Source organism: Nelumbo nucifera, chromosome 4, assembly GCF_055504915.1.
Source record: "Nelumbo nucifera cultivar China Antique chromosome 4, China Antique-T2T, whole genome shotgun sequence".
Taxonomy (NCBI): Eukaryota; Viridiplantae; Streptophyta; class Magnoliopsida; order Proteales; family Nelumbonaceae; genus Nelumbo; species Nelumbo nucifera.
Genome location: NC_142652.1, coordinates 78,866,156 through 78,927,103, shown reverse-complemented (window position 1 = coordinate 78,927,103; position 60,948 = coordinate 78,866,156). Strand labels below are relative to the sequence as shown.

Sequence of the window (60,948 nt, the reverse complement as noted above, 5' to 3'; positions counted from 1 at the left end):
TGCGCCACGTCTCTTGACTGACGGCGCAGTCCTTGCCCATTCGACAGACTGTACCCACGTCTCTCGACAGATGGTGGCGTGCCTGTCCTCCCGGGATGTGTCACCCATCCAATTGGGTAGTACCCTGCGACGGTCACCTACGCAGCCCTGGCAGGTAACGACTACGATAGAAGCCTAGTGGCGGTTACGTCCGATTTGACAAGAACGCCCCTATAAAAGCCCCTTAGTCGAAGGGGAGAAGGATTTCTGATCAAATTTGATTTTGTGTCATCTTACTTGCTCTCGAGCTAATTTTGAGAACTCAGTGATCTAGCGCGACCTACACTCTTAGCCTCTTTACACTCTTTACTTTCTACCCTAGCGTTCTACCTTAAGGTTTGGAGTATTCCCGTCGGGCAAATCCCCCGGGAATTCTTCACCTTCTTCTTCTCAGGTGCCGTCCGTTGCCAGTTAGGAGCCAGTTAGTAGCCAGATAGGAGTGCTCGGATCGTGCCACATCAGATTCCAATCTCTTGATCATCACAACTCCATTGATTAACCCTTTGCCAAGGAAAATATAGCCTTTCATCATCGCACCCTTGCCAAGGAAAACCGCTGTGGGGTGTTCTATTTCATCAAGAGGAAGACGAAGAGTAGTTCGTTGGCGGAAAGCAGAAATGTAATAGAAGGGAGAGAACGGAAAAGTAGAGAAAATGGAAGAATGGAGAGGAGGTCGCCGCTGTAAGTGGTTGTTGCAGCGGAAATGGAATAGAGGAAGGGAAGGAGAAGAAGAAGAGGAGGAGGAGGAGGAAAAGAGTAGAGAAGAGAGAGAGGAAGAAAGTGGAGATTGGATGGGGTTTCTCGTTTGTCGCCCTCGTGTTAGCACCTGATTTTTGCTTGGTCTGACACCTGAACCTTTATTTCACCCTGAATATCCAATTAGACCCTTCCGATCCTTTCGAAACACCCAATTAGACCCTTCCGAGAAACCCTAATCCCAAACTATTCCTCTTCTTCCCTGTTCGAACCCAGACACAGAGCGGCGAGCGGCGACGATCTCCCCTTTGTTCGAACCCAACCCAGGTGGCGGTGACTCGTCTCAATACCGACTTCCCTCTCTCTCCCTCTCTCCTCCTCCTCCTCCTCCTCCTCCTCCTTCTTCTTCTTCTTCCTCCTCCTCCTCCTACCCCTATTCGTTTTTATCAGTCACCACCGCTGCAACTTTAGGCAGCTGCGGTTTCTCCGCCTACCCATGCTACCTCTCTCTCTTGCTCTCTCAGTTTTCTTCTTCTTCTCCCAATCCACCCAAGAGCCATTCTACCATTCACCATCTTCCTTTCAGCTGAATAGAGGCAATGGCAACAACTCCTCCCCTTCGATCCCTCCTTTTTTATTGTTTTTTCTTTCCAACAAGATAACACCCGAACATTTGTCATGGCGAACTCTTGACAGCGGCTGCGAGCAGAGGTCCCAACATCGAGTAACAGCGGCAACCTCTGCCTAGAAACTATTGATCGCCTTCCACTTTTGGACATCCAGCAGAGGTGGCGACAACCATCCCATCTATCTTCCATTTTTACCTCTTTGAGATAGATGGAAACTATTGATTTCAAGCATCGAACACCATGTCTGTTTGAAGCAAGAAGATAAACAACGACACCCCTGTTCCAGCGATCGAATTTGGGCCAAAATACGCACTCCCTCATTTTCATCGTGTCATCTGAAGAGAAAGCTCCGAGGCTGAAATCTTCCCTTGCAGCATTCTAAGTTCAGGCTACATTTCAGTTAGGTAATGCTCAATGCTCATTTCTGCTCATATGTTTGGTTTCTTGCGTGTTCTCGTGTGCTTGTTGGTTTTACTATATCTGCAGCTGGGAAGAGAGAGACCTTGGTACCAGCCCAGATTTGCTTATTCTTTTGTTTCTTCTTGTTCTTAATCGTCAGTTTCTTAGGTTTTACCGGTGTTTATTTTAGTTGAATAGGCTGTTTTTAGTTTTTCCCTTACTGGTTATCATTAATTTCTTTTCTTTGGTTCTATGAAGTTTAAAATTCTTTTAAGTAGAATAGTTAAAGATGTTGAATATCAGTAGATCATCCTATTCTTTTCTCTTGTACTGTTTCCTTTATAGCTTTATTATCTCTTAATATCGAAAGTTGTGAGTTCTTTATAGCTTTATTATTTCTTAATAGCTTTAAAATTCTTTATGATGTTTTGTTCCTTGTTCTTTTTTTATTCCTTTAGTCCATAGAATAGTTATTAATATTTGTTTTTGAGCTACCATGTAAGCCCCACCTATCAGACTCGGGAGAGGGGTGCCTAACCCTTTCCCTCTCCCATCCGAGTCTTACCCGGACTGGTTAGACCAGTGCATTGGGCTTTAGAGTCGTTATTTAGTAAAAATGATTTTGTTACCATTCTCGGAGGTCCCATCACCTCCATTTTTTAATATGATGGGTGGCAACTCCACTTCCAGCCCAGGTGTCAAAGTGAGCCATTTTTTCCTATGCTCACAGACATTATTATGAATTCCAATCTCCTTATCATCACAACTCCATTGATTAACCCTTTGCCAAGGAAAATATAGCCTTTCATCGTCACACCCTTCTTCATTTGCTATGCTCACAGACATTATTATGAATTCCAATCTCCTTATCATCACAACTCCATTGATTAACCCTTTGCCAAGGAAAATATAGCCTTTCATCGTCACACCCTTCTTCATTTGCTTGTGTCATTCCCGTCATCTCTTGTGATAAAGTGATAGGAAGAGTCTGATTACCTTCCCTTGTTTGGTCTTCTTGTTCCTTCTCTGCATTCCCATCGGAGTCTGATTACATTCTCGTCATCACTTGTGTCATTTCACAAACCTCTGGTTCCATTTCGCATTGTATTAGGACTTGTGTAGATGTTCCCTGATTTGCACCATTACTCATAACTTCATTTTCTCGAAAACCTGGCATGTCATGTATAGCAAGCCAATCCTTAGGGATATTGTCTAGGAATTTACCAATAAATCTTGGCTCTCACTCTTCCATCGGCATTTGAATAACTAAATCCAGTACAATAGTGGTAAGTTGATTACTTTGAACACCTCCATCTTTCACAACTTCAACTTCATTTGGATCCAAATTGGTATTATTGGTAGGAGCCATTGGGGCTATATCCATTTGGATTGGCCTGTAAGCTAAAAGATCTACTTAACTACCAATTGATTGATCTCCATCTTCTTTGGTTTGACAAACTTTTTATCTTTGGAGGTAAGATCCATCTTCTCTCCCTATAACTTCTTTTCTATCTTCTTGATCCTCTTACAACATTCATCCTGATCTGGCCATGTTTATAGCAAAAGCTACAATATTTGGGAAGACCCTCATATACAATCTTCTATAAAAGTCCTTCATTTCCAATACAATACAAACCTTATTAGGGTTTTCCTTCAACAAATCAACTTCCATGTAAACCTTAGCGGCTGTTGTACGAGTAAGTCGAACAGTCGCAAGATCAACCTTCACAACTCTCCTAGTGACATGGGCAAATGAACAAATAAACCAATCATTGCAGAGATTAACCAACAATTCTAGGTTTTCCTTTCAAAAGCCTTCATTTCCTGATTCATAGCCTCTTTCCAGCATGGTTAGGTAACAACCTCTAAAACATTTTTGGTAATGGACACAGAAGACAAGGCTATAAAGAAAAGTATGGTATGGAGGTAAAGACTCATAAGAAACATAGTTAGAAATAGGATAAGGGGTGGTAGCAGACTACAAAGTACACTTCCTTTTTTCCTTTCATAAGGAAATAGGAAGATTAAGATCACCGAGTTCACCACCTTCAAAATGGGTGCTAGAGATCTCAATAGAATCAGGAGTAAAATTAGAAATAATAACAGGATCATCAGAAGTAAGAATAGAAGGAGGTTGAAAGTTACTTGAATCCACGAGAGAAAACTGAGGTGGATGATCAGCATCTAGAGCCACCCTCGTTTATTCCTAATATAGGTTTGCTTAAAAGTTGGTCATGACTTACTCCCATGAGGAGAAAGAGAAGAGCTAGGCTTCTCAAGAGTAACAAAATGGAGAAACAGAGATGAGAGAATGTGATGAGGAGAAACAGAGTTGGTCATGACTTACTCCCATGAGGAGAAACAGAGGTAAAGACAAACAAAATGGAGACTAAAACTGAGATGAGAGAATGTGATGAGGAAGAATTTTGTCTCTTCACTACTACACTCTTCCTAAAGAAAGACATTAGGAGGGATAAATGGTTAGGACTCAAAAAAGGTGACATCTTTAGATACAAAACGTTTTCTAGAAAAAGGATACCTAAGAAAAATACATTAATGGCTTTTGGATCAAACTTGACATGAGAATGGCACAAGTCGTGAACAAAACAAATACATCCAAAGACTCTAGAGGGAAGTCTATTAATCAAATACATTGCATCTTGTACTACATCTCCCAAAAAATGAGTAGGAACTTTTATTTGGAACAATAGGCCACAAGAAATTTCAACCACATGTTTGTTTTTCCTTTCTGCAACCACATTTTGTTAAGAGATTTGAACATAGGAACTCGGTCAAACTAAGTTTCACCATGTAAAAGTTTTTGATAACCTGCGATACTTCATCTTTATTCTTGAGAAGATATAACCATGTAAATCTGGAAAAATCATCAACAAATAATATAAAATATTTGTAGCCTCTCATACTTGCAAAAGAATATGGCCCCCACACATAAGTATGCACAATATGGAATGGCAAGAAACTTCTTGTATTGGATGATAAGTTGTTCTACAATACTTTGAAAGTTGACATGTTTCACATTGGAGATCAGACATAGGCACTGACTGGAACAAAGTTAGATATAACAATTTCAAGGAAGTAAAAGACAAATGATCCAACCTACAATGCCATAAAAATATAAAGCATAGGCAAAAGATAGAGCACTAGCAGGTCTAGAAGGTAAACTTCATTAGCTTCCCTCCCACCTCCAATCTTTTTCCTAGTTCTCAGGTCCTAGAAGACATAATGAAAAGAGAAATAAATTCGACAACAATTCAAGGACTTTGTAAGAGAGCTAACGGACAATAAATTTGTATGAAGTCGGGGAACATGAAAAACATAACTAAGCAAGAGATCATCACTAAACTTAACATCTCTCACACTAAAAATAAAGGTATGGGACCCGTCTTCTAGAGTGATTTTCTCCTTTCCAGAGGACAAATGATAAGAATGAAAACAAGAAAACGTACCTGTCTTAAGTTAGAGGCACCTAAATCAATAATAAACCAAGTGGTGGGTGTAGTAGCAGAAGCATGGGAAGCAAAGGACAAATTACCTAACTTGGAAAAAAGATGCGGAAGAACTGATGGGATCAGAGGTACTTGTTTTGTTGTTGCTTTCTAACCTTTTAAGAAGTTGACTTTGTTTATTTCAGCCTTGACAACAATTAAGGATTCTCCATGGCTAGGAGCCACAGGATGAGTTTTTGAACTCTTATAGCTAGTGGCAACACGAGGACTGCCTTTCTTGCCTCACTTAAATTTTGCCATCTTTAATTTTGGGTGTAATTTCCAACACCTATCCCTTGTGTGTTTGGATCTCTTGCAATAATTACACTCAACCTCAGCTGTAAGTAGACTTGGGCTTAGATGACACCACCATGGCTAGATGTTCATGAAAAGAGATTGCATCATAGCTGCCCTTCTACTCTCTTCACCTTGAGCCAAAGAATAAGCAGCTGAAAGTGTGACAACATTGTTACTAAGAATATGTTGTGCTTCCTATACTGCTCTCCATTAAAGGAATCTCTCCACTCAAGTGCCTCAAGATGATTAATCTCCTCCCATAGTGATTGAAGAGTGAGAGATATAACGCCACGGATTTCTCCCCTTGTCGAAGATTCCTAGATTCTTCGACAAAGCTGATATACTCTAATTATTTTGAACTTGGGAGTAAGTAGTAGAAACTCTGGCACACATTTCTTTTGTTGTTGACAGGAACATGTAGTTCCTAGCAATATGTGGCTGCATGGATCCAACCTCTATGGGAATTTTGAGAGTGAATTTGATGCGGGATACAGACCTTATATGAGACCTATAGAAGAAAAACAAGTACAACATTGACCGAATGGATTTCAAGTTCCAAAAACCACAAAAAAAAAACGAAAGTGGCTACTCCAATCTTGCAAACCCTCATCATGGATTTAGAAAAAAACATACCTTTTTGTGTTACGACCAAAGGAAAATAAATAGGGGTGATCATGGGCCGGGCTTTGCACCTGTGATAAGGGCTATAGATTAGGCATGGGCTCGACCCAGCCTGAGATTCCGGGCCTGTAATATAATACCTAGCTCAGGTCTATACAGGCCCAGGCCGGACCGGGCTTGATTCCGGGGCAATGTCTTTCATATATAAAACATTATATATCTATAATATTTTATATTAAATGACATAACATGCATATAAGTTTTATTTTATATGTTATATAATATAAAATATTACATATAATATAAATTATGCATGTCATGTTATAATATTTATATATAAAATATATAATATAATGTAAAATAACATGTATACATATTACACAAAATGTGTAAGTTTAAATATATGCGGGCCGGGCCGGAACACAAAACCCAACCCGCATATACATGTTACTACTATTCTCTTACCCAATCAGTTGAGCTTCGGATTAAGTAACTCTGGATGTTTCTTGAGAAAACGGAGAAGAAAACAAGAGAATAGTAGTATCTTGAGAGAGAGAGAACCTTTTGGCGTCAAGAGCAATAGCCGGCGCTTCACTGACTTATATTTTAGGAGTTTAAAACAAGAGAGCTTTTACAAAAAATACCTTTGGGTACAACTTAAATAAGCATCTAAAAGATTATAACAAGATTACTCAACATATGTCTGTGTCAAGACCCACCAACATAAACTTACTTTCATGTGATTTAAGAAAAATACAAAATGTTGATGGACATTTTTGATACTTCAGTCTGATATCAACCAAGTCAATCCAAACACAGAAAAAATAACATTATTTCCAAATATTTCGAATTACACATGGAAATTGATGGAGGGTGATTAGGCCTGACCTCGTAGCACGGGTACACGCGGGCATGACCTTGCTTAAGCGATGACTCTGCGTGATAGCACAGCAAACGCAACCGCAACTCGGTGGGAAGGGTTCACTGAGTTTAGTTTGGCAACTCAGCGGGTTAGGCTACTCGCCGAGAGCCACCTGGCTTGCACCTCCTTCCCAAGGCTAAGGCGCTCCAAGCTACCTCCGAGCTCGGGACCCCCTGACCTTTCCTAATGCCCGAGCTCCTCCCAGTGGATTTTAGGCCACTCCCAAATAGGAACACCCCGATCGGCTTCTAGATACCCCGCGGTAGAGACACCTCGGGCCAGACAATTTGGTGTAGTTTGCCACAGGCAGCTCGGTACATGGTAGTTCGCAGAAGAGCAGTTCGACACATCACAGGAAGGCCTCCTGCCCGACCACTGTACCTGACAAACCTGGAGACTGCAACCACGTCTCTCGTCAGATAGTGTTGTGCCTGCCACCTTTAGAAGGTGTCTTACACTTGACAGGTACGTACCCTGCAACGACGGCCCCGCGCGTGCCACCTCAGCCCTGGCTGTAACAACTGCGGCAGGACGATAGTGGTGGTTATACCTGCCCTATCAAAGGCAGGTGGGCCTGATTCGACAGAGTTCTGTTATAAGTAGCCCAATCCCAAAGGACAGAGGAAATTTTCTGATACTCGTGCTATCTGCACTCTTAGCTTTCTTCCTCTCTTTGCATCTTTCACAGGACTCTAACTTAAGTGTCGAAGTGTTCCCGCCGGGCAAGCCCCCGGGGATCCCTCATCTTCTCCATCTTAGGTACCTTTCAGGAGCCATGCAAGTGCCAGCTAGGAGTGACCAGATTGTGGCGCCGTCTGTGGGAACGCTTCTAAAAGCCTTCCTCTAAGCTTTCACAGTCCCTTCTTTTCTGAAAACTCAGCATTCATGGCTTCTTCAAGCAATGACGAGCGTAGCATGGAGATGGATATCGCCAGGGAACAACTCCAGGTCCCCATGGTCTGCATTGGGCAGTTCACCATTCCCCTTTCGGTAGACGGAGTCCCTAGCCTGAACGTGCCACGAGCAGTGGCGCCTGTGAGTGTTCCCCTTCCCCCCTCTGTTGAGACAACCTTTGCTGAACCAATTGTTGTCCCTCCGACGACAAGCCAGAGCCAACTTGACAACCTGGTGCAGTCCATGCGGGCCATGCAAGCCCAGATGCAGCAGTTTCAGTAGTTCCAGCTCTACTAGCAGCAGGTGCTGCACAAAGTCTCTCAATATCACTATCAGCAGCAGTTCCCTCAGCTGCCTAAGCCTCAGCCTCGGCTCCCTCCTTGGCACCTAGCCTCACGACAAGCTAGGTCTCGCCGCCAGGATGAACGCCCTTCTCGCCAAGGAGAGGCTTCCCAGAACCCCCCTAAGAGCCAAGCCTCCTCACGCGACAGAAAGGAAAGACCAACCACTCTGGTTTCACTGCGGGCAGTCAGGTCGAGAGGACCCCAACTCGCCAGGTCTACATCACCCCAGCAATCAAAGTTCGAAGCCCCACTTCTAGAGAACCGGTTCGAGATCCTAGCTGCAGAATCTAAGCAGAACTCCTCTGTCCGCAGTCATCACCAGCAGCCCGAGCTGCTTCCTGCACAAACTATTCCTGACAATACGGAGGTGAGCAGCACCAATACGGAGCCCACCAACTACCACCCACAACCTTCCCGAGCTCAAAGGCAGGGAAGAGGTAAGCTCGGGTGAAGTTAAAGCTCCCCTCCTTTCTGTTCCATCCCCCCTGTCTCCCGAGCTCTTGGCTGTTCCAATGCCCAAGGACTTCAAGCTCCCCCCTCTCGATAAATATGACGGGTCGTTCGACCCGAATGATCATGTAGACGCTTTCCAGTCACAGATGCACCTGGCGAGGGCTAGTGAGTCTTGCATGTGCATGGCTTTCTCCACCACTTTCAGAGGAGTGGTCTGCACATGGTATCGGAACATTGCACCCAGATTGATAAGAAGTTGGGCACAGTTCGCGCAAGCCTTCACATCCCACTTCGTCACCAGCAAGCGGTGCCCGCGAACTGAGGAAAGCCTTCTCAACATAGTCCAGAGAGAGGGAGAGTCCATCCGGGGCTATATCAAGCGGTTCAATGATGCATGCATGCAGATACCGTGCCTGGACCCCGTAGTGCGCCTTGCAGCAGCCAAGAAGGGCGTGACGCACAAGGAATTCAAGTGGCACATGATTGTCAACCAGCCGGCGACCATAACTGAATTCCTCAAGCTCGCAGATAGGTTCATAGCCACGGAAGAAGAGATCAATCAGAAGGGCGAAAGCGCGCCTGAGAAGAGAGAGAGAAGGAGAACTTTCTAGCCAAGGAGACAATCGAAAGAAGAAGGACGTAGCTCGGGGGGCAAAGCCGGGTCAGCCGTTCCGACCCCCTGTAGCGGACCAAACTGACTATACCCCATTGAATGCTAAGCGGGCCGAAATCCTGATGGCAATCAAGGATGCCCCGTACGTGAAGTGGCCACCCTGCCTGAGGGGGAATCCTAATGAAAGGAATAAAAACTTATATTGTAGCTTTCACAGAGACAACGGTCATAGTACCGAGAACTGTAAGAATCTCCGTGACAAGATAGGACTCATTCGTCGTGGATATCTAAAGAATTTTGTACTGAATAACGGTAATAATAATAATAAGGCAGGTCGGCAAGGGGAACACGGTAAGGATGCTCCCGAGTCCAGCAACAGGCCGGTAGAGCAGTCACAGAGGCAGCCCCTAGAAGAGAGGCCGGTATGGGGCACCATCCACATGATAGTTGGAGGTTCGATCGTCGCAGGCTGTACCTCGACGACAGCTTGGACGTCAGATCGCGAAGCTGCCAGGAAAGAACAAAATTCTCCGAAACAACCGAAGACAGAGGAACCGATCTTCTTCACGGAGGACGATGCGCGTGGGGTCCACTACCCCCACGACGACGCGCTCGTCATAAAAGTAAGGATCAATGATTTCGAGGTCAGGCGTGTCCTCGTTGACTCAGGTAGCTTGGCAGATATCCTCTTCAAAGTCGCGTTCGACCAGCTTCAGTTGTAGGGAAGTGACTTGAGGCCCGCTAATACTCCCTTGGTGGGCTTCAACGGAGAAGAAGTCAGGCTCCTCGGGAAAATAACAGTACCTGTGGAAGTCGGCACATGACCCAGCGTAGTCAGACTTAACCATGACTTCTTGGTGGTCGCGACCCCCTCCCTGTACAAAGCCATAATAGGCAGGCCGATCACCCATGTCCTACGGGCGATGGTCTCCACTTATCATTTGGCAATGAAGTTCCCTATAGACTTCGGAGTAGGGGTAGCACGGGGCGACCAACTTGAGTCTCGCAAGTGCTATGTCGCCGCCCTCAAGGGAAAGACCAAGGTGGCTGACAACCTCGAATTGGAGCGACCTACAGAGCAAGGCGAAGAACGAGCTGCACCCACGGAAGAAACAGTTGCCATCCCGACTTCAGCAGAAGACCCAACTCGAACACTTCAGATCGATGCTTCAGTCCAGGAACCCCTACGATCCGAACTAGTAAGTTTCCTACTCCAAAACTTCGATGTTTTTGCATGGTCCGCGACAGAGATGCCCGGTATAGACCCTAGTCTTATAACTCACAAGCTCAATACTGATCTTGTAGTTAGGCCTGTTAGACAGAAGAAATGCAACTTAGCTCTGGAGCGATGGAAGGCAGTCGACGAGGAGGTCGCAAAGCTCCTTGTAGCCGACTTCATAAGAGAAGTCCATTACCCGAGCTGGGTAGCTAACCCCGTTCTATTAAAGAAGGCTAACGGCAAGTGGCGCATGTGCGTCAACTACACTGACCTAAACCGAGCTTGCCCAAATGACTGCTTCCCACTCCCAGAATCGACCGCCTGGTGGACGCGACCTCAGGGAACGAGTTGTTGAGTTTCTTAGGCGCCTATTCGGGCTATAACCAAATCAGGATGGACCCGACGGATGAAGAAAAAATTGCCTTCATCACAGAGTTCGGTCTATATTGTTATAAGGTTATGCCCTTCGGGTTGAAAAATGTTGGGGCAACCTTTCAAAGGCTTGTAAATAAATTATTTGAGCCATTAATTGGCAGAAAAATAGAGTGTTATGTAGACGACATGGTCGTCAAAACTCAATTCTCACACGGATTAATACAAGACTTGCATTCTGTCTTTCAAATTCTACGACAATTTAACATGAAGTTGAATCCAAACAAGTGTGTCTTCGGTGTCACATCGGGCAAATTCCTAGGATACATTGTTAACCGGCACGGCTTTGAGGCCAACTCGGGTAAGATTAAGGCCATCTTAGATATGAGACCACCCCGGAAGTTGAAGGAGGTTCAGAGGTTGAATGGCCGCGTAGCCGCCTTGAGCCGCTTTATGTCCAAGTCAGCGGATCGCTGTCTGCCTTTCTTTAAGGCAATTAAAAGCAAATGATTCGAATGGACCCAAGACTGCCAGTTCGCGTTTGACGAGTTCAAGAAATACCTCGCTAGTGTGCCAATCTTAACCCGACCCGAAGAGGGCGATGTTTTAAAGCTGTACCTCTCGGCAAGTGACGAAGTGGTCGGCTCGGTACTGATAAAGGAAGTAGATCGGGTCCAACAACCCATCTATTATGTTAGTAAAGTAATGCAGGGAGCAGAGACGAGATATCCAAAGATAGAGAAGCTAGCCTATGCACTGGTCATCGCAATTCGGAAGCTCCGTCAGTACTTCCAGGCTCATACTGTTATCGTCCTCACCAACAAACCTTTGAGGCAAGTCTTACTTAAGCCCAAGGTCTCAGGCCGATTAACGAAGTGGGCCATTGAGCTTAGCGAGTACGACCTCCGATACAAGCTGCGAACTGCTATTAAGGCATAAGCCTTGGCAGATTTCATTGCCGAGTGCACTTTCAGCTCCGAAGTCGCTAGGCCAGTTGAGCACGAGGCCCCCAGTCCGGGCGAGCCCGGAGCTCCCAAGCCAGTTGAGTTCGGGCCCCGTGAGGTAGCAGCCAGTGTGGCATCTCTCCTAGTTAGGCCAAGCGCGAACTCGGATAAGGAGCCCTGGATCCTTCACGTAGGTGGCTCCTCGAACCAGCAGGGCAGCGGAGCCGGAATAGTTCTGCATGGCCCAAGTGGCACGAAATTGGAGTACGCACTATGCTTCGAGTTCGCGGCATCCAACAATGAAGCGGAATACGAAGCGTTGATAGCTGGACTAGCTTTAGCCAGAGAAGTAAAGGCCAAACACATCGTCATTTGCAGCGATTCCCAGCTCGTAGTCAACCAAGTCACAGGAGATTACGAAGCTCGCGAACCAACCATGGTTGCTTACTTGGCCAAAGTAAGAGAGGCTCTGCTCAACTTCCAGTCACACTTCATCAGGAAAATCCCAAGGTCGGAGAACGCTGAGGCCGATGCCCTGTCCCAGTTAGCCAGCACCAGCGATATCACCATGGGGAAGTTCTTAGTAGTAGCAGCGGATTACTTCACCAAGTGGGTAGAAGTTGAACCTCTTATAACGATCACAGCCCGGAACGTCCAAAACTTCTTTTGGAAGAACATTGTGTGCCGCTTTGGGTTACCCCGGGTACTAATTTCTAACAACGGCAAGCAGTTCGAGGACATCAAATTCTAGAACTGGTGCCAAGACATGGAGATCCGGTAGAATTTCACTTCAGTTGCACACCCACAAGCAAACGGTCAAGTAGAAGTCACAAACAGGGCCATCCTCCGTGGAAAGAAGGCATGCTTGGACCGAGCTAAAGGATTGTTGGTAGACGAACTACCCAGTATTCTATGGGCTTACCGAACCACAGAGAAAACTGCCACAGGAGAGACTCCCTTCAACCTCACTTACGACCCCGAAGCAGTTATCCCGATAGAAATTAAAGTACCTATGCTGCGACTGGAAGCATACAATGATAAGACGAATGAGGATGACTTACGTACCAACCTCGATCTACTCGACGAAGTAAGGGACCTCGCGTACATCAGGACTGCAGCTTACCAGCAAAGAGTAGCTCGGTACTATAACGCCAAGGTCAAGAAGCGGAACCTCCACGTCGGTGACCTGGTCCTTCGTAAAGTTATGGTACCTGAGCCCGGCGCTGGCAAGCTCGGGTCCAACTGGGAAGGACCTTACCGAGTGAAACGAGTGCTCGGGGAAGGAACATACGAGCTCGAAACCCTCGAAGGGAGACAGGTACCTCGGGCATGGAATATTGTTAACTTAAGACAGTATTACCTATAACAACTGAGTAGACTACGAGTCACTCCCAGAGCTTAAGGGCCAGAATGCCGAGCTAACATGACCTCGGCACTATAAGACCCTGTCGCCTTTTCGGCATGGGTGAACTCTAGGAGAGCAGACTATAAGCCGCTCCCCTAGCCTAAGGGCCAAACGCCGAGCTAATGAAAAACCTCAGTAGCATATAAGACCTAGTCGCCTCATTGGCATAGGCTGAGGACTTGTAATGCCTAAGGTGTAGGCAGCTCAGGTACGAACCTTGTAATGCATAGCCCGCTCCGGCATACAACAGGTTGAACCCGTTAGGGACAACATATGTCAACTTAACCCGATCCTACCAAATTTATTATTAGGTAGAGTCTGGTTCCAAATTCTTGGAGCCTACCCCTACCTAGGCCAGTTCCAGGGTCAAAGGGTTTACCTTAACTAAACCAATTCAATTAATTGGCCTAGGCTGGCCTTCATGGAATTGGCCTTGAAATAAACCCCAAAATGCTTTTGAGGATGTAAAGATTTGAACCTAACCACTCATGGTTACAAAGGCCATGGTCTCACTTGACAATTGAGTTAGTTAAGTGATTTGATCATTTGTTTTCATTTTAATATTTGAATGTGTATATACAATAAGTAATGTGAAAGGTAATATTTACAAAATTTAAATTATAATGATAATTTTTGAACCATATATTTGAAGGGATGGGAGGTCCATCATATGGATGGCCGAACTCTGTAGGAAGGTTGGGCGAAATTTCAAAAATTTCTTTACTCCCATCCGGGAATCCTATTCCTAATTTAGAAAACTACATTTTCAAGGTTCGTTCTTGTAACCAAACCAGACTAAATCTAAACCAAGATAGGGAGGGATATACCTGATACAAAATCTATGCAAAAAGCTCCTTCTAGCGCAGGTATTCACGCCCAAAGAGTGTACCAAATCCTCCCTCCACTGAAAATGACACAGCTTAGGATGAGGTAGGATCAACAGGTAGTTCTTCACCAAGAACTTGTGATTCTTCAGCAAGAATCGAATGGGAAGTGAGCACAACTTCAGAATTGTTTCTTTTGGCAAGAAACAATATCAATATCAAATCTTGATCAGTTCCAAGAATTGGAGATCGAACAGGATTGGGCGGCAAGAGTAAGAAGAAAAATAACTGAAGGCAAGATCAGTTTGACTGAGTTGTCTTCTGTGTGTTGTGTGTCTTTTTCAGGTCCGCCCTGCTCTCTATTTATAGCCTTAAAGAGACAACCTCCTAATCTAATTAGGAGTTTCCTTATCCAAATCTTTATTTGGATCTGATCTCTTTAAGTGATAAGGATAATCCCTTATCTTATGTCCAGTTCAAGATCAGCTTGTTCCCAATCAAATTAGGAGTTGTGCACTAACAAAAGGAAGTTGAGAGGTGATGAGAAGGTAAAGGTTGGGGAGAACGTGTCAGCTGTCATCAAGAGAACTCTACCGGAAAAGCGTGCTGATCCAGGTAGGTTTAATTTACCTTGCGTGATTGGCAAGAAAAGAATTGAGCGTGCCATGCTAGATTTAGGTGCATCTATCAATGTCATGCCATACTCGATTTATTGTGCCTTGAATTTAGGTCCATTAAAGGAGACTAGGGTAGTCATTCAGTTGCCTGACCATTCTAACCTTTACCCTGAAGGGATCGTTGAAGATGTTTTGGTGCAGGTTAATGACCTCATATTTCCAACTGATTTTTACATCTTGAAGATGGAGGAAGACACTATCACAAGTTCAGCTCCACTTCTATTAGGCAGGCCATTTATGAAAACGGCCAAAACCAAAATAGATGTGGATGAGGGTACCCTCTCTATTGAATTTGACGGCGAGATTGTTAAATTTAATATTTTTTAAGCAATGAAGTACCCCAATGAATGTCATTCGATTTGTTCAATTGACATTTTTGATTCAATTGTGCAGAAAATCTTTGGAGAAGAAGATATGAATGAGGAGCTCGAATTGAGTGCACAATTGAATATGAAGGAAGAGCTAGATTCATCCTGTGAAGCTTCGGAGCCGATATTGGAGCCAAGGTTAACAAATTCTAATATTCCATCATCATTTGCTCATAAGAAATTGTTGCCTTCTGTTTTGCAAGCTCCTAAGTTAAAGTCAAAGACCTTGCCAAATTACCTTAAGTATGCCTACTTGGGTGACGAAGAAATATTGCCAGTAATCATTGCAAAAGGGTTGGCTGATGATCAAGAGGCATAAAGAGACATGTTGAGATCGGGCTCCATTTCATTTTCGTCATGAAATGATGGTCTGGACTGTTGAGAGTTCGGGCTCCATTTCATTTTCTTCAAAAAGAAGATGAAGAACAGTGTCCAATGGTAGTTTTGACATTTTTAAAAGTCTTAAGTCGCACATGATGTCACGTGATATACATAACTGACGGTCTATTCACGGTAGGTACTAGATTATTGCATTTCAAAAGTTCGGGTACTAGATTGTCACGTTTTGAAGTTTGGGTACTAAATTGGCACTCGACCTAAAGTACAGGGTACCTATCGGGAATTTTCCCTATATTAATATTGTTAGGCAGTGTATGCCCTTAGCACCAATCACCATGATGTACATTATGACATTTATTGTAAATGAATAAAGTACATATTTGATTCATGTTATTGTAGTGTGTTTCTGTGTAATACCCTTAAATTAGACACATATGAGACTCGTGTTAGTTTAGAATCTTTACAGTCGTTGGATAGATCTGGGGAGATTTATCCTGACAAGGCTGACACTGATGTGTCGCCAAGTTGGTTGGGGTGGCTTGTCTCAACTACCAGGGTGAGACCTGAGGTGCATGTAGTGTGGGTTTTCTTGAAACCCTGAATCGGACCAAAATTCCAGTATTGCCTTGGACCTTGGAGATAAATGAGCAAACTGAAATTTTACACCTGACCCGTAGACTCGATTATGATACTGCACTAGGTGTCGGATTGGCTTGTCTTTGATGTGCCAATCAGTGAGATCCTTAGAGGGGGTCAAAACCTGGGTATGTTGGGACATTCTGAGAATTTATCTGAGTGGGTGATCATACTGACATGATCAGTCCCTTTGTTGCACAAAATGAATGATCAGGAAATGCACTCTCTCTGATGGAAACCTAAACTACCGACAATGGATTTCAAATGTGTTCGAAACTTAGTTTTGCAAAATATATTTATATAGAGATATGCTTATATATATTATGGTTTCAAAATGTTTGCAAAATGTTTTAATTCCTGGGGTCCATGTGAGTAGAGAGTGTAGCACTGTACCTTGCAGCCGAGGGAGAGGTCCTCTCTTGTTGGGTAGTGATTGATCATCGAGGGCTAAGAGGTTAAGTGTAAGACCATTGGGGGTTATACCTGATGGGATAATCTTGTATCTGCCCAATCATTGGGCCTTCATAAGATGGTTGGACCCAATGACCATTTAGTGTAAATGTTGGGTCCATTAAGATGGACTCAGGGGTTCATTGTATTCAGTAGTAGACCTGTTCATGGGCCGGGTGGCCCGACGAGCCGGCCCGGCCCGGCCCAACCCCCAGACAGGCTTGAACAGGCTTTTTGGCCCGCGGGCTTAATCTCGGGCCAAAAAGCCCGGTCCGCATAAAATTCGAGCCGGGCTCGGGCTTTGCCAAAATAGCCCAGCCCGAGCCCGGCCCGGCCTGACCTATAGTTAAACCTAAGTAAACCCGGCCCAACCTATAGTTAAACCTAAGTAAAAACCCTATGTGATGTCTATTTGAATAAATTTTTTGATTTGAGGTCATTGATTCACTTGTAGGTTCATTGTTCATTTAAATAGGGGAAAAAACATCTAAATTAAAATAAAAAATGTCCATTTGAATAGGGAAAATTTTGAATTTATTTTATTAGGTCGGGCTTCGGGCTCGGGTTCGGGCTTCGGGCTTTTTATCAGGGCTGGGCTCGGGCTCGGGCTCGGACCTAACAGTTTTCTGTTAATAAAGAGTCAAAGCCCGGCCCGGCCCAGCCCGGCCCATGAACAAGTCTATTCAGCAGTGAATTCGGCCAAGCCTTGTAACAGAGGCTACGCTGAACTCATGTGGTTGATGTGTAGATCAATGTTAGGGCTCCACACCATACAAAGAGAGCCAAACTAGCCAGCAAAACAAAGGGCTCGACGCTCGCTATCCTCCAAGAGCCCAAAATAAAGGAAGCGACAAACCCATGTAGAGTTTGTTGTCTGCAAGCGATGACATCAATTGTAGAGTGTAGACTGTGAGTTCATAGATTTTCATCTATATTTGTGACCAAAACACTCAAGAGCAGAAGGAAAAGCTCAACGTTCTTTTGTCTGGTTTTGTTTGTTCTTACGATCAGCGTTTATGGTTTCCCGGTGGAGCTAGAATACCAATCAGGCTTTGACAAGCATTTTTCGTCTGAGGCGATTCTTGGAGCTCTGCCGCAGGGCCATAACAATCCACTCATGTGCCCGTATGGTCTCTATGCCGAGCAGATCTCTAGCACCTCTTTCACTTCACCTCGCAAGGTTAACTAGAGGAGGTTTGTTTTAGTTTCTTCCTTCTCATATTTTCCTTGTTAGATGTTTCGAATTTCAATTGATTTTGTTCAATTTATTTATTTATGAGGAACCATTGGATGGGGTGATATATGTTGGTAGTAATTTATCTGGAGAAGGTGGAATACACGACAAAAATAGGAATTTTAAATTATGTTTGTCTTAATTTTCATTTATGTTTGAGATTTTAAGATTTCTTCGATGAATTGTCTTTTTTTCTATGATTAACATCTTCTGAAGTTATAATTAATTCGACTATCAATTAATTCGATGAACAGTCTGCACTCTACAAGCGACTCAGAGGTTTCAAGAACGTCAATCCTTCTATCAGAGAACTGAAATCAATTTAAAATAGGGAGGGGTGGCTCAAAGGTTTCAAGAATGGTGGTTGATAAAGAAAATTAGATGACATTTTGAAGGGCATTTATGTCTTTTCCCATGACACTTAATGGCTGATTAACGGTAGGCACTAGATTGTCGCATTTTGAAAGTTCGGGTACTAGATTGTTGTGTTTTAAAGTTTATGTACTAAATTGGCACTCGACCTAAAGTATAAGATACCTCTCGGGAATTTTCCCATTAATATTATTATGATACTCTAGATATTAAAAGACTCAATTCAATCAATAAAGATAATATATGTTTTAAACTGTATATTTTATTTGTCAAAAATAAATTTATAAAAAACATTTTTAATTTTCTTTTTGAAGGAAAAGAGTAAAGAAAGGATAGGTTCCACGGGTAGACTCTGGAGTCGACCTTGGAACCGCTAAGGTTAGAATTAACCTTCATAGTGTATCCTGATAGGCCCATAAAATTCACGAGGATTAGCACTTGAACCAGATAAAGCAATCGATAAAACCAAAGATATGCTAGATTCCACCAATTGTATACAAATGGAAACCTAACCATACATGTCTTCCAATTATGTCTTCTAAATCGTCCACACTAACAATCCATCATTCTCCTTCCAAGTTATGCCATTAAACTGAATTAAACCGACCCTTGCTTACCCCTAATTTCTAAGGTTGTCAGGAAAGAAACAATTTTGGTATTTCCTTTTAATTTTGGTTAAGCAATTTCTATTTTTTTTCTACATGGACTTGAAAGTAGAACCATAGAAAATTGATCTTATATGGATCAGTTGTTGAATTATGGCTTAGTTTGGGAAGAGTATAAATACAAATATTGCATCTTCCCAAACTATGCTAATAAGGAAAAACTAAAATAAGAAACAATTTATTTTAAAACCAAATGGTTTTTATTTGTTTTTGGATTTTACAGCAAGAAAAAAAAAATCATATTGAAGATCATCTCCTAAGTGAACATAAGTTAATAATAGTTTTTTGCTGATGTGGCAATTGTTTTTTATTTTAGAAATCACAAAAACCCTCTTATTGACAAGGATTTCTTTATGTACTAGGCAATTTCTTTAGTGGACAATAGACCTGTATAACTTAGATGGTGTTTGGTTCAGTGGTTGTTTATTTGAAAAAAGTTGCTAGCTCATCACCGCATAGGTGTTTATAAAGGTGTAAATCGGTCCGTGTGTGGCCTGTGCAAAGTGCGAGCTGTGCTTCCCTCCCTTGGGATACTTTGAGGGGTCGGCCTGATACAACTAGAGGTGTTAAACAAGTTGTGTTAGGCCAGCACAGCATGGCCCACGTGCGGCTTGCGCAAAGTACAGGCCAGTCCGGGCTGGTCCGTGGACTAGGTTAAAGTTATTTACTTAAAAAATTAAATAAAATAGTATAATAAAATTGAAAAATTGCTTAGTTTATATATATATAACTCGTGGGCCATGGGCAGCCCGACACGATAGTGTGGGCCATGCCGGCCTGGCCCATTGACCTAAAACCCCAAGCCCGACACGACCCATACAATCTGTTGGGCCGTGGCATGACCTGTGAACCATCGAGTTGGATTGGGCCGGTTCAAAATCGTGTCGGGTTGTGGTGTATCCGGAATCGTGTCGTTAACCACTTCGGAATACCAGTTTAATAATTTATAAATTTTTCCAATCCTCACGAGCCTAAGGTTCTAGGTCTATGGGCCGGCATGACACGACATGACCAAGTGGGTTGTGTCGCCGGCGGCCTAGCCTGGCACAACCCAGCACTACTATATATATTGGGCCTGTGACCTCCCTTTTACTATGGGGCCTGTGACAAAGACCCCCTTGTACTATGACTGTGAGACAAAGACCCCCTTCCATTAGCTTTTCTTGAAATCCACCATTGCAATATTTTTTAATACCCATACTACCCTTGTAATAAAGACATTTAGGAGAAAAACACTATTCATCTTCTCCAACCTCACGATACAACAGCAGTGGTACATCCGATTCCTTCACATTTCTCTCTTTCCTTCTCTCTCCCTCTCTCTCTCTCTCCCCCGATTTCTCTTCTTCCCCTTCCCCTTGCTCTTATCTTTCATTAACGCCCAGGCTGCTTTCAATAACAACAGCCCAATTCCAAGAGCGTGAGCAAGAAGCTTCTTCACAAAAGTTCATCAACTAGGCATATCGCTCCGCTTTCAAATAATTCAAAGAGAAGCTTCAACTCTATCCCTCTGACAACGGGGTCAAATCTCTAACACGACTAGCAGTGACCTTATTCTCAGCCAAGCCTGGGTGGTAAACAAAAGTAATACCAGGTTTCTTCACATAGGAAGAGAGGACAGGTGTATCATGGTCGACAATGTAAACATTAAAGGCTCGAGACTGTGCGGGATAGAAGGATAGAGAGCCGTTAATAATTTTGGATTTTATGGATTCCCCTGCTCCTACATCAATGTAGATTAAGTTGTTCCTAGAAGAGATATCCATGAAACTCGATAAATAGGAAATATTTCTATCAGCTCCAACTGCATTTTCATCAGCGATAGGCTCTAAGCATTCCATGAAAGGTTTGTTCTTCGAAACAGAAGGGCATTCATCAGGGAGTTGGTAGTTTTTCAAGGAGCTGGCACCCACAAATCTTTTCTTGAATACGACCGACGTAAAGGAATTGAGTCTGCACACTTGGGTGACATGGAACTTTTCAGGAAGGAGGAAATGGGGGTAGCCGATTTTATAAGACCACCAGTATTAGAACTAGTGATATCCACAAGCACAGATCCAACACCACCTGGTCTTAAAACACGCTCAATCTCGAGCACGAGAAGAGCAGGTACAGATACCCTATTGAGAGCTCTAGAAAAAACAAAATCGAAAGAATTGTCCTTGAACTTCAGCTCGTAAGTAAAACTTTTCCTCATCAGAGAGAAAAACAAGTGTCTTTCGACATCAAGAGCATCCAGGAACCCTAATTCCTGTAGAGCAGAAACAACCAAATCTGATCCTTCCCCAACACAGAGAGCTTTCGCACCATATTTCAACAATTTCTTCCCAATCAACTCTCTAAACAGATCAAGTGTGAAATTTACTGCTCTCTAAATAGATCAGTCTGGGTGAGTTGATTAAGATCTGGAGGGAGAGAACTGCCTAGAGATTTCTTGGGAAGGTTGATGCCGATGACTCGGTTGGCACTGTCGCAGGTAATGCCGGTCCATATATATGCAGGGGTCGTTGCTTGACTAGTCTGAAGGGCACCCAAAAAGTGAGGCGGCGAGCTTTCCCATGATCACGGCATCGTCGATGGCAATAGAGACGAGATTGAAGACGGAGAAGAGAAGAAAATGAAGATGAGAAATAGTTTCCTCCGTCCTTTCATTTCGGAGAGTTGGGGGAAAGAAAGAATGAAGAGGACAGTGAGGGAGGGTAAAAGGAGAGAAGAAAGAGAAAAAAGGGCAAAAAAATGAAAATAAAAATGCCTGGTGGGGTATTTTGGTAATTTAGCACATTCTGTTATCTGATTTAATGGTCAAGGGGGGTCTTTGTCACAAACCCTATATTACAGGAGAGGTCTTTGTAATTTACCCATATATATATATATTCTATTTTATTATATTATTTCATTTTATTATTGCACATATGAACAATTGTATACATCAAAATTCATATAAAATAAAATTTTAAGATCTTTTTTATTTTTTTATCTATTTTTTAATTTATGTTAAAATTTTCATTAATTTTTTCAAAATTTAAAAAACACAAGGCTTGGCCCGGTTCGTGACTCGGCTTAGCCCAAGACTTGGCCCATGAACCAACCTATCCCATGGCATGACATGGCACGATACAAACCCGCATAGGCTTGGGTTGTGGGCTGTGCCTAGAGGTGTAAATCGGGTCGTGCCGCCTGCAGCTTGATAACTCTGTAGGAAAAATGTAACCTTTAAGGGTCAAAATGTGCCATCTTCCCAATTAAATTCAATACTGTGACCTCTGAGGGTCTCTGTGCAAATCTTGTGGAAAACTAGGGAAGTTTCATGGTTGAAATGCAATTTTTGGGAAGTTGGTGTGAAGTCCAGCTGAGAGAGGGGGTGTTTTTGTGAAAAACTGAGCACAGGAGGGCGCTTCCTATCTGTTAAACACAAAATGGCGCCCCTCCTATTGTATTAGCATGCTCCCCTCTTCTTAGCAAACCCTAGGGCGCCTTCTAACTCATTTTTGCATCCTTAACAAACCCTAACCGCCCCTAGCTACTAAATCTCCACCTTCCATCCCTTCTAATCTTCACTATTCATTATAGGGCACTCTCTTTTTAGCTTTTTAAACCCTAGGGTGCCACCTAACTTTTAATCCTCACCATTCACCCCCTAGCCACTAGATCTCAGCCCCCTATTCCATTCTCTATCTCAGCCATCCACTCTAGGGCGCCACCCACTCCTTTTAATCTCCACCTTTCAACCCTAGGCACCTCAATCTCCACCATCCGTTTCTGGGCGCCTAAATCTCTGCCCTACATAATATAGGGCGCTCTCTCCTTTTCTTCTCAGCCTTAGGATCACCTTAAAACCATCCTAACCCTCCATTCTCAACCCTAGGGCACCCATATTTCTGCAAAAACCCAGTTGCCGCCCCCCTCTTTCTCTCTAATCCTAGTTATGCCCACCCTTGTCTATAAAAAGGACCCCAGGGGCCCTGGAGAAAGGGTTGGTCAATTCACCCAGTTCACAAGGCTAAGGTTTCTTGAGGAGTTCAAGGGTTGTAGAAGGGAAGGACGCCTAGTTCTTGTCAGGAGGGGTTCCCACAAGCTGTTTAACCAACCTGCAACTACTGCTACTTGATCTGATCAACCGTCTTTTTATTTTCTATTATTTTTATTCCAACACTCTTTTAGATTTAATTTCTGTTCATTTTTGTGCTTTGCAGATATGAATTCGTTTGGTTCAAGGCTAAGGTGTCTCAAGGGGTTCGAGGGCTGAAGAAGGGAAGGATGCCCAGTTCTTGTCAAGAGGGGTTCTTGCAAGCCGTCCGGCCAATCTACAAATACCGCCACTAGATCCAAATTTTGGATCACTTTTATTTATTTCTTTTGTTGATTTCAGTGTTCTTTTATTTCTGAATTTGATTATTGTCTTGTTGAATTTCGAACTTTTAATTTCAGCATTAATAAATTTTATTTTCTTATTTTCTGCAATCCCTAGTTCCATTTTCTTTTTATTTGTCTGGAACGAGAAAATAATAACTTTTCCCTCGCTTCCTTGTGAGTCCCTTCCTTACCGTGTACTACGTTGTTTAAGGTTACGTGAGGATTGGAAAAATTTATAAATTATTAAACTGGTGTTCCGAAGTGGTTAACGACACGCTTCTAGATACACCACAACTTGGCACGAACCGATAGGATTTTGAGTCGGCCCAACCTAGCCCGATGGTCCATGGGTCATGCCACGGTCCAACACAATTGTATGGGTCGTGTCAGGCTTGGGAGTTTAGGTCAGTGGGCCAGGCCGACACGGTCCACACTGTCGTGTTGTGCTGCCCGTGGCCCATGGGCTATATATATATAGCCGTGCTAGGCTATGCCAGGCCAGGCCGCCGGCGACACGACTCACTTGGTCATGTTGTGCTGTGCCGGCCCACGGACCTAGAACCTCAGGCCCGACACGACTCATAGTTCATTGTGTTGGGCCGTGGGCCTGGCCCAATTTCACCTCTAGGTGTTTATTCCAAATGCTATTTGGTAAGACTATTTATTAAATAAACATTTTATCAGTTTGTGTGAGAACCATGATTTTAAAAAATGACTTGGAAACAGAACCGTTCTAGCCACTGGTTTCCAGGTTAATGGTTCGACCATCCAGTTGATTGCCCGGTTTAACGGGTCATTGAATTTTTAATGATTTTTGGCCAGGGACCAAGTTTGGGGTAAAATAGAACCGGTTGCCTGGACAGTTCCCAGGCCGAACGGTTCAACCGTCCAAGTCAATGGTAATTCGAAAATCATGATGAAAACCAATTATTAGGGAAAATACCATTTTTTAATGTTTCCCCCAACACCTAAGCATTTATTTACTATTAAACTTATATGGTATGTAATGGCACTTAACTATCAAACAACACAAAATAAATGTTTATCAATCACTTTCTTATTTTTCAAGATAAATTAAATACAAAATGTTTATTAAATAAACGGTAGAGTGGTGGCACTTATTCTAAGCCAGTCTAGTCTGGTTTTTGGCTACAATACCGATGATGGTGGTAATATTAGTGTTTGTTTAGTGTTTGTGATAAATCTTGGAAGCATATATTCGCTGGCTATGTGAGAGATCATCTTGGAGGGTTCTTGAGGTGAAAAACTATTGCATTGGCAAAACAACCATTAACCATGCTAAAACTTGGGCGGCGTGGGAAATTCACAACATTGCGATGAATTTCAAATATTTTGTATACATTCATTGATGAATGTCTGAAGCTGAACATGTTTTTAGCTAAACCGTGGCCTCTCCTATCATCATGTCTATTTGGAAGCGAACTAAACAGCGGATTGGTTGATTTGATTTGCTTTGATTCACGCAGCTTTCAATGACATCTTTCCTTCTTTCCCCTCTCTTCCATCTCCTCTAGCCCTTATTTGAAGCTTACTTTAGTAGCTTATTTAAAGGGCTCAGTGAAATCAACTCATTCAAAGGATCTGCTCTCCCAAATGAGCCTTAACCATGGGTTTGTCTTGTCAGTTCAGTATTAAAATTCAAAGCATCTCTTTACTAAAAATTAAAAAAAAAACATCAAAATATCATGTTATAAGCTCTTTTTTTTTTCTCTTTTATTTTGTTGTCATCTCCAGTATAAAAATTCACAAATTGACCAACTGCTTGGTGAAGGAGTTCATGCATGTCTGCGATGCTGAACTGCTTTACCAAGCAGTTCTGAATGCCACTTCCAGACTTCCTACTTAGTAGTGTTTTAAATGTGAAGACCTAACCTTTTTCTTTCTTTAGGTGGTGGATATAAGCAGTTCAACCATAAAATTACAGAAAAATGAGAACTGGACATGTATCAAACCTTAACTATTCATCATCACAATAAACAAAACAAGCACAGGAAGAAAGAAGCATTGTTGTTCATATTTAAATGATTAATGGTCCGTTTGGTTCGTAGTTGGAATTGGAATCAAAACTTTTCGGAATTGGAATCAGAATGGTTCATTCCCATAATTTGTTTGGTCTAGATAGAAATGAGAATGAGAATTAAAATCAGCAGGAATAAGATTTCATTCCCAAGGGAGGAGCAGGGAATGGCCACTCCCTCAAATGGAGGAATGCCATTCCAGTAGGAATAGAAATGGGATTCCGATTCTGCCCAACCAAACAGTTGGAATCGGAATAGTCCATTCCGATTCTGATTCCAGATCCCTATTCCTGCGAACCAAACAGGGCCTAAATATGGGGGGATTAACCATTCAATCACACATACCAGTGGGTGTCGAAACAGTTGGCTAAAAGGCATGTAGGGAATTAACTCAAGCTGGTATTATGACTGGGTGGCAGGTTAATAAGTTCAACCAATCAGGTCAACGATGGGTAGAGATGGCAACGGGGCCACATCAGGAAGGGTTTTGTAAATTCTAGACCCTATTTGGCATATTCGCCTCCCCAAACTTCCCAATCATATCCTCCCAAAACCTATGGCAGATTGGATTTTTGTCAGAACTCAAACCCTTTTTACACATGAAAAATACAAAACCCTCCTCAATCCTACCCTCACATTTCAGAGTGGGGAGCATTGGGTTTAGAACCAATATCTAATTTCCTGCTATATATAAACAATGAACAAGCTAAATAATAAAAACAAAATCAAACATAATAGACAAGCACATATATGCCTTACAAGTCAATACCGTTAGAGGTGTTTTATAGAGTTGAGGAGGGTTAGATTTAGCTTAATATTGTACCTTATCTTGTAAAATCTCAAAATCCTGTCCCCACCCCAAAATCTATTTTTCAGGCAAATCATTAAAAAAAAAAACTGTCGGGCGAGTACCCACTACCCACCGGGCAAGGTGGAAATTACATCCCTACTCACCACGTTAGGTAATAATTCTACTTACCACGTGAAAATACTTGCTTCCTAATGGCTTTACAAGTAGGGCAAACAGAAATTCAAGTATCAAGAAGAGGCTGACATGGCTGAACTGGAGTTATTATTTTGTCTTTTAACGAAGAAAATAATTATTACTAAATAATAAAATACTCTTGAATATTCCACTTCAGCAATTACTAATTTATTCAATAAAGACAACATAAACACATAATACGTCAAACAGTTTAGTTTTTTTTTTTATTTTTTTGAGTATAGTCATTTTAGTTGAACTACTCAGACTGTTATTTAACGGCCCTTAAACACTCAAAGGAGTCTTATAATATTTACAATTGAGCTAAAGTTGCTCCAAGCCCAACTCAAATATTATTTTTATTGTTAGATAAATTTAAATTCGTGTTTGTTATTTTTGATTGAATTTTAAATTAATAAAAGTATTTTTTTATCATTTTCAAATGAAACTTAAACTAATAATAATTAATTTTAAAATTAAAAAAGTTGATTTTAACTTATTATCTTAATAAGTAATTGAATAAAAGTAGAAAAAAGAAAGATGAGCCCACATACACAATGCATCAAGGTTTTTAAAACTGGACTAGACAGAGAAGTATTCTGGGTCTGGTTCCCGGGTTAAACAATCCAACCATCTGGTTCAAATGGATGGTCTGCTCTGATAAAAAAATAAAACCGGTCAAGTGACCGGTTCCTACTGACTGATTAAGTTCCTAGTTTTTCCAGTCCGGTCTGGGTTTGAAAACCATGCAATGCATCATTATGTGGGAGGAGATAAGAGAAAATCACGTGTTTAATGAGTGAGGAGATTGCAGGGAAATTTTAGCACCAAAAGATATACCAGTAATTCATATGGAATTGAATAAATGTAGAGAGGGGAATAATCCACATACAGTTTTTCTTCACACTCCAAGAAAGTTGGTATAAACAAAAAATACTAAAAGAAAAAACTAGAAGAGGTGAGAGAGAGGATGACATTGACAACTAGATATTAGAATATAGTATAGATCATGGTTTTAAAAACCGACTTGGAAATGGAATCGCTATGACCATCGGTTCTTGGGTCAAATGGTCGAACCATCCAGTCCAAAGCCCGATCAAATGGATTTCAGATCTAAAACTAGACCTGGAGCCATGATCGGTTTTTGGATCAAATGGTCCAATTGTTAGATCCGGTCTAGTCCGGTTTTCAAAACCATGTTATTAGATTAGATAATATACATCAGATGGGACTAAGGGCAGCCATTGAGCAATGTGCATGTGAACTCACTGACCTTACCATAGAGAAACTCGTTTTCACTTTCCAAATCTGGAATACAGCTATATTGTTGTAGAACCAAAACTGAATTGAGAAACTCGTTTGAAACCGGGTTGAATCGTTCCACTTGGTTATTCTCCTTAAAACTACATTTGCCCCATACAGTGCAGTTGGGTGAATGCAAATCGGTTTCCAAGATGAAATAGCCTATAGGCCTCTGATAGACGTGTACTCGCTTACCAAACTTTCGCACACCACCAAAGATGATGTTTAGAGAAGACAAAGATAGAGGACTATGCGATTATGTGTATTCTATCACTAGGTCGACCAACACTCTATTTATAGAGTGCTCTCTGTCACCTAAACGAACATAGAGGTGTCCTTTCACACACACACACACAGATGTCTCTCCAGAATAGTGTGCAAGGCACTTGTTTGAAGAGACACAAAACCAAAATGCAAAAAGACAAAAGAATAAGAAAACATTTTAATAAAAAAATAAATTTCAAAAGGTCAAAACCAGTTAAAATGGTCAATGATGCACAAACACATACACCTGCACCCACACCCTGACTTGGGTGGGCTCGGCTCAATGCGTATGTGTGAAAAACACCCCGAACCCCCTCACATGCATATGAACATTATATAGTGATTTTCTCCTATGGGTCCCTACCCGTAGAGAAAGCAAAGTCTATTAATATACTCAAGTCCATCTCTTTTCCAAGCAATGTGGTACAAGAGGTTTTTTCACATGCTTGTAAGAGGACAAAAGACAAAGCCAAATAAAGAGAAACCAAAAACAAAAGGGAGGGAGGTCAGATTCTTGTAATTTGAATCTTCCCTCCAACAATCCCTCACAAAATTTAAAATACAAGAATAACTTGGGCATCAAAGTAAGAGAAGTACTAATGGTGATGTCTTTTGAACTTTAATCAACATTTAGGTATGACAAATTATGTTAGAGTACAGGTAGATACAAACTCTTTCAACATTTTTTCTTTGTTGTAATTAGCTAATGTGCCAATTAACTTGACTCACCAATTTCCTAATGGTTCTTTTGTTTTGAAACATTTCGGCCTTGCTCTTCTCTTGGAATCATGAGTGTCTTTTTAGAGAGTTAGCCCTTAGAGCTCTTATAGAAGCAGCCACAATTCACACTCACTTAGGTAAATTACTTAATGTGCACTACAACACACCATTCTATATAAACCGATTAAGGGCCTTACATTTAACTTCCACATCATATAGTGAGCACTATTTTACTTTAACAATTGTAATGGGGCACAATTTGATAGTGCTTTTTAAAATCATCTAGTGACTTATTCTTATCTATTCAACCTAATTATAAAGATCTCCTTTCACATAGGTTGAGTATCCATCACTAATGACTTATGTAATGGGCTTGAACCCCATTCTTACCAATGCCTCATAAACCATTTTAGAAGTCTATGATTTGGTTAATGAATCTACAGGGTTCTTTCCAGACCTTACAAAATTCAGAGCAATTGTTCCTTCGTTGAGTTATTGTCTTACCAAATTGTGTCTTAGGTGGATGTTCCTTCTTTTACCATTGTGTGTTGTATTCTTGGCTCTAGCTATCACTACTTGGCTATCACAATGGAAAATATAAATGGAACTGTTTGTGGCCAATGTGGCAAAGTTCCTTAGCCACTCTACTTCAGACCCTATTAATTCTAACACAATAAATTCAACCACTCTATTCCAGTAAGTTCGTGGCCAAAGTGGCTATCACTACTTGGCTATCACTATATGATTGTTTTATCGATTTCCAAAAAACTACTTCACCACCTAGGGTAAAGACATATCTACTAGTGATTGTACTATCCTTTGAATTTGAAATCCAATTTGCAGAAGGAAGAAAACCTAAATAATGCAAACCATAGTTAATGGTTCTTTTTAAATATTTTAACAGTTTTACCAAAGCCTTCTAGTGTTTGTATTCGGGGTTATGAGCATGTTGACTTAGTTTACTATTGCTATGTCAGGTATTGTACATTTTATTAAGTAAGATACAAATTCAATTATACTTGCATATTCCTTTTGTGAAATAGCTTCTCTTACATTATTTTTTAAATGAATACTACAATCAAGTGGTGTTTTGACTAGTTTACAATCATAATGTCCAAACTTTCTATGTATGTTTTCTACATAGTGTGATTGTGAGAAGATGAAATTTCCTTGATGTTTGTGGGTTATCTTCAAGATTATATCAACTTCACCCATGTCTTTAGTGTCAAATTTGGACATTAAAAATTGTTTTGTTTCTTTTACTATATTTAGACTTACTTTCATTATCAACATATCATCAATATACAAGCAAATAATGACTCCTTTATCATCTACAAACTTGTTGTAGACACATCTACGGAATCATTTTTGCTATACCCATTTGTTATTAACACATTGTCAAACTTTTCATGCCATTGTTTGGGAGCTTGTTTTAATCCATATAAAGATTTAATTGATTTACAAGTTTTGTTCTCTTATCTTGGTACTATAAAATCTTTAGATTTCTTAATGTAAATTTCTTCTTCTAATTCTCCATTTAAGAATGTTACTTTTACATCCATTTGATGAACTACAAGTTTGTATATGGATGCTATAACAAAGAAGACTCTAACTATAGTTAACCTTGCAACCGAAGAATATGTGTTAAAGAAATCTATATCTTTCTTTTGTCTATAGCCTTTAGCAACTAATGTGGCCTTAAACTTATCTATCGTACCATCTAGTTTTAATTTCTTCTTAAATATCCATTTACAGTCTAATGCCTTTGTTTTAGGTGGAAGATCCATAAGTTCCCTAGTGTGATTAATGATCAAGGATCTATTTCACTTTTTATGGTTTTTTTCTAGTATACTACATCAAGGGAGGTCGTTGTTTCTTATTATGTTATTGGGTTTTTGTCTACAAGAAATGTGAATATTCTGCCACCCAAGTTTATTTATTTCCTTTGTTTTTTTTTTTTTTTTATTTCTCCTTAAGTCTGTTTATTGATAATTAGAATCAATGTTTTATGGATTAGGTGAAGTATTAACTTATTGAGTAGTTAGTTCTTGTTCTTGGTTTCTATTGTAGACATGGGGTGGTTCCCTATTTATTGCTTCCTTTTTCAATGGGAATATATGTTCAAAGAATTCTATATCTCGAGACTCAATAATTGTGTTATATTCTACAACATTTTCTATTGTTTTAATCACAAGGAATTTGCAAGGTACACTGTTTTGTGCATATCCAATAAATACATAGTCACAGGTTTTAGGTTCAAGTATTCCAATTTTTGCTAAACAACCCCAAACTTTTAAGTAATTTTGGTTAGGTTTCCTATTATACCAAAGTTCAAATGGAATTTGTCCTTTATTCTTAGGCGGTATTCTATTGCATAGGTAACAAGTTGTTAGAATTGCTTCCCCTACAAGTTCAAAGGTACACATGAACTAATTAACATGACATTCATAATTTTTTTTAAAGTTCAATTAAGTCTTTTTGCAACTCCATTTGATTTGAGCTGATAAGGGGCTATAGTTTCATATATAATTCAATTTTCTTCAAAGACTTTTTTTATTGTTTCTCCATCATATTTAGATCCTCTATTAGTTCTAAGTTTCTTGATTTTCTTTACTAGCTGATTTTTTTGAGTTCACATATGTACCCCACAACGTCCCACAAAACATCCCCGCCATGTATTGAGAACATTTCCCAATGATAGTACTAAAAATGCTGATGTCATCATCGGGAGATGTTCCCAATACACGATGGGGATGTGTTGTGGAACGTTGTGGGGCGCCCCCTTGTGGAGCGCAAATCTGAACTCGATTTTTCTACTTCAGTCTTATGGGTTATAAAAGCTTGTTCAACTTTATCTTTTTATCTAAGTAAAACAACCTTTGCATACCTAGAGTAGTCATCTATGAATGTTATATAATATCGTTTTCCTTCTCTAGCTTTATGAAATTTAAGATATCTTAAATCACTATGTATAAGTTGTAGTAATTTAGATTCTCTTTCTACACTTCTATGTAGTTTTTTAGTGAATTTTTCTTCTACACATACTTGGCATTTTTCACTTGTAAAATCTATAGAAACATTCAAAACTCTTGATTTACATAACCATGTTATATAAAGAGCACTATAATGTCCTAGTTTAGGATGTCAAACATCAAAAGACTTAACCATATAAGCAAAAGAAGAAGCACTATTATTTATAATAATATCAGAAATGTTTAGTACAAACAGTCCACTAGCATTATATCATTTTTAGGGGTTAAAATGGATCGGATCATGATCCGATCCGATTCGAAGTCCAATCCCATTTTGTCGGATTCAAATATCCCCACTTTGAATCTTCGAATCGGACAATAGGATTTGATTATAAATATGATCAAATTCGGGTCACCCTTATCCGATTCGAAAAGATCCAATTCGATCTGATATATATATGCTATTTATTTATTTATTTATAAATATATTGTTTATATTGTATTTTTGTAAATTTGTTATATTATTTATTTTTTATAAAAACATGTATATATGATGAAAATAGTTGAGAATATACTTGCATTTTTTGTTCTTCTTTATTTAAATTGTTAAATTTTATTTTTCTTTTAATAATTTATTAATTTTTTAAAAAATTAAATCGGATCGGATCGGATTCGAATATCCAACTTTCACATTGGATTTGAATTCAATTTCATGTTTGTGAGATCTAATCAAATTTGATCTGCTCTCCATATTACCGAATCAGATTTGGATATACCATAATTTGAATCCAATCCAATCCATTTGCATCCCTAATCCTTTTCTAATGAATACATTGTTTTTAGTCAACACAATTTTGTTTGCTTCAAATATGAGCTCCAGTCCTACTTTGTTGAGGCATGCACCCAACATATGTGCTTAATAGCACCAGTATTCAACACCCATTCCTTCAATTTATTAACCAAGTTTGTCTCAATTACCATGGCTGCAATAACATCTTGAATTAAGTTGACTTTTGGTTTTATAGAGTCCTTTCAGTGACAACAATCTTCCTTGTAGTGCTTGAGTTTGCCACATATATAGCACTTTCCTTTCTTTCGTTGCTTCTTAAACTTCTGGTCATTTTTTACATTCAAGCTCTTTTTGAATTTTGTAGTCATTTCCTCCACCAAGTTGGTTTTGGAAATATGATTTTTCTCAACTTGATCATTTTTTCTGTTATTCTCTTCTATTTTGATTCGAACTACAACTTAATCCAAAGTGGTGTCCTTTTTTTTATGTTTCATACTTATTTTGAAGTCATTCCATGTATGCAGCTTTCTCTATGAGAGAACTGTCTACAAATTCATTAGGCAATACCATTCCATGTATCCAGACCATATCCTCATTGGGTTGGAAATTGAGGATATGGTTCTTGCAAAGGTGGTCAGTTGTGAACTAGTGTTCTACAACAATTAAACGGGCTGGTTCCTCCATATTTATTGGGTTCAGTTCAATCAAAGCAGAGACTACCCGTAACTATTCTAAGGCAAAGAGAAGGTGTTGTCTCCAAAGCTTGTAGTTGGTTATGTTAAATGGTTCAATCTTTGAGAAATCCAACACTATTGACATAATCCAATTTCCCATGAAAGGGGTAGTAAAGATAGGTTCCATAAATGCAATTTTAAGAATGTTGTAAAAATGTAATCAATAAGGCAGAATGGAACTTAAAACCGGAATATAGTTGTATTGTTGTAGCACCGAAATTGAAACTAAGAAACTCATCTAAAACCGGGCTGAGTTGTACCACTTGGTCACAATCCTTAAAAACCGCATTTGCTTCCTACAATGCAGCCAGGTGAATGCAAATCGGTTTTCAAGATGAAATAGCCTATAGGCCTATGGTTGGCATGCAATCACTAGTCAAACCTTCGCGAAGCACCAAAGATGATGCTCAGAGAAGATGAAGACAGAGGATTGTGTGTGTTTTGTCACTAGGTCAACCAACACTCTATTTATAGAGTGCTCTCAGTCACTCGAATGGACATAGAGGTGTCATTTCATAGAGAGAGAGAGAGAGATGTCTCTCCAGAACAATGTGCAAGGCACATAGTACCAAAATGCGGAAAGACAGAAGAAGAAGAAAATGCTTTAATAAAAAATTAAATTTCAAAAGGTCAAAATGAGTTAAAATGGTTAATGATAAAATGATATGGTGTGGCGTACACGTATACACGCACATCCACACCCACACCCCGACCCAGCCCGACACAACTTGGCTTGATGCATGTGTGTGTGAAAAGCACCCCTACCCCCTCACATGCAAGAGAATATTGTATAGTTCTTTCTCCTATGGGTCCCTACTCATAGAGAAAGCAAGTCTACAAATATACTCAAGTCCATCTCTTTCCTAAACAATGTGGGACAAGAGGTTTTTTCACATGCTTGTAAGATGACCAAAGACAAAAACCAAATAAAGACAAGCCACAAGCAAAAGGGAGGGAGGTCAAATTCTTGTAATTTGAATCTTTCTTCCAACAATCCCCAACAAGATTCAAAATACAAGAATAACTTGAGCATCAAGGTGAGAAAAGTATTCATGGTGATGCCTTTTGGACTTCAATCAACATTTAGGTATGAATTGGTTGATTTGATTTAGTTCATTCCCTTAAAAGTCTTGTAGGGTCGAATTATAAATGCCCTCATGACAAATGGGGTTGGCTTGAAAATAAAAGATCGGGGCCTTAGATTTATAACTATAGCCCTATAAAGACGTTAGTTAATTTAATTAGGGATGCAAATGGATCAGATCTAATTCGAATCAAGGTATATCCAAATCCGTTCCGACACTATTAAGGGGAGATCCGATCCGATCGAATCTCATAAACATTGATTTGAATTCGAATCTGATGAAATAATCAAAGCTTTAGATTTGATCCAATCCAATCCGATTCTTTAAAAAATAAATAAATTATTAAAAGAAAAATAAAATATAACAATTTAAATAAAGAAACACAAAAATTACAAGTATCTTTTCAACTATTTTGATCATATATATACATTTTTTTATAAAAAACAAATAATATAATAAATTTATAAAAATACAATATAAATAATATATTTATAAATAAATAAATAACATATATATGCTATGTATATTTATATAAATAAATAACGTATATATATATCAGATTGGATCTTTTCGGACTAAATAGGGGTGATCCAAATCCGATCCAATTTCTGATTGGGTCCTATTATTCAATCCGAAGATCCAAACAGGAGAGATCCAAATTCGATAAAACAGGATTGGATCTTGGATCAGATCGGATCCGGTCCATTTGCACCCCTAAATTTAATTCAAGGTGGGGTTATATCAATACTTCTAAGCTTTGATTTTGTTGTTTCTATGCACCACTCTGATATTATTGCAGCGAAAGTAGATTGGCTGTCTGCATAGCCCCATGAGGTTGGAAAAAAGGGCCAATCTATGATGGTAGGAAGGAGTTCACTTTTGCTACATAGGGCTAAAACAAAAAATCAAGGTCTTTGGTTTATTGTCGTGGTCCCAACAAAATGCCAGTTTATTTAATTCAAGGTGGAGCCATATCTATAAATCAAAGACGTGATAGTTGTAGCAAATGTGGTTTGGGTAGGAAGATGTGATATTAGAAGAGTTTTGACAAATCAAAAACCTCCATATTTCGTAGATTTGTTATATATATTCAATACTATATCTGTGCATGAATGCACATACTTTTCTATTTATTTATTTTTAATTGGGGTTATACACCTTGTATAGCCCATCCCCTTAACCCCCCACCTTGGTTGTAGTGGGATTTGTTCCCAAGTCTCCTACCAACTGAGTTAATCATGTACATATGAGGGACGGTTATCATCCAATTATCATGTTAACTAAAAAATTTACTGTCTGTAAATCCGAAGACAAAAAAAAAATGACGATAAATATCAAACCTTTGATATTTTAAAAAATGGGATACAAATCTCTGAGATTTAATTACTGTACAATGTGAAATCCCCTGATTCTTTTCTTCAAAGATTCAATCTGAGGGACTGAAAGGCTTGTTCTCCAATGAATCTGGAAATGTGCATAATCCAAGAATTGATGAAGCTTCCTCTTGAACTGGTGCTTATAGATCTTGTTGTAGTTGCACTGTAGAGATCTCTTGCAGAGAAGCACTAAGGATTTTCTGAGTTGGTGCAGGATTTGAGGCTTCTACTAGTGAAGAACTTTGGAGGTCTTCTATAGATGGAGGTCTCTAGAGCTTTCTTCTTCGTTCTCCCAAAGATCTCTTGTAAGTTGTGAAAAAGGTGAAGAACTCTAAAGTTTTTGCTGATGAAGAATTCTGGAGGTCTTCTTTAGATAGAGGTTTCTAGATTTTCTGCTTGTTCCCCCAAAGATCTCTCTTGTGAGTTCAATAAAATGTGAAGAATTTTGAGGCTTCTACTGATGAAGAATTCTAGAGGTCTTCTATGGATTTCTTCTTGTTCTTCCAAAGATCTCTTGTGAGTAGACCTGTTCATGGGTCGGGTAACCCGATGGCCCGGCCCGCACCCCGGTTGGGCTTGGTCATGTAACTAGGCCTGCGGGCCTGACCTCGGGCCTGACACAGTAAGCCCGACTGTGTTACGGGCCGGGCTCGGGATTTGTCAAAACAGCCTGGCCTGACTCAGCATTATGTAATTTATAAAATACATAATATGTATTTTATATAATATAAAATATATAAATAATATAATATTTATTAATATATATATATATATTTATAATTTAATATATACATTTTTTTATTTTTTCTTTATAATTTCTCTCTCTCTTTCTCTCTCTCTATTCAGCCACTTTAGCAGTAGTAACAATATGGGCTAAATTTTGGGTTTGGGCCTAAGCCCGGGCTTCGGGCTTTTTATGAGGGCCAGGCTCAGGCCCAAGTTGTAGGCCCGATGATCGGGCCGGGCTCGGGCTCGGGCCTTAGAAAAATCTATTAATACAGAGTGAAAACCCGGCCCGAGCCTAGCTCATAAACATGTCTACTTGTGACTTAGTAAAAAAGGTCCTTTCTCTATGAATAAGAACCTTTTTATAGATGTGGATTGAGGGAGTCTTAGTTAGTCTCAACCTTTTTTTGGGGAAAGCTTATCTATTGGGGCATCAACAATTAACCTTTAATTTATAGGGCCCATATGATAAGGCTTTGTCCTTATCGGCTTATTTGTAGTATTATGGCTAACTAGAATAATCATCCTGAGCATGATTTATTTAACCATATATTTTTATTTAGATTTCTTTCAAGATAATTTGGGAGTTTAGGGACTCCATTTTTGAGTCCCACTTGAGTCCACCGAATCCAAACTTTGTTTTATAGAGCTAGGCTTGGCCAAGGCCCACTTAATTTGGACTTGAGATTCTTATAAATTTGGGCTTCTGTATTGGATCTCCAAATTTAGCCTATTTGTAATGGTGACACATGGCACAAAAATTTTACGTGCCTACACATCCACTTATACCATTCATTTGTTTTGATTAATCGACCTGATAATTTGCTTGGAGTACCATTAGCCATGAGTTATTCGGCAAAGTGCAAACGAAAGAAGCAGATCGAATTAATGAGGTCTAGGTTTGATCCAATTTCACATTTCATATCCTTTCTCTTTTTTTTTTTAACAAAAACTAAAATGGACCCAAAAAGATCATTAAAATTAGAGCTCACAATAAAAAACCACATTTTGGCACATGCCCATTAGTGGGTCCATCTATCTAAGAATTAGAGAGGAATCCAGATTTCCTACACTCTCTTTGGTGTGGGATGTGGTACACTTCCAATGAAATTCAATCACATCACATATGTGGATTAAGTTAAGGTTTGGCCATTTGGGGAATTATGCATTCAAATTCAATTTTTAAAATCTAAAAAAAAAAAAGAAAAAGGTAGGAAAAAGGAAACTTGGGCCATGTTTGGTTTAATTCTCATTCTTTCTCATTCTTATCCAAGATGAAATTCTAAAATGGACAAGAATGGGTAAAAATAGGTAGAATGAGAAAATATTGCTATGAACCAAACACTTTTTTCCTAAAAATGAATTATTTTCATATTGACAATTGTCATATGTTGCTCATTTTCATTCTTAAAAAAATGTACCGATATTCATAAACTGCTTGCCTAAGTCTCTAAAATTGTTGGCATAGATGTTTACCAATGGATGGCCGACAGTCAATGTTTACCAGTTGGCGTAGATGTTTCATAAAAGTACTTTTATAAAAATACTTTCATAAAAGTACTTTTATAAAAGTGCTTTCGTCCAAGTGTTTTCGTAAAAAGTACTTTTATAATAGTACTTTCGTAAAAGTATTACCATAAAAGTGCTTTTATAAAAGTACTTTCGTAAAAGTGCTTTTATAAAAGTACTTTCGTAAAAGTGGTTTAGTAAAAGTACTTTTATAAAAGTACTTTCGTAAGTGTTTTTATTAAAGCGCTTTCATAAAAGACTTGTGCTTTCATAAAAGTGCTTTAATGTAAAAATACTTTTATAAAAGTGTTTTCATAAAAGTACTTTCGTAAAAGTGCTTTCATATAAAAGTATTTTTATAAAAGTGCTTTTGTAAAAGTTCTTTCATAAAAGTAAAAATCTATGTTAGCAGTTTTGTAGGCAGAGTTTCCACAAAGAATGGAAATGAGCAAGATGGGGCATGATTATTTTTTATGTTGCAAGCTACTAAATTTTTGTGTTATGGGGCTGATTTTTCATCCTAAAATGAATGTGACACATGTGAAGAATTTTGTAACCAAACACTCTAATGTTATTCATTCTTGCCCATTCTTGCCTAGTGTGAACAAGAATTAAAAGAATGAGGCTTAGATCAATGAACCAAACATGCTTTTGATTGTCCATTTACAGGTTGGAGAGGCTAAACAATGAAGAAGAAGAAGAAGAATAAAACCGAAGAGTGAAGAAGAAACATTGTTTCTTGCAAAATGATTTCCACCCTTATTCTTGTTCCAGGGTATAGTTTCTTGTAAAATGATTTCCTACAAATTGGTTGTAATGGTGTATGCTCATCTAGGGTTTGGCAAACAAGCCCTGGATTGAGTTTCCCATTTTTTGTTTAGCCTCTCCCATCAATCAACTGGACAGTCAAGTTTCCTTTTACCACATGTTTTCTATTTTTTTTGAAGTTTCAAAATTTGGAGACATAATGCCTCAAATCTTCCATTTAACTTAATGCACACATGCGAGATGAGGAAGCATGTAGAGTGTGATGTGGTTGAATTTCATTGGAAGTGTACCACGTCCCACACAGAAAAGAGTGTAGGAAAACCGGATTAATTAGAGAGGTGTTGAGATTGAAGTGTTTATGTTGAGATAGTTAGAGTCATGTAATGTGCCCAAGTTAAGTCAATTAATTGGGTCCACTGTGGGTAGCTATGTAGAGTGTGAGTGCATTGAGGTGGAACACATATCATGGTGGGAGAAGTACTTAGGAGATAATTGTAATAATGACCGAGTAAGTGGTTATTTAAGTGCAATTCTTCTCTTCATTAAATTATTATAAAAACTATCCTTATTGATTGAGAATTATCTCTTTGGATGAGATCTTTCTTTCATTAGAAATATACAGAATTTAGGTTAGTTTTATTTGGGACAGAATTCTGGTGGATAGGAGATCTGGAGTCCTTTCTTTGTGCGTGAAAAATGAACAACCAGCGATGAAAATGGGCTAAAAACCAAAAAAGCAACGACGGAGATGGTCGCCTGGTCCTAATACAGGTTGGAACCGTGTCTTGGGACCAGATCCGAACTCAAACGCATTGTGGAGTCCGAATTTGGTACCAAAACAAAAGATGTACGGCTGCAGCAGTGGCTGTTGGGATATGATCCGGTCTCTGCATTGTGTACCATGCAAGTCGGACCAAAAGTGATGGGTGAGTTTGGATTCAGAATCCACCACACACTCACTTCACAGAATACTCGTATTGTATGTTGTATCTATTTCCATTGCGGGGTTGTTGGGACCTTCATTGATTGGATGACCCTCATCTTTGTTATGTGGTCCGCACATGTACTCCACTTTTGTTATGTGGTCCACAGGGCGCCTCACACCAATTTTATATGCACATCCTATATTGAGAACATTTTCCGTATTTATAAGTTATTATTTATGGGAGATATTTTTCAATGCACAGTGGATGTGATTGTAATGTGTCCATGTGTGAGGAGCAGATCCTGTTCAGTCTGCTATAGCTTATTCAATGTACGGTGGATGTGATTGTAATGCGCCCATGCGAGATAACTTTGGCTGTTGGGGCCAATAGTCTATGCTGTTGTGAATGTTTTTGACCTTGACACGTTAATCCACTTACACCATGTTTATGTTTTTCGTAAAAAATGTATATATATGGAGTAATTATTATTTTACCCCATTCTCAAATTCGGATTATCCGAATGCTTTAACTGTTCAACGGGTTATGAAACCAATAATGAGGTTTCACGTCAATAATAAATTCATGAGCCCCACTGTAAAAATATGAGCCAATATATTTAAATACTAGCATAGAAACTTATTATTGATATAATTACTCTTTTACCCCACATCTAGGTAACATGGCAAGCCCAAAAATGTTTCCAACAAACAAAGATTTCTCATTTAAATTTTCTCTTAAAATGAGGCAATGTGCAGAAGTTGTGGGTATAGATTCCAGCTATGATTCTTCCATATGCAGTACATGTATAACTAGCCTTTTTCTAGAGCTGTCAATGAATCGGATCTAATTCTAACATTGTGGGCCAATCATGAAGGCTACGTTTGATTGCGGTGGAAAAATTCTCCTTGTAAAAGTCAGTCCATCGATTTAAAATTTTAATGGATCATTAAGAGATTTTTTATTTGAGAATCGATGTCTCATTTGCATTGATTTACAATGAAAAAGTGAACTTACATCGAGAGATTCTGGGTGTGAAGTTTTACACCGGTCCACTTTGAAAAAAAAATGCAAATGCGAATTGATAATAGAGTATTACATCAATTCGCATTTATACCGCAATCAAACACAACCGAACCAATTATTAATTGGATCTTGAAGTGGCATACTTCGTAGGCCTTAGATCGTGCCATGTGGCATCGGTCAGATGTAATCATGGCCACACATCTTTAACTGCCTCTAATCACTCCAAGGCAAAGGGGGTTTTTATGCCAAGGTAAAGACACTTTTTGCTCTCTCTTGCATTTAGAATCTCAAGAAATATCTCCTTAGCTATTAAGGACTAAACTCTGAGCCCTCGTCTCAAGCCTGATCTGATTCCTCTTTAGCACTTGGCTAACTTGACCATTGGAGTCTCCGCCCTTGGGATAACACCCATCAGCCTCGGACACCAGCAATATTCCCTTGCGGCTCTCGGCCCCAACTTTGGCAGCAACAGATCTATAAGATATCCCAAAACCAAACCAATTATCTTAGACCCAAATATACTCATAGGGATATTTAGGTCTGAATAAATTAGACCCTAATATACTTATATCTATAATTACCTATACTAACAATTTAGAATATTACTTTTGATAATATTAATAAAAAGGACAGTACAACTATCTTATATAATGCCTATGAAATTTATTAATTATATAATTGGTTTGAAACAGAAAGAACTAGTTCAAACCCAATTATTTAATTGAGAAAGAAACCATAAACCAATTACCAAAACTGATATAATCAGTTTGATCGATTTGATTGTACCCAATAAGCCTGACAAATTGACAATTCTATTTCTCTTTACACTCACTCTGTTGTAGTTTGACTACGTAACAAATAAAAAGTCAGACTGCTCCCAAAGGCACTACAAGAAAAAGAGTGTCTTGAGATATGCCCTTAAGAGAGAACACTTTAATACTAAGTCAGCAAGTGAGCAAGAGGTCGCTAGACCAAGCTAAGAAGGTTAATTGGCAAAGAGATCAAAGGGCGATATGATAGCAAGGAGAGAGTTATGTTATGCATTCCACATTTACTTATCTATAGAGATGTCGTGCTCATTGAGGAGTTGTAATTCTCTTAGGCTGAGTTTGGAAAGAGTACAAATACAAATATGTAGAGTGTAAAACCTTATATTTTGTATTATTTTATATGTATTTACACTGTACATATTTGCATTTGTACTCTTTCCAAACTGAGTCTTAGGAGATGACGGTTGGGCCCTGCCCGAGTTTCTTAGTGTTATCCTTATCAAGATCTAAGCATGCTGGAGGCATCTAGATGAATCTATTGGTCATGTTAGTTGGCTGGGTTGATTGACTTTGGATCTCCTGCCCATGTTTACCCACAATACACCACTCCCCGTGAATTGGGAACATATCCCCCTGCATAATACTCTGTAGAGGATGAGATGTTCTCCATGTGTGGTTAAGATAAACGTGGGCAGGGTTCTCATGGGCAGGAGATTCTGGCTCCCATGCAATTGGGCCACATCAAACCTCATTGGTTCATGTTTGTAGGGATTGTGGAGAGTTGGATCTTCTACCCACAAGATGCTACTACACCTCGCAAATGCTAGAAGAATGAATTACAGGCCTAATCACTATGCTGCCAGAAAGACATGATACTGAAAGAGATTTGACCAATCAAAACCCCCTGAGTTTGAATAAATTATCAACTGATTTCTTACAATTTTTATGATACTAACTGATTGGTTGTAAGTTTTTCTAGTATTAGTATCATGCATGAGCCAGAAAGGATAATGATCCAAACCACTGTATTTATGCAAGCATAGTTTAGAAATTGAAACTTGATGGTGGCTTACGCATCTGCCATTGTAAATCTAAAGAGAATCAATAAAAAATATGGGTAAATTGTTGAAACCTCCCTCGAAGTTTTTTGTTGCTGATGAAACCTTCCCTAAAGTTTAATAATTGCAATCACCTATCCAGAACTTTGTGACAGAGTTCTAACTAGGCCCCCTTTGTTAAAATCCTCTAAAAAGAACATGAAAATGTCTAAAATACCCATGCAGTTTCCATCAAAATGTTAATTTTTCAAATTCTCTTCATATGAATTATTATCCCAAATCCTCCCAATCTCTTTCCTGAAATTGATTTATTTTCTAAATTTTTCCTTCATATCAATCGAGATGGTGCAACTTTAAATTTTCTTTTTTTTTATTCTTCTAGAAACCAATATTAATAATAATTGTATGAATATTTTGGACCTTTTCGTGCCTCTTGTTAATTGAATTTACTAGAAGGGACTTACTTGCAACTGTGTTAAAAATATTACGGGAGATAATGCACATTTCGGCAGCTCCCGGCTAGTAGGTGACTCAGATGCCTGGCTGAATAATCCCTACCTGGAATGTGGTATGGATGCCTAGCTAAATGGTTCCTACGTGGAAGGTGGCTTGGACACCTAGTTGAATGGTGACGAGCTGGAGAGGTGGCTCTGATGCCTAGTTGAATGGTGACGAGCTAGAGAGGTGGCTCTGATGCCTAACTGAATGGTTACGAGCTGGAGAGGTGGCTCTAATGCCTAGCTAAATGGTGACGAGCTGGAGAGGTGGTTTTGATGTCTAGTGGAGTGGTGACGAGCTGGAGAGGTGGCTCTGATGCCTAGCTAAATGATGACGAGATGTAGAGGTGGCTCTGATGCCTAGCTAAATGGTGACGAGTTGGAGAGGTGGCTTTGTTTCCTAGCTAAGTGGTGACGAGTTGGAGAAGTGGCTCCGATGCCCAACTGAATGGTGACAAGCTGGAGAGATGGCTCTGATGTCTAGCTGAGTAGTGACGAGCTGGAGAGGTGGCTTTGATGCCTAGCTAAATGGTGACGAGCTGGAGAGGTGGCTCTGATGTCTACCTAAGTGGTGACGAGCTGGAGAAGTGGCTCTGATGTTTAGCTGAATGGTGATGAGCCAGAGGTGGCTCTGATGCCTATCTAAATGGTGATGAGCTGGAGAGGTGGCTTTGATGCCTAGCTAAATGGTGACGAGTTGGAGAGGTGGCTCTGATGTCTACCTGAGTGGTGATGAGTTGGAGAAGTGGCTCTGATGTCTAGCTGAATGGTGACGAGCCTGAGAGGTGGATCTGATGCCTAGCTAAATGGTGACGAGCTGGAGAGGTGGCTCTGATGTCTAGCTGAGTGGTGACGAGCTGGAGAGGTGGCTCTGATGTCTAGCTGAGTGGTGACGAGCTGGAGAGGTGGCTCTGATGCCTAGCTAAATGGTGACGAGCTGGAGAGGTGGCTCTAATGCCTAACTGAATGGTGACGAGCTAGAGAGATGGCTATATTGCCTAGCTGAATGGTGACAAGCTGGAGAGGTGGCTTTGTTGCCAAGCTGAGTGGTGACGAGCTGGAGGGGTGGCTCTGATGCGACCTGCAAGGAAAAAATGTCAGAGTGCCTGGGTTGCTTTACTCGGGGTGGGCACTCTAATGCTTATGTTAGCGAATAAGAGATTTAAAGATAGCCATCTGGAGAGCTGCAAGAACTAAATTGCACATCTCCCCCCTAGAGTTGGAGGTAAGGCCTTTATATAGTCATTGTTTGGCGTGAGCATCACGCAACACGTCCGGGAACTCCAGGAGGACGTGCCTAACTGCTCCGAAATCCTCGGTGGTAGTCGTGCACGTAGGCCAATCTTTGCGCCTTACTCAGTTTCTCCCAAAACATTCAATGTGAGAGTTGACTTTCGAGAGACCTGGGAGTGATGGGATGCATGCAGAAATCAACGGCGAGCACGTTTCGTAGGTCGCCACCTGGACCACAATCAGGTCGGCAAGCCCTCGAGGGAGGTCGCTTCAGCCGATACTGACGAGGTACCAGAGGTCGGCCCTGGACGAGGTGCTGCTAGCCGCCCTGAGTCGTGGACGAGGTGGAGGCATGTCGCCATGTTGGCAACAGGGGCAAGTTGCTAGGTCGGCACCAGAGGTTGGTCGCAGGTCGACGCCAAAGGCATGTCGCCAAATCGGCGACAGTGCCAGGTCGCTAGTTGGGACTCCATCATTTTGGCTAAGGCAAGTTGGTACCTAGGTGGTTCTGGGTGTCACCCAATTGTTCCGAGATAACATGTGTCATGATGTTAGTGGAGGGCCAAATCTGCCCTCATCAGGAGATGATTGCAATTATCAAACTTGATGAATAAGGTTTTAACAATGGTCAAAATTTACCCTATATATATATATATATATATATATATATATATGCATAGTTCTTGATAATGCACGATCTGGATGCTCCTATCTGGAAGATGACTTAGACCCTAGTCGCATGGCGAGCTGGACCAAGTTGCAAGATAAAGGATCAGAGAACCCGGGGTGGCTAACCCGACGAGGTCGCTTCGATGCTTAAGTCAGTACTGTATTAAGGATGCGAGCTGAATACTTAAGTGCTAGTGCTAGTGAGCAAATAACCATGCATACCCTGTGTTATTGGGGTTGGTGCCTTTATATAGGCATTGTTTGGCATAGGCTTCACGCACCGCATCCGAGATTTTCGAGAGGTCGAGCCTTACTGGTCCGAAATCCTCGAAAGTAACCGCTATGCACGTTGACCATCCTACGGAACATTCGGTACGTGGGCCAACTCCCGAGAAACCTGGGAGTGTCGGGGTATGCATGCCGAATTTGTTGGTGAGCACATCTCGTAGGTCACCGCCTAGTCCTTAGTTAGGTCGGCAAGCCCTCGAGAGAGGTCGCGCCACGCGTCGAGGTCACTTTGGCCGGTGATGAAGTGCTACAGGTCGGCGGTAAAGGCAGGTTGCCAAGTCGGTCGTAAAGGTAAATCGCCAAATCGGGATGAAAATAAACTATGATATGAGACTCTAAATCATCGTTTAGGTGGCGTCTAAGTGTCATCAAGCTGTTTCGAGATGCCATATGTCATGAGTTTTTTGGAGGGTCAAATCTTCCGTCATCGATTCTCAATTTTCATAGGTTAAGTTCATTAGAAATTTGCAGCATGTCAAATTTTCATTTTAAGTTTATTTTTCTTTTTCATTATTCCTTCAACACGTCATTGGTAGAGCTGCTGCCATCGCTACACCTGACAAATCGGGGTGAAAATAAGGTACGATGTGGGACTTTAAATTATCGCTTAGTGGCATCTAAGTGTGATTAAACTGTTTCGAGATGTTATATCATGAGGTTTTTGGAGGGTTAAATCCGCCGTCATTAGAAATTTGCAGCGTGTCAAATTTTCATTTTAAGTTTATTTTTCTTTTTCATTATTCCTTCAACTCGTCATTGGCAGAGCTGCTGCCATCTCTACACCTGGCTAAGCGTGGGGAAAAGTTCTGACAAATGAAACATTGACTAAGACAGAAAAAGGCCGTTAACCAACGCCTGTCCCGTCTATCAATATCCAGTTACTTTGTACCACGTGGATACTTTGTGGCATGCCAAAATTTTGAAACTTGTCAGCTCACTTTCAAATGAAAGGTTTGCATTAACCAACTCATCCTTTAGTATAGGGAAATTCTATAAAACTTCTCAGCATTTGACCATTTTTCTTAAATTTACCGTAACTTTTCAAAACGTCCAATAACCCATGTCAGTCATTTTTATTTTTAAAATTCACCATCTTTTATACCACCTTAGTATTCATTAATAAAAAATATTTTTATAGGGAAATTCTACAAAACTTCTCAGCATTTCACCATTTTTCTATTTTTTATCAAAGTTTTGCTTTATTTTTCATTTACAACAGAAAAAATGGTAAAATAGTAATAATACCCAAATCCGTTAGTCCATTTAACGTAAACTTACTAATATGGAGCTCCCCAGACGTTTTGAAAAGTTAAGGTGAGTTTAAGAGAAATGCTGAAAAGTTATGGTGAGTTTTTGACAATTTCCCTTTAATATATTAAAGCGAAATTCTTTGACAATACTCAAGAGGCTTCTCCTTTTCAAATACATAGTAAGTCTCTCCCACATAGGCCTGTAAACGGTATTCGAAAATCCAAATTTGAATTTGAGATTCGACATAATCGAATCTAATTCGGATAATTCGAATCGGATATTCAATTGAATTCAAATACCATTTTTTTACCGATTAAATTATCGGATCGAATTCTAATATGCATTGATCCGATTCGGTAAATATCCAAACTGATTATATATATAGTTAATTCAAATACCATTTTTTCATTTACTTTTGATTTATAGAAAATAATTATAGTTAATTTAATATGAACAAATATTTTTTAATAAATTTCATTTTATTAGCCATTTGTAGTAATTTTAATAACTATTATTGTTTTCATTATTTTTAAATGAAATTTTGATTAACTTTAAATAAATAAAAATAATTTCAAAAACTAACATTTTTATTAATTTCACTAATAATAAAGGAATGCCAATGGGGCGGGTTTGAGGTGGGACACCCCATCCCTATCCCCGTCCTATAGTTAAGACACTATACCACATCCCTAGTGTCAAGTTAGTATCATCCACATGGTAAATTTCTAAAAGTACACTAATTTGTCTTTAATTTTTAAAAATATAATTTTATGAAAATTTTGGAAAATTAGTACATTTTTATAATTTTGAAAATTTATTCAAATTTATTTTTAAATTGTTATTAAATAATTTATTTTCTTTTTAAATGGTTTACTTACAGAATTACATAATTTATCTTATATTTTCTAATATAAACTAATCAATATTTTATTTCTAAAATATTATAATAATTTTGAATAATTATTTAATGCATTTTAAATAAACTTTCAAAAAATTTCCAAGAGTAAAATATTATATCTTTTAATTTCCAAAATGTTATTTCACAAAAATGTAACCTTATAATTTTTTTGAAAAAATTATTTCATTTGTTATGGAAATTTATTGAAAATTATTGTAAATCATTATTAAATGTCTATTTTTATTAAGTAGTTTACTAACAAAATTACACTAATTTAATTTTTATTTTCCAATATAAATTAACTAATAATTTATTTTCCAATATAAATTACACTAATTAAATGTCTATTTTATACTTTTTGATAATTGTTAAATATAATTCTCAAATTTATAGAAATTAATTAAAGAGTTTTCAATTTTTATAAAGTGTTGTTAATTAACATGAACATAACAGTATTTACCCAAAATACTTTAAAAAGTCGTTATGAGTTAATTAATAACAACATTTATTAATTTTTGGTAATTTGTGAACTGTACTAATAAGAATTTTTAATTTTGGTAATTTACTAACAGTATTTATTAACTTTTGTTAATAACACTATTTAATATTCATTGAATATGGACTGTATTAAATATTAATCGTATTTAATTATTTATTAATTAATATGAATATTTTAAATGAGATAGAGTGGATATAGATTGGGGGGGGATTTTAGGAATTGATTAGTGAGTGGGGTAACATGATACCTTCCTAATGGCTTAGATGAAATATCTTAGGAGAGTGATTCTAGGAATATTTTTAGGTAGTTGAGTTGGGAATGGTGGGTGACATGGTTTAATGGGAGTGGTGAGAAGGGGAGAGGAGAGAGAATCAAGTAGAATGTAGGGTGGGGGTAGTGGAGCAAGGAGAGGCATGGTGACATGGATGAATGGATTCATGTTGAATCCAGTCCCTACCAAACCGGTCTTGGATCAATAAGGATAAAACCATGCAAAGAAAGGGAGGAATTTGAGACTTCCATTGTGTGTCCCAAGTTTTCTAGTTAGGTAATTGTTTATTTGCCTCTCTGAACTAGTCCGGATTGGTTGGAGACAAAATCATGTGCACCAGGCTGGGCTACCTATCACGAGTGAATACGTCACTCTTGGCTCCATCTATACTGAACACTAGCATATTCACTTGTGATAGATAGCCCAGCCCGGTGTGTATAATTCTGTCTCCAACTCATCCGGACTGCCTCGAAACACATGCTCAAAGGTGACAATGAGATCATGATAATAATACTTGAGTCCCCTTCTAATATAAAATTATGGATAACTACTTTGTACCTGAGACCCAATTTTTGTAGTTGTGCATCATGAAAACATCTCCATATTTGTATGTTTTTTATTCATGGTGAGACATTCCCAATGCATATCTGCAAGTGGCTGTAAACGCTGTATGAGCACAGTTTTGTGAGAACTGAATATGATTTCTTTTTGTACTTTGGGGATGGTGACACATAAACATCATGGAAACATCTCCACATTTGTATGTTTTTTTTATTCATGGGGAGATATTCCTAATGCACAGGTGCAAGTGGTTGTAAACACTGTATGAACACAGTTTTGTGAGAACTGAATCTGATTTCTTTGTACTTTGGTTCAGGGGAATAGGGGTCTGGAATCCGAATCAGAATGGGGTGTTCCCTATTCCATTTCAACTGTTTGATTAGGCGGAATCTGAATTTCATTCCTATTCCTGCTGGAATGGCATTCCCCCATTTGAAGGAATAGCCATTCCCTGCCCCTCCCTTGAAAATGAAATACCATTCATGCTGATTCCAATTCCGATTCTCATTTCTGTCTGAACCAAACAGACTATGCGAATGGACCAATCCAATTCTGACTGCAAACCAAACGGCCCATAAGCCCATTCGTTAGCATTCGGTTAGTTAAGAGTAGTGAAAAGATTCACAAGTGATGTCGTGTGCATATTTAAATATTTTAAAGCCCCAAAATGATCTTTGCATAATTTTTGAGACTGTTTAAACCTTGATGATTTCTTCCTTAGCATTGGCGATTTTCTACAACCGACTCTTTCCGAATGATATAAAAAACTGAGGGTCTGTTTGGTTCCAGACCCCTATTCCTGCTAACCAAACGAGTCCTTAATTCTCTCCGGCGACGGCCACAGGAAGATACTACTGCTTTTTCTCTGTCGGCAGCAGCCTTCAAGTCCTTCTTCTCTACTGGGAGCAACCTCTTTGCCTTCTCCTTAGGGATTTTAATTTCTTCTAGAGCTTAGAATGCACATATAGTAACATCCCAATAACGTAACCCTACTTAATAATGTCCATTTATATCAGTAAATTAAACGAACTTGGATTTCAGTGTTAGAATGTGAAAGTACAGGATTGATCATTGTCTCAAGTGAAATTATACTCTTTCCAAAGTGAGTCAAAAACCTTTCTGTCAAGCCTTTTAGAAATGAAGAATAATGGAGAACATGGATGGTACAAGTTTTGTTCAGGTATCATAGCAATTGCCCATTAACAAAGTCAAAACAAGAACATTGAAAACACCCACAATATCTTAATAGAGGAGAGAACCACACAGTTCAAAAAAAAAAAAAAAGAATATTCACGAATTGAGTTGCTTTCTACCAAAAAAAAAAAAAAAAAAAAAACAAAATAGTTGCTTTCATAATATTAAACACATGGAACACTGGACAAAAAGTACATAGAAAGACATAAGAAAAAACGAAAACGAGATGATTCACATCGTTTTGTAACAAAACAAACACAAACTTTTTTTTACTTTTTGGTCCTCTTTACAGGAGGAAATCAAGAAAGGAGCCAAGCAGACAGAGACTCCTGCATGTCTGCTCCCACCACCTGATGACACTCCCCTCCACAATTATCACCCTCCCACAACCAAGAAAGCGTCTCTTCACCATCCTCCCAGAGCTTATAATGACCTTCAACTACGTCCTTCCAGTCCCAATCAACCCATTCCTCCTCAAAGCACGAAGTGATCGAAGAAGAAGAAGAAGAGTTCCACTCGCCATTCTCTCGATTATATGAGCTAATCACACCACTCTCTCCATCGTCACTTGTTGTCCCCTTGTTGGAGCCCACCATCTCACTTTCTCTCTCCTCACTAAATCCCATGACCACCCCATCGTCTCTCTCCCCACTAACTGCCAAAACATTATCAGGAACCAGTGTGGCACCAGCCATAACGTTGTCGTCCGAGCACAGCATCCACGTATCTAATTCCTCGTAGGGTACCACTACCTCAGCTTCTCTATCCTCGCGAGGTCTCGGCACTACACTCTCTGTTTCTCCCTCTCCGCTGGAGCGAAATCCACCGCCGGAGCTCTCTTCAGTTGGACCCAAGATTTCGCTTCCGCTCTCCTGATAAGACCCTGCAGGCCTAACTGCTGGAGTACTGCCATTCTCTTCTCCATTAATCCCTATGGTTGCGCTCGGCAGGCTCACCTTCTCAAGGGTCGTCGGTGTAAGTAGTGACCCACCTTCACCACAGCCAGCTTTCTCGGGTTTCTTCGTCGAGACGTCGCCCTTGGAGGGATTAATGTTGAACCCGCTATTGATCTTTTTCATGGCTGATCTACTTGTTCGACCACCTTTACGTTTGCGCCCACCACCCATCTTGACCAAGTCCATGACGATGGGTAGAGCGTCGCTGTTGGGCCTTCTGAAGCTGTGAATTCTCCTGCTCAAATGAGAGTTCCAGTAATTCTTGATCTCGTTGTCTGTTCTTCCTGGCAGGTGCCCAGCAATCAAGGACCACCTAAACAATCAAATTAAATCCCAACAAGTGATTAATTTTTTATTAATTAACATAATTAATTATTTCTTGTTTTCTTAAACAAGTAACATTTCTCAGGAGATGCAAAGTCTTTTGCTTAACCTAAAGTTTCAAAGTTGCTTACGGAGGTAATTAAAGTGGACGGGAAAAAGTCTCCAAAAAGTTGGAAAATAACCCATATCGATTGCAAAGCAACTAACCCCACTTTCAGACTTCAACAAACAGTCTCACACACATGCAGACAGACAGAGGAGAGAGAGAGAGTGTGGTGCATCTGCATGTGCATCACTTCATTGTAGAAAGAGAAAAGATAAGAGTCAAGTTCAGTCACCTATTTCCCAAAGCACTGTGCAGCTTGATGATTAAATCCTCCTCCTCGGGGGTGATGTTGCCTCTCTTCAAGTCAGATCTCAAGTAATTAATCCATCTCAGCCTGCAACTCTTCCCACATCTTAACAAACCTTCAAGCCACCAAGAAAGAGAAAGAAGATTAATTAATCAACAACGCTAGCTATACTATATACTAATCTCATTTTGAAAACTAAACAATAACTCATATCAAAATACATTTGGGTCGTAAAGGTACCTGCATTCTTGGGTAATGACCGCCACGAACCCTCACCATTTGCCTGAATGTACTTCACTAAGATCTCATCTTCTTCAGCTGTCCATCTCCCTTTCTTCAATCCCACTTTCTCGCAACACGGCGCCCTTCCCATCTCCAGACACAGAGAAAGAGATGTCTGTCGTGACTCGTGATGAGATGAGCCTGCGAGATTATGTATGTGTCTGTGTATATTGAAGTGAGGGGTTGGGTTGAGGAGGCCAGAGAAGGGTAAAATAATAATAAAAGCAAAGGGGATGAGAGAGAGAGAGGCGGGGCCACTGATGTAGATTGTATAAGCATTTGCGGTGGCCAGATGCGCCACGAATGTCAAATTTGTTCGCCGTTGTCGTGGCTCGTCCACCGTCGAGAGCCTTGTCACGGGCTCCAATCTCCCACGTTGATGCCTCCGTGTACGACCTTTTGTCCCTCTTCCCCTTTACCATCCCCCATTAATTTCTCACCGCATCCCTCCTTTAATTTTTCCATCTACCTATAGCTACACAAACCTCTGTCTTGAGCATGACTTCTACTGTGAAATCTCAATTACTACGATGATACCTTACGTATTATTATATGACATTTTTAATTAAACAATATAAATTAAAGCAACCCACACTCCACAGGCTGGAGGAAAAAAACCAGCTTAATTATCAACAGGGAAATTAATGAAACATCAAACGTTAAACCCATCAATCTGTTTGTTCATTCATTATGAACTTGCTCTGTTAGCTTTAAAAAAATATGCTTTGTGAGAGAGAGAGAGAATTCTCTGTACTCAACACTGATAGGTGCCCACCGTGACTGATATGATGGATCCTAAATTCATACCTACAATTGGATAAACATTTTTCTCCCGTTGCAAGCAATTCTGTCATGACTCATGACTAATTGCTCAGCGCCATTTGCAACAGGATACAAAGCTTATGAATGGGTCGCGCCCGGGGTTGAGTCACCTGGGCATTTGCATGCATGGGTGCAAATGAGTTGAACCAGAGGTCGATTACGCTTTTCTGATTTGTGCTTCCATGCATCTGTATTTGTGCAAAAGAGATTGCACTATTGCAAATAATTGAAGATTAAATGTATAAAAAAAATGGTAATTATTAGGGGTGGCAATGAGCCGAGCTTTTCACGAGCTTTTTGAGCTTGGCTCATGAAAAGCTTGGATCGACTTGGTTTCAGCCGAGCTCAAGCCCAATTCAGTGGCTTGATTTATAAACGAGCCGAGTTCGAATATGTTAGAGCTCGGCTCGTGAGACTCACGAATCGGCTCGAATATATATAACATATATATAATAAAATTATAGAAAATAATATATATAATAAAAATATTATAATTATTAATTATTATAATTCTTAATTTTTAAATATAAAATAAACTTTCTATATATAATTTTTATTTTTATAATAAAATATATAATAAATATTTTTATAAAATATAAAACGAATCGAGTCGAGCCGAACTCGAGCTTATGAACTTTTGGCCTCGAACTCAAGGTTCTGGCTCAAACCGAGCTCAAACCTTATAGAATAGTCTCTAGCTGAGCTCGAGCCTGATACTATTTGACTCGGTCCGATTCGAATCCACCCCTAGTAATACCCAGGTACAAATGCAGACTCAAAATTTGGCTTTTTTCTTTTTTTTTTTCGATCCCCCGTTCTCATACTTGTCGGGTGGATAAAGCATGATGTCAATTCCCCTTTTATTTCTCTGACAGTGGAAACGTTGCCCATTGAATTACGGCTCAACCAGAAATTGCCACGTCATTCAGAACTTAATAAATTTTTATGTTTCAGCAAATTTCAATGGACAGAAATTGTTGAATGGCGCATATATATAGCTGCTAGCTGGCTAACAGAAGTTTCATGTCAACATGCTAAGTCTGATCTGCTACTTTTCAATCCTGTCGCTATCGGCTTGGCCACATTGAACCACCGTAACGCACACTAAACTAGAGGGGCAACTCCCAGCATCAGCCTGACTTAGCACTGTTCCAATGAAAATTTTGAAATTGCTGTTTTTTCTCTTGATTTGAATTCTCTCTCGGTTGCTTTTTGCTTTTGGCTACAAAATAACAATTTCAAAAGTCATCAGCTAACCCAGAACTCTGAACTCATCTCAGTCTATTCAACTCAAATGCTCAATGGAAGTTTTTATTGATTCCAGCTGGCTTTTGTGGCTTTAATGATATTAATTTGGCTTTTACCAAAAGAAAAGACAGTTAATGTCAATGGAATTTTGGGTCGGACGATCAGACAAATATGAACTAAAATACGTATTTGGCCATATAGATGAAGTTTTAAGCAAGGCTTTTAAAACTGAACTGGACAATAAAACAAATCGGTCAGGGGTTTAGTTTTCGGTTCGAATGGTTCATTCGAACCGAATGAATGGCCTGTTCTGATAAAAAAAAAAAAATAGTCAAACCATTAAACAGTTTGAATGGTTTGAACGGTATGGTTCAACCACTTGAGTCAGCAATTTGCTGACTAAATTAATGGTTTTTTAGAAAATAACAATTCTGAGATAAAACAAAACAGGTCACCTGACCGGTTTTCAGTTTTTCCGGTTCAACCATCCAGTACTGTCCGGTTTTGAAAACCATGATCTGGTTTTGAAAATTTTGTCAATTATATATTAGAAATTTCTTCCACCATTAAACTCAATTAATGTAAAATCACATGGCTTTACGGCATTATTACTGTTCTCCCTGATCCCAATATTGGAATATAAATGGCCACGTGGCAAGTTGACGCTTTTAATAAAACATGAAATTACATGCCAAGGGCTTTTCTGGCAATTGGAAAAAGCTACAAAAGCTCACTTTATGTCAAGTATCAGCTATATCAATATTGAAAAATATGTTTTTTGGTCGTGACTTGTGGTTGTGAGTCCCTGTGAGAGTCGTATCACTATCTTGCTTTTCGACATCATTTTCATTTCTCATTGCAAGCGATGATCGATCGAAGTTCTTTTTCTGTATAAAATTACTTCAAAAGTATTTGTTCATAAATAGCGGAAAATTTTTCCTGTCTCTAGTGTTTTGATTATTTTTTTCCTTCATAAATAATCAGTAAATAAATACTATGATAATTAACCATTTTTATGAATGTTGAAAGAGCTAGAAGAACTAGGGTTAGATGATGATCATGATCATGATGGATGATAATGATAAGCAGTTTTGTGAATCAAGGAGTCTTCTAATATTTCAAATTGGTTGTTTATATGGTGTGATATGTATACTTCTAATATCTATGTATGAATATATATATATATATATATATAATTCTATTAAAATATGCAATTAATCATGTCATAAGATATTAATTAGCTAGGTATCAGCCCTTGAACCTAGATAAGCTCCCAAAATATTATTTGATGCTAAGGATTTCTTCTCAAGAAAATGAAATATCAATAAGCAGGTCTTCTTGTACTTCAGTTTATATTTATTTGATACATTTAGTAAATTAACAGAAAGGATTAAATTTTGTGGCTTCGATCTTTTATTTTGCCAATTATATTTTTATTTATTTTGTTAAGTTTATTCAGTTAAAATTCCTTGTTGGATTGAGAACATGTGTGTCCCACTTTAATTAATTTTCCATCTATGTGGATTTATCTAAGATAAATGATATTTATTCAGCTATATGGTGGAGGCATTTAATATTGAAACTACCTGTTTGTACAATCCTATGAATACAACTTGGAGAAATTAACGTGGTGGGTTCCTTTCTACAAACCACCGACAGCACTTTCTCTATTTCACCGAGCTCTAACAGCGTGGAATCAACCAGCGACAAGTCTAAACCGGAAGTTGGGTTGGGACCTCCTCGAGCTCTAACCCAATTGCATCCTTGTTGGAATCAATCTACGTGATGGACAACCCACTCACAACCATACCCAATATAAATTCAACCCTCATGGGGGCGTGCTCGAGGGCTCTATGCCATGTCTTCACAGCAAAATCTAATGACTCTCACCTATGCATTTGTTAGCTGACCATACAAGGTACAACCATAGTTCCTTGAGCGTGGGTATTGTTTGGCAAAGACATACTCCATGGCGGGATTTGATATAGTAATGGGTCGGATATAATGCGACCTTAATACATTAATTAATGGAGTTCTTATTTTTGTATTCACTTTCATTACCCATGGAGTAAGTAATTTAGATGGGTTCTCTATCTCTCTCTGAATCGGGAAACAACAATATAGTTCTGTTGCCTTCCCTGTGTAAGTTAAAATTTTGAAGTCTATGACCATGTCAACGTTTCCATACTGTGTTAAGATGTTCTTGCAATTCTAGTTCAAAGTTCCAACATACAGATTACACTGGGGCAGGAGTGGAAGCCTTGTCAGTTGTGAAGATGCTAGAATCAAATGACCCACATCTTGGGAAGAACAAGGTCTGGTTTGTGGATCTTCACATTCACATTGTCGTAGATTGACCAAAAGCATGAAATGTTCAGTCTATCTAGCAAAACAAGTATTCCCATCCATCAATAGCTTGTTCTCTCTGTTTTTTTATCAAACCTTTTATGGTGTTAAGGAAATACAGTTGAGACAAAAATTAAGACCCCCAACTCAACTGCCGATTTACACTTGTCACCAGTTGGTTCCATGTTGTCAAACTGCCACCGGTGGTCTGTAGAAATGAAGAATATCAGATTTGAGAGGAACAACATGTTTGGAAGGAAAATGAGGAGAATGGATGCTTACTACCAGTTCATTCTTGTCACCAATTGACTCGATGCCATCGGACTCGTTGAAATCGCCACCGGTGAGGGTGGCCTCTTGTTCTTGAGCTAGGGCTCGGGTGAAAAGAGTTCAAATAAATGAGGGGAAAATTTAGGGCACGGGTTTTGTTTTTACCTAACTAATTGACAGACTCGTTACATTAACACAGAATATTAAGCCCCGAAAAGGATGACGTGCATGTCTCGTATTAGAGGGTCCATGCACCCCGTGAATCAAAGGGTCCACTGTATTTGAACTCTCAACGACTCCGGATCTCTTGCCCATATAAACTCTGCTGAATTGGGAAGATCTCCCTTTACGTAATACTATGCAGAGAATGAGATATTCCTCATGTGGCTGCGATAGATATAGGCAAGGTTTTTGTAGACAAAAGATCTGAACTCATTCTCAACAGGAGATCTTACCAACCAACCGGTTGGCACCTTTGACATCTTTATTAATTTTTACTCTTAGCTTTTAAACCCTCTAATTAAGTAAGAAATCATGGCTTTGACCCTATGCTTGATGTTGCGAAAACATGCATATATATAGCTGAAACAAGCATAGGGGAGCCACGTAATAAGGTGGGGCCCTTGCCCTAAACTTCTGTTAAGTGTCCTTACTTAGTGGGGGCACAAGGGTGGCAACCATGGGTGTTCTTACCCCCATTGGGCCCCAAATGTTTTTAATTCTGTACTTTTGTTAGAAATAGATGTACGACAGGCCGTCGACAATTGCCTATTGACTCGTACAAGCTACATACTTGACATGTGCCCTCACCATTAAAATGATGGGTTTTTATTGTTGAATCCACCTCAAAAAATTGAGTCACGTGGGATGCGGTTTATAAGAAGGCTATTAATAGACTAGGAGGAAAAGAGGCTATTCTAATAGACTAAAAGGGTTAGTAATTTTAGATTTCTGAGGTGAACCGTAGTCTATTTTATCCTTCAAATAAAATAAATAATGTCAAGCAACTAGATGCTAAGATGTTGAACTCCGTGATTAAAGGACTTAAAGCAGCTAAAAAGGAAGGATTCAAAAAAGTTCTAATATTTTTTGATATAGGGTAAATTGTGGCAAAAATCCAAAGTAAAGAATACAGTAGCAACTTGATCGAAACAATGCTTTTAGATCATTTATACATTCTACTAAGATCCTTTTGAGGAGGTTCAGATAGAACATGCACTATAGCTCATTTTTTTGCTTATTGGTCTTGTATATATAATATTAATATTAGCTACATATGTAATAGATTGACGGTCCCCCCTTCATATAAAAATATTTGTCAGCACTGCTGGCCTTCTATTGGCAAAACAAAAAAAAATCCCACTCTCTTAACACCTATGGACTTAAAGTCTCAAAATTAAAAATTATTTGTTTATTTTTCATTTAAAAAAAAACTTTTGTAATCAACCGAGACCTCCCTTCTATTTCTTTCCCTACATGCTCACAATACACAGTTGGGATATTCTACAGGACGTTGATATGAATTACCATTTTCAAGTCTTCAATTGGTCCTTGACTTTCTGTCAAGGTTTAAAATTTCGATACGATACGCCCAATACCGGGCATATTGTATCGTATCTTTGAAAAATAGATACAGGATACGGATAGAAATTGAATGTTTCGTCTTTTTTCATAAGTATCCGACCTGTATCGGGAGCGTATCAGGGCGCATCGATAGCGTATCGGCGAAAAAGATACGACCAAAAACTTTAAAAAAAAATTAAAAGGGAAAACAAGCTTTTTTTCCTCGAAATAAGCCTTCTTTCACCCCAAATGACTCTAAAACTCTAAACTTCATTCCTAGAGTGCTAGATTTGCAAAATTTTGCAAGAAACAAGTGTGAATAGTTAATTTTTCTTAAAGATTTTTTTTAATTTTGAAAAATATGGCAAAAATAGGTAAATTGTTTTCAATTTTTCATAATATCTTGGGATTTTTGTTTTCTTAAATGTTTAAATTTATGTTGACCTACATTTCTTACATTCAAAATCACAATTTTTTTTTGTGTTATCGGTACATTTATGAAAATTTCATAAAGATATTTGGGGAAAATATAAATTAACAAAAAAATTGAAAATGTAATTTTTCTCTATATATAAAGACTAAATATGTTTTAGATCTATGGGTTTATCTATCATATCCATAGAACAATTGAAATTTCTTCTTTAATACATTTTTTTTTATTTTTTTTATTTTTAGAATTAAAAATAATTAATTAATTAATTATATTTTATCATTTGATCACAATGGCTGAATATGTTATAATTCTATGGATGATCTATCATATCCACAAAGTAATGGAAATTTCTTCTTTAATAACTATTTTTGAATATATTATATAATTTTTATTTATTTTTTGTAATTTTTTAAAATGAATAATAAATAATTATTAATTATATTTTCACATACAAGATGTGCCAATGCATGTTTTATGGTTGGATAGGAGAGTTGGGTTTTTCCCATCCCATAAAACATTAAAACTTAAGAATTATAATTTATAAATTATAGTTAAGCATAGGATTTTTAATGAAATTATAATTAACTATAATATATTTCTTCGTAAAACCATTAAAATATGCTAGTTTAATGTATATACACTTCATTGAGGTATTATATTTAGTGTTGTTGATGTATTTTTATGATTTATTAAAGTATTTATAGTGTTTCCAAATGTATCTATGTGTATCTTAATTTTTCTCCGATACACGAGTATCCAAGGTGTATCCCAATACGTATGTCTCTTAAATTTGTCTTTTCGATACACTTGGCGTTTCCAATACTTTGAACCTTACTTCTTGTAGTCAGGGATGGAATATTGGCCTTGCCTATTCCATTTACCTAAAGAGGCTAGTGAGACAGTTAACTATTAATTCATTCATAACAGGGTTTCCAAACAAGTTTTGCACCTGGTTATTCACATGGATTATTGTCCAAGCACCAATGAAAACTTCTTGTTGGCTATCAAGAATTGGGAGCCAGCAACGAAGTGAAGTAACAGTAGGTATCACTTATTAGGATAAGTGATATCCATCTTCCATGTGGGTAAGTAAATTTTCCACTTTGAAGAAATTGACAACACTTTCTTTTATTAAGATATATTTAGATTTACACTTTAAAAACCTTACGCTGCACATACAACAAAATCAAAGCTCTTAATTTATTAATATGGCGACATTGAATTAAATAAAATAATCTCTTGGAGTCTTGGTTGGGCCACAGCAATAAATCTAAGTCCTTGGTTTTCGATTTTAGCGCTGCACTACGAACTATATCCCATTTAATCTTAAAAAAGAAAAAGAAAAGAAAAAAAAAAGAAAACAGCATAAATGCTTCAGGGGATGCTCAGATAAGCAAGGGATTCAACCTTGTCCATGCTACTTCTATTCTACAGACCACTCCTTTGTAATTGGTATTTTTTGGTAAGCCCACTGTTTTAGTAATTGTCCATTAAGTAAAGAGCTAAAAAATGTATCTGTTAAACATTTTTTCCCATCATTTTTAATTGTTGTTTGTTGAATAAAAAAGGGCAAATTTTTTAAATTATTCCTAAAGTTTAGTAAATTGACTAATTCTATCCTTATTATTTTAGTATTATCTTAAACGATAATCGCCATCTATCATTAAAATCATAATAGAGATGCATGAAAAGTCATTTTTGCCCTTATATTAAGAAAGGGTGCCAAATAATAATTACTATTTTGACCCTTAACATACATAAGGGTATCTTTTGAATTGTTCTAATGGGGAATGACAAGCTCTCTCTGATTGTCATTAGAAAGACATTTCTTTGCTTTAGAAAAACAAAAGTAGAGGAGGTTTTAGACAATTATGAGAAACAATAGAAATATTTAAAATAGAGTTAGAGTTAATCGATTTCTTAAACCTTAGACATAGAAATATTTAATAAATTTGCCCTAAAAGACTCAACTTGGAAGGACTGGAAATACAAATTTGCAAAATACAATTTACAAACCAAGTTGAAATAAACCCAACCTTTCTCTGTCAACGGAAAGAGCCTATTTAAAGCATGTTGCAGAATTATTTTACCGAGTTGAAACTTTGTCCATAACGACCTGACTACGTGCAGGTGTCCATTTTGAACCGACCCCAACGCAAAAGTGGCAGAAGATTCCTGCACTCACTGAACACCTGAATGATAGATTAATAGATTGGCTTCATGCAAATGGATCTGAACAGCTCCTTTCACAAAATCTATGTCAAAGCATAAAGGGGCTGTTATTGACTACTCCACCTCATCAATTTTGAGTTCGTATAAGTTGGGAAGAGTGACAGGTGTAATGGCAGAAATTTGATTTATTGAGTCCAGATTTGTTTTTTATAGAGCTCTTTTCATACAGATCTCATACTCACTGCTTGGGAACATCTCCTTATTCATGAAAGAAGGGTGATATATGGCTGTGAAGTCGATGTAAGGATTGGTTATAAATCTGAATGTATTGTCCTCTTACCAAAAAATATACATTGTCCCAAATCCCACCTATGTTATATTCATCAAAATTCATGTGGATTTTAATTGGTCAAAGTTTTTTCTAGTATCATGTTTTTTGATATCATAAATTTTCCCTATATCATTAGGGATGCTTCAGCTTATTTTTGCAAAGCAATTCGTTC

The 60,948-nt window shown here is 38.9% G+C and overlaps 1 protein-coding gene and 1 long non-coding RNA gene across 2 annotated transcripts; one reads left to right on the top strand and one right to left on the bottom strand.

Annotated features, from left to right (window-relative positions):
* Positions 1-539: 539 nt before the first annotated feature.
* On the top strand, positions 540-18,445 carry LOC148800759 (uncharacterized). The gene is made up of 2 exons (XR_016068590.1): positions 540-1,768; positions 18,136-18,445. It is a non-coding gene; the product is annotated as an uncharacterized LOC148800759 (long non-coding RNA).
* A 31,359-nt stretch (positions 18,446-49,804) lies between these two features.
* On the bottom strand, positions 49,805-51,866 carry MYB11 (myb domain protein 11). Its single transcript, XM_010269742.3, has 3 exons — positions 51,550-51,866; positions 51,295-51,424; positions 49,805-50,945 (listed from the first exon to the last, which is right to left on the bottom strand). Exons 1-3 carry the CDS (start codon positions 51,680-51,682, stop codon positions 49,976-49,978), a joined length of 1,233 nt encoding a protein of 410 aa, XP_010268044.1. The 5' UTR covers positions 51,683-51,866; the 3' UTR covers positions 49,805-49,975.
* Between the last annotated feature and the right edge of the window lie 9,082 nt (positions 51,867-60,948).

What these genes read in the sequence shown, in the direction of transcription:
- MYB11 (XM_010269742.3), bottom strand. Translation starts at nt 51,682, where the DNA reads ATGGGAAGGGCGCCGTGTTGCGAGAAAGTGGGATTGAAGAAAGGGAGA. An exon ending in GTCATTACCCAAGAATGCAG is followed by an intron (nt 51,425 to 51,549) that starts GTACCTTTACGA and finishes GGTGGCTTGAAG; the next exon opens with GTTTGTTAAGATGTGGGAAG. An exon ending in CACAGTGCTTTGGGAAATAG is followed by an intron (nt 50,946 to 51,294) that starts GTGACTGAACTT and finishes TTGATTGTTTAG; the next exon opens with GTGGTCCTTGATTGCTGGGC.